The 60,948-nt window shown below is 32.1% G+C and overlaps 4 protein-coding genes across 4 annotated transcripts; all 4 read right to left on the bottom strand.

Annotated features, from left to right (window-relative positions):
• Window positions 1–8,209: 8,209 nt before the first annotated feature.
• Window positions 8,210–10,309, bottom strand: LOC104877293 (disease resistance-like protein DSC1). The gene is made up of 2 exons (XM_059734839.1): window positions 9,008–10,309; window positions 8,210–8,937 (listed from the first exon to the last, which is right to left on the bottom strand). The coding sequence occupies exon 1, from the start codon at window positions 10,298–10,300 to the stop codon at window positions 9,362–9,364; it is 939 nt and encodes a 312-aa protein (XP_059590822.1). The 5' UTR covers window positions 10,301–10,309; the 3' UTR covers window positions 8,210–8,937; window positions 9,008–9,361.
• Window positions 10,310–10,845: 536 nt separating this feature from the next.
• LOC132252573 (disease resistance protein RUN1-like) lies at window positions 10,846–15,143 on the bottom strand. The gene is made up of 2 exons (XM_059734566.1): window positions 14,650–15,143; window positions 10,846–11,933 (listed from the first exon to the last, which is right to left on the bottom strand). Exons 1-2 carry the CDS (start codon window positions 15,141–15,143, stop codon window positions 10,868–10,870), a joined length of 1,560 nt encoding a protein of 519 aa, XP_059590549.1. The 3' UTR covers window positions 10,846–10,867.
• A 4,811-nt stretch (window positions 15,144–19,954) lies between these two features.
• On the bottom strand, window positions 19,955–25,946 carry LOC104877406 (disease resistance protein RPV1-like). The gene is made up of 8 exons (XM_010648456.2): window positions 25,845–25,946; window positions 25,173–25,336; window positions 23,375–23,481; window positions 22,529–23,313; window positions 21,956–22,261; window positions 21,747–21,869; window positions 20,554–21,687; window positions 19,955–20,461 (listed from the first exon to the last, which is right to left on the bottom strand). The coding sequence occupies exons 1-8, from the start codon at window positions 25,944–25,946 to the stop codon at window positions 19,955–19,957; spliced, it is 3,228 nt and encodes a 1,075-aa protein (XP_010646758.2).
• A 16,040-nt stretch (window positions 25,947–41,986) lies between these two features.
• Window positions 41,987–42,652, bottom strand: LOC132253218 (disease resistance protein RUN1-like). Its single transcript, XM_059734838.1, has one exon. The coding sequence runs from the start codon at window positions 42,541–42,543 to the stop codon at window positions 42,061–42,063; it is 483 nt and encodes a 160-aa protein (XP_059590821.1). The 5' UTR covers window positions 42,544–42,652; the 3' UTR covers window positions 41,987–42,060.
• Window positions 42,653–60,948: the final 18,296 nt, after the last annotated feature.

Raw genomic sequence — 60,948 nt, 5'->3', positions numbered from 1 at the left:
CCTTGGTATGAGAATCATTAAAGACAAGGCTAATGGTACATTGAAGCTTTCATAGTCAGAGTATGTGAAGAAAGTTCTCAGCAGGTTCAACATGAATGAAGCTAAACCAGTGAGCACACCCTTGGGTAGTCATTTCAAACTAAGCAAAGAACAGTCACCAAAGACAGAAGAAGAAAGGGACCATATGAGCAAGGTGCCCTATGCCTCAGCTATTGGCAGCTTGATGTATGATATGGTGTGTACAAGGCCAGACATTGCACATGCAGTGGGAGTTGTGAGCAGATTCATGAGTAGGCCTGGAAAGCAGCATTGGGAGGCAGTCAAGTGGATTTTAAGATATCTGAAGGGTTCATTAGATACATGTCTTTGCTTCACAGGTGCAAGTTTGAAATTGCAGGGTTATGTAGATGCTGATTTTGCTGGTGATATTGATAGTAGAAAGAGTACTACTGGGTTTGTTTTTACTCTAGGTGGTACAGCTATATCATGGGCTTCAAATCTACAAAAGATTGTTACTTTGTCTACCATAGAAGCTGAGTATGTTGCAGCAACTGAAGCTGGAAAGGAGATGATTTGGCTACATCGTTTCTTAGATGAATTGGGTAAGAAGCAGGAGATGGGCATTCTACACAGTGACAGTCAGAGTGCAATTTTTCTTGCCAAAAATTCGGCTTTTCATTCAAAGTCGAAGCATATACAAACAAAATACCACTTTATCCGTTATCTTGTTGAAGATAAACTGGTAATACTTGAGAAGATTTGTGGATCTAAGAACCCAGCAGACATGTTGACTAAGGGTGTCACTATTGAGAAGTTGAAGTTGTGCGCAGCTTCAATTGGTCTTCTAGCTTGAGGACAGGAGGATGAGTTGTAGGGATGAGGGATTGTTTCTTGGAGGATAGCGGTTTGATGTTGGTGATTGGACTAGTCTCCAAGTGGGAGATTTGTTGGGCTTTGTGGAGCCTAGTTTTGTTTGATCCGGTTTGACGACCCGACCCGAATAATATTGCATGGCTTTTTTAATGGGAGATTTATTGAGGCCTGTTGGGTTCGTTTAGCCCATTGTGGAACCACCTTTTGTAATTAGGGTTTTTTAGTATGGTAGGGTTGCCATGCTATATATATATAGAGAATATTGTAGCCGCCATGTAGTACTCTGTATTCTTCCCTGATAATAGTGATATCCCTGCAACTCCGTGGACGTAGGCAAATTGTCGAACAACGTAAATACTGCGTGTGATTATCTTTTCTTTGGGCGTGTGTTTTCTCTATTTTTTGTTTCTCACGGGTTGGGAATTTGGTTTAATTCCCTACAGGTGCAATGTGAGAAAACTGGCAATAATATGCATGAGGAAATAATTAAAATCTCAGAGGAGTTTTGCAAGATGCCACACCACCAAGCTCAAGTGCTGTCCTCCATTCCCACCATATTCAGTTTCACTCATCACCAAGCCCGCCTCTCCCACTTCCTCCACCACTCACTTCCTACCAGCTTCTTTTCCATCCTACCTGTCTGCATGACATGCGTGCACAACCACCCAAAACCTTTCCAAAACCCTCCCTTAGAGTCCTTCCCCCTCGAACCCAAATCTCAAGCCAAACACTCCTTATTCCTATCCAACCCAGCTCCATTTTTTCCACCCAACATGTACCCTCGAATGCCACCCAGCTTCGGTCCCCCAACACCACCAATTTTCGCCACCCACTTCCCATTTGCTCCACCACTCATATCCTCATCCTTCATACCCACCACTAACAGCTTGTCCCATACAAACCCACCATTCCCCCAACCTACATACCCACTAAGCTCATCACCATACCTTCAGTTTATCCCACATCACCATGCTCACCAATCACTCTTCACGTCCCCATCTTACATGCCTACTGGGATTAATGACAAGTCCATCTGCAACTATGTGCATAAGGAAGCTGAAAGCGTTTCAATTGGTGTGGTTAAAGTGCAATTTTCAGTGAAGATGAGTTGTCAGACAAGTCATACTGGCTTGTTTTGGGCTGGATATTTCTGGCCAGTTGACCAAGCAGAAAGCAGCTGCTCAACAGTTAGCGATGTTTGTTTCCATGTCCTTACCGAGGCTTGCTTCGTTGAAGTCTCCTTGTTCAGGTCCTTGTTGGATTACTTTGAAAATACATGCAAATCTGTGGGAACCACCCAACCATGGATTTGCATAGAAAATTGAGTTGATTGGAGAATCATCTCATCCGAATTCATCCACTGATCAGATTGGGAACAATGGAGTATTCCCTATGGTTAGCAGAGGCTTCAGTTGATGAAAATAGGAAAGCCTGCTTTGGGTAGGAACCATTAATCTTGCTTTGATGAAAGGCGCTACAGCAACAGCTGATTTTGAGAGATACTTTCCTGGTACATTAGTGCAGTTGTCTTTGGAAGGCCATTCCAGATGTGTGAATCCAGAGAGGGAGTTGAAATGCCTATATGGAGAATTGGAACAACACTGACACCACCATCACTAGCAGAATCTCTTCAGCTCAAAAACATGCAAATGGCATTTTTGAATATTTCAGGGATCTAGGCTATTATAATGGGAACCAGCTCTCTTCTGTTGCGGCTCTAACAAAGGAACTAAATAATTGAGGTGAAGTTGTTGACGGGCATCAGATGCTCTGGCAAAAGGGTGCTCATGCTCTGGAAGATGTTGAGCCCTTCCAATGAAGTTCCTGGTGGGGTTTATGAGGATTTGGCATAATTTAAGGGCACATGTAGGAGAAGTTTTGATGGTACAGAATCTAAAATTTCCAGTTTCAAACAATGGGATGTTAAGAGGTTTTGGTTTTGTGAACTTTGAGAGTCCAGAAAATGCCAAACTAGCGCTGGGAGCTGTAAATGGATCACCACTTGGTGAGAAGGTTCTGTATATAGCAAGGGCATAGAAGAGGGCAAAATCCAGATGAGGGTTTAGCATAAGATACAGCAATGCAGTCTCTTTGCACCCCAGACCCTATTCTTACATGGCATGCATGGACACCTTTTGGTGGGTCAGTTTTCTAAAATCCATGCCATCTTCTTAATTCTTTATTCTTGCTTTCAAAGACTGATTTTCAAAAGTCCAGTTTTCAAATAATTTTAATTCTACAACTTTTCATTCTTTCTTAGGGTTTTGGGTCACCAAAAATCCCGATTTTAATAAACTTGCTGCCATTTTCCTTCTGGCATGCACTTTGACAAATTTTCTTTAATTTTCAAATAATCTTCATCACTGCTCTCATTCTCTTTTTCTTTCCCTTTATTCTTTTTATTTTCTTTCTTTAACTTTCCACAATGTTTCTTGATATGCCCCTTCTTACCACAATGGCAATACTCAACATTAGCAAATCTATCCTTAGACTTACTTCTACTGTTTTCCCTATTCTTCAAACCCCTCCTCTTGTTTCTCCCCCGTGCCTCAATAACTAGCACATTTGACTATGAGGAGGAACGTTGTGACTTTCTTCTCATCTCTTCATTTAGAACACTGCTCTTAGCAATTTCCATTGTTATCTCACTATGTGGAGTTGAATTAGACAATGACATTCTAAATGTCTCCCAAAAATCTGGCGAAGTGCCTAAAAGCCATAAACCTTGTACTTGTTCATCAAATTTTACCCCCACTACAGCCAACTAATTTATCAAACCTTGGAATGTATTCACGTGATCGATCATAGGAGTATTCTCACGATATCTCAAAAGAATCAACTGTTTCATCAAATACATTTTGTTGTTTTCGGTCTTCTGCGCATACAACTTTTCAAGTTTGATCCACAATGTATGTGCATTCTTCTCACCACTAACATGGTTTAGCACATTGTCATCTACCCATTGTCGAATATACTCACACACCTACCTATGAAGCAATCCCCATTCCTCATCAGTTTTGTCAACGGTTTTTCCTTTCGGCAAACACAGGGTGATGGTAACCCTTCACATATAATAAATCCTCCATTTTATCCTTCAACAAGCATAATTTGAGCCATTTAAGCTCATCGTTCTATTTGCATTAACATCCATTCTTCAACACAACACAAGCAACCAAAGCTTTGATACTACTTTGTTGGGAGAAAGTTCAACACAATATCACAATTAAAATCAACCATAGATGCACCAAAAAAATTTAATGTGGAAAACCTCCTTAATGTGAGGAGTAAAAACCATGGGACCGAGTCCACTCAAAAAGGCTTCACTATCAACCAATGTGAGAGTACAGAATCTATCCCAACATTAATAGGGACCATCAACAACAACAATCATTAAGAAAAAAAATTCTTAGCTTCACAAACACAAACACCAAATAATAATAAAGTATAAAATATCACAAATTCGGTGTTCTATTCAGGTATGCTAACCTATTCAGAAAACTCCAATCAACGATCTAATCATTCAGATTGAAGAACCATGAGTGTTGAATCTCCTGTTAAAATTTCACCTCAATTAGACCAGGGATCAAAGAGATATCACACTTTGATGAAGATTGCACAGAATCGAGATATTCTCCTCTCCTTTTCCATCCTTCGTTGTTCGAATGATTATAAATTATAGCCGACTACTCTAATCAATGATCCAATCGACTAAAATCAAGAGAGATAAGAGACAAAGCTACTATTCAAATTTTAGAACCATCCAATGGTGCAAAAAATATATCAAGAAGATTGATCAAAATTGCCCTAAAGCGATTCTATTTTCGACCAATTTTGTTTAGGTGACTATAAAATAAAATAGACAACTCCGATCAACGATCCCACCATCCAGAATGAAGAGCTACAAGTGATGAACCAAATAACCAATTTTGGCTTAAACAGACCATAGATCATGAAGATTTATCACTTGGATGAAAACGACTCTTTCACACTTTTCACTTTCTTCTTCTTTCTCTCAAAATCATCTACTGCACTCTTCTCATTTTGTATTCTGAGAACTAAATCCTTTTTGGGGTTCTCGAAAAAATCCTACGCCAAAAGACAAAAATATCCATATCATATATGTTTTATTGGGTTTGACATATGTGGATCATCCTCCACATGACCCAACACTAGAATGGTGCATTTTCCTCATGTACATTTTTTTTCTTTTCTCTTCAATACTACTACACAGAGAAGAAATAGGAGCTCTTGCAACTTTCCCCAAAGCCATGATTAATATATCTTCCATTGCAATTCCCCCCAAATTTATGGGAAGGGCTGGCAACACTAGAGTCAACATTGCCTGTTGTTGCTTTCTTCCACTCTTTTAAAAAAGACATTAACAAATGATGATCCTATACTATTATCTTAAGATATTCCTTACCCTTGCATTTGCATAGTATCTTTCCAAAACTGCTCTTTTATCAAGTGTCATTAAAAAATTACAATTTTCATCCGCAACTCATTGCTCACATACCTTTTTCTAAAGACACACCTACTCTTTTTCTTTTCTTTTAAAAAAAAAAATCATTAATAATTTCTTTAATGGTCAATTGTTAATGAATAGTCATATTTATCATTTTTCTTTAATATGAATACCAGCTTTATAATAAAAACATGAGTAGCATATTTTTCTTTATCAAAAAAGAGTGACAATATTTTAGTACATAGTATAAGACATGGATATGAATATTTCATAAATTCATAAATTATAACTTTCACTAAAAATAAGTAGAAAATTAAAAAAAAATGATAATGCATAAAAATATTTTATTAAAACAAGCACAATCCATTTTTTTTTATTTTAAATATGTAAATTACCTTAGTTTTTACATTAGAAGTAAACATTTATTAATTGCTTATGCGATATTTTGGAAAATGAAAGAAATTCTGCCATCAACTGAATATATTATTTAGCTCTAAATAATTTTTAAAAGTTACTAAACTGTTTAATAAGCGTAATGCATTGAGTCTTAATTGATTTGGAATCTGCTTACATAGACACTTATAGTTAGTACTGTAAAGGGAAAATAAATATCAATATTTTAAGTCAAGAGACTCATAAAAAATTCAAAGCATTATACCTTAACTTATAGTTTATTTGCTTAATGAAAAAATTAGAGAAGTATAATATATAAAAAAGAAACTTATATAATCATTCTAAACTAAGTTTAGTTTAGGAAATTTAAGTATTAATGGGATTAATTTTTCAGTTTTTAATCATTTTTAAAAATTATTCAACTTATTAAATATTTAATAAATTAAGTCTTGCTTGATTTAAAATCTACCACCCCGTTAAAAAATTGTGAAAGACTTATTAACCCCTTCAAAAAGTTATAATGAGTGTTTCATGATCAAAGTAATATTTATTTGAGGATGATATAGTGCATGCATGAACAATGGGTAGTGTACACTTATTTCTTTAATTAAGTTTAAACTATTAGTGTATGTGTTTGATTGAACCCTATGTGTATTTATTTGTACCTATATTTCATTGAATTTGTCCATATTTTCTTAGTTAACAAATAGAGTACTCTAAATAAAATGAATTGATTTGTTGCATTGTTTAATGAGTCTAATAATTTTTAAAAATAATTTTGATTTAATTAAAATTAGAAATTTACAAATCAAAGTTTATCCACAATATCTATGCGTATTTCTCCTTATGTATAACTATATATACTTTCTTTAAAAATTTTAATCATTAAAATGAACTCAAAATCAATTGAAACTTAATGTTTTAGATTTGTGAATGAGTCCACTAATTTAAAAAATAATTTAGATTTACAAAATTAATTCCATTGATGAAAAAATTCCTTAACTAAATGCATCCAAAATGCCCTAACAGTAATAAGTTGGTATATATATGTGCATATAGGAAAAAAAAAACCATAGTTTATTTTCATATTTACAAAAAACAAATTGCATTTCTTTTCGGCTTCTCTAAATAAAATATTATTAACTGTTATATTATTACTCATAGCATATCCATATTTTATAATATTTAGTAAAGTAATATAATTATTTTTTTTAACAAAGAAATATATTTTATGTTTTTATTATTTAGTAGCATCTTTTACACAAGTTATCATTATTTTATTCTTTGAAAATAATATTACTCTTTTAAAAACATTATTATTCATTCATTTTTTGTTATAAGGGACTTCTCAAAGATGGTTAGGAGGGCATAAGTGGGATGTTAAAGGATATAAATCAAATTCAAGAAAAGATAGGAAGGGTAAGCAAAAAGCATGACAAACTTTTTAGAGTGGGTCTCAACTTCAACAACATAGCTAATAATATGACACCCGAACCCGAAGGCTATGGAGGCCTCTGTCATTTCACATATAAACCCATAGAACCCAACATATGAGTGTGATTAATTAACAAATCCAAAACTTAAATATATATATATATATATATATATATATATATATATATCTCTATCTCTTAAACCCTTGGATAAAAATTCTAGAAATCATAATCGAATTCAATCTTAGGTTAAGAATCTTAAATAAAATCAAATTTAAAGCAGTTTTTAATATAAACACCCTAAAATAATAGAGAATAATAAACTCAACTACTTAATAAAGAAAAATAGTTCATGAGATTTGAATTCTTTTACATAAATTAATTTATAGGTAAACTCATTTAATTCAATAATAAAATTCAATTTCTTTAGAAAATTCAATAATTTCAATTTGAAGATAGAACCAATTAAATATACTTTGCATAATTAATTCATATTCAAAAATTTTTTATAAACAAACATTTTATTCTGGTCCCTCATAATATCACAATGCCCAAATAGTGGGACTTGATCTAAGTGACTAACCTCAAATTATTCCTCTTCTTGATGAATGGAATGGTTTCCAATTAATGGTATAACAAAGACTAATAACACCCTTATTAGCTAGGGTTACACTACATCACTATCCTAATCAAGGGTAATAAAGGTCAATAACTTAACCCTTATTGACCCAGGTCATTGATATCCAAAGTTTTCATAATTATTTTAATTAATTGAAAAAGATAAAATTCGTTTGCATAACAATCAAACAAAGATGATATTCCCCATTTATTTTATGAACCAATGAACAAATCAGCATGTATAAGAAAATATCACTTAAAACTATTTTAGGGAATTCAAATATTTTGATACCTTAAAAAAAACATATGATAACAAATAGGGAATTATAAAATAACTCATTGCATTATTAACTCCTATCTTGAAAGAATCACTCAAATTCTTAAAAGAATTAATTCACACCTTTAAATTATAGAACACAGTAAATACTAAAATTTTCTTCTAATTCTTTGAATCAAAGTTCTCTTAAAAGAATTAATCCACAACTTTCAATTGTAGAATACAATAAATACTAAAATTTCTTCCTTCTAACTCTTTGTTATAATTCACATTGTTATAATTCAGAGAGACCATAAGAAGTTAAAGATAATGGGCAATTAAAGGGACCAAAACTATTGATCTTCTTTCACTCCTCTTTTTTTTTTTTTTTTTAATACATGAATATTCCTAAAATCAATGTCGGTATTTGGGGCTGCGAGGAATTTTCTTTTGTTACCACTTGTATTTGGGGCATATATAAGACGGATCGCACATTTTTTCACCTCATGGGATGCCCCTGATAGACTAAAATAAGCCTTGATGTGCTTGAACCTGGCACAGATAGACTTTGATTTCACAAATTGAGTGCGAGGTTGATACACCATCCACACGTGGTCCGTCTCAACAACTCTGTCTCCACTGTGTGTCCAAGAGATGGAATGACTAAAATAAGGTCCTTCCCTGCATTCAAAATTACAGCAAATCCCACCAGGCCGCTGAATAGTTTCGCCCGCCTCAAGTGCAAACACGCCACATAGAGCAATCCCCAATAAGTTATCGTCAAGCCAATCTGGAGGCAGGGTTGCTGAAACTGAAGCTCCCATATTCTCATGCCAGGCCCACTTTGGAATCCTACTTCCAGGAATCAAAATACTGTATCCTATTTCTGGAAAAAGTTTCTGCACCATGCATTTTATAATGTTAATATAATAATACCATTCAGAGAGAGAGAGAGAGAGAGAGAGAGACCTGATGAAGTTTCTCTAATGCCATTGCCACATGATCCTGATATAGTCCGGAGCAATTCCATAGCATGAATTCCACAGGACGAAGCCAAGTGGAAACCAACCAGTGTTGTGGGCTTATTATCCGAGATGGAGTCGGTAAAGACATCAGGGATGTGCAATCACAGGCATCTAATAATTTTATGCTTGGTGGAAGCTTCGGAATTTTTTGAAGTTGCTCACACTGCCTCACCAAAAGAACTTTCAGATTAGAAAGTTTACTGATGTCTGCAGGTATGCTAACCATATAGTTTCTGCTGAGATTTAATACTTCCAGACGCTCCAAGTGGCAAAGCTTGTTATCGATTGTTCCTTCCATTCAATTGCAGTCACTTAGATCTAAATTTTCTATGAAGTGTAGACCTGACAAAGAAGGCAACTGCAAACCAATCCCATCTGAATTTTTTCTATGCAGTAACCTGTATATAAGGGATGAGATCCAGAAGTTAGATGTTGATCCTTTGCATCCACTAAATGATAACTCTGTAAGGTTTGTCAAATGAACAAGTGAGATAGGTGGTTTTGTTATGGCAGTTCCATCAGCTTGAAGCCTTCTTAAGCATTGCAACATTCCCAGGTCCTCTGGCAATCTGTTGAGTTTTGAACAACTAGAAACAATGAGGGTTTCAAGAGATTTCAAATCACAAATGCTATTTGGAAGACTCCTGAGGTCTTTGCATTTCCTCAGATTCAGTAACACAAGACCTTTGAGATGAAGAATTGAACGGGGCAGCTCTCTTATAGACGTTCCATCTAAAAGAAGCTTTTCTAAATGTTCCATAACTTCCGTGATTTCTGGAAATCTCTCTAGTTTTGAACAGCCAGAAAGGATAAGAGTTTTAAGGGATTTCAAAGCACAAATTCTGCCAGGAAGGATCTTAAGGTTTTTGCAGCTTTTCATATTTAATAAAACAAGCCCTCGGAGATACCCAACCGATGAGGGAAGTTCAATGATAGCAGTGGCTTCCAAATTAAGCTCCAATAAAGACTCCATATTGGCTTCGATGTCTGGAAACTTCTCAAGTCTTGAGCAGCCAGAAAGGTTAAGAACTTTAAGAGATTCCAATCCAGTGATTCTGGGAAAACAGTGAAGCATTTTGCAGTTTCCCAAATTCAACGTCTTAAGATTTTTCAGCCTAGCAATTGATGGGTGCACCTTATGCAAACTTGTACAACCATCAAGATTTAGTGTCTCCAGAGATGGTGCACCAGACACGTCCGGACATTCAACCAGGCATGGAGAGTGACTGAGATCCATGACCTTCAAATTTTCAAGACACTGTAACATAAAAATAAAATAAAAATTGTTGAATAAATTTTCTTGGAAGAACTTCAAAATTTATTGAGAATAAGTAGTGATCATACCTTGTTCCCTTTCCAAAGGTGTTTTAAGCTGCTATGCTTCAAAGTGATTTGAACCAGTTTCTTACCATCAAAATTTGAGGGCAACGATTCCAAACTCCATCCATCCCAATGAAGATATCTTAATTCATAGGAAGGAAATTTGAATTCTTGAGGGAGGTGCACTGTGTTAGAACCATATGATGAAAGTCCATCCCAATAGACCCTGAGGAGTCTTAAGTTTTGTCATATTTTTAAAAGCTCTAGTCGTAAACTGTATTTCTATTGATGCCGACATATCAAAGGATATTCCTTGGATTGCCTTTGTCCACTAAAACCAACAACAGGGGATAAGTGAAGCACAAAATGCTTAAAATCATATACATAAGCAACTTCTTTAAGTGAAATTAAATGCCTTAAAAGTTTAAATAAGTTCAGGCACTTGGCTCTTACCGTATTTTGTGTCAACACAGCATGGACATCTTCATGGATTCCACAATCTACTCCATTTGCCAGGTCTTCCAGGAAATTCTTCCTTAATGATTTCCCAACCCATTTTTTGCATCAAATCATGCATTTCTATCTTGTTGTCTAAAATACTAATGAGAGAACGATCTTTGAGAACTTTCATTCCATTTGCAGAGAAGTTGCAACTATCAAGTATTCTTCCAACAGAATCTGAGTCCTTCCCTCTGAAGAAGCATGCAATATCAAGGAATAGATCCTTTTCTGTGCTATCCAGTCCATCGAAACTTACTCTAAGCATTTGTTGGATTCTCCTGTCCCCTACTGTTTGTTGCTTAAGCAGTGCATTTTCCCATGCAAGCTCCGTCTTGCCACGCAGGAAAAGTCCCAGAACTTTAAGAGCTGCCGGAAGTCCATCACAGTAATTTAATGCATGTCCGGAGAGCTCCCAAAAACCTTCGTCAGGAAAGTCTGCCTTGAACACATTCAAACTAAACAGTTGAAGAGCTTCCTCAACTTTTAATTTCTGAACCTCATATAATCCATCAACTCCATACCCATCTAGTAAATGTTTGTCTCTCGTTGTTATGATAATCCTACTACCTGAACCAAACCATTGATGGCTCCCTGCCAACAATTCTAATTGAGTCAAAGCACTAACATCATCGAGAATGATAAGAACCTTTCTAGAGAAAAGTGTCTTCTTTATCAAGCTAATGCCTTCATGAATGTTGCTTATGTGTACAAAATTTTCCCGTAGGATATCTGCTAGAAGTTGTCTTTGTAGTTCAAGCAATCCATGCCTTTCCACTGCCTCTGCAACATGTGGCAAAAAGCTAGCATCTTCAAATTGATGAGCAATTTGGTTGTATATTCCTTTGGCGAGGGTAGTCTTGCCTATTCCAGCAATTCCATATATTCCTATAATGCGAACATCATTTGACTCCATACATAATAGTGACGACATTTCTTCCAAACGGGAATTGATTCCTACCAGATGGTCATCAATAGTTAAGAGTTCAGGATGACTGATCAGCTTTTTGGAAATGTGTCGAACAATTCCTTTAATAATCTGAGATTCGTACCTGCCAAATAAAAAGCACAATATACGAACCACAAATTAATTGTAAGAAAGGCAGGGAAAAAATTAAAATGATGATGTTTAATTTCAATATTTGTCATGCTATCAATTGATTTATCCTAATGCCTAATTCTGATCAATATTACTATCATGGAGACAAACTCAAAACGCATATGACTAACTGGAATGGGCAGAGCACATATATATCCAAAAGAATTGATGTTATATATATGTATATATATATTTCCCTTTGAGGCTCTCTTTATGAAATAAATAAATAACAATATATTGGACTCTATATTTTTTCCTTGATCATATTTTCAACTTTTTTTTTTTTTAATAAATGATGAGGAGCTTTTGATAATGCAAGAAATTTTAAAATAATTTCTATTATATTTGATTTTCGTTTCTATTCTTCATTGCCTTTAATTTTCTTGACAATTTCCATTTGAATAGTGGATCCTGTCCTTGAAGGTAAGGATCATTTCAACCCACGAGAGTTTGTTTAATGATGTGATTTAAAAACACTTTTCTTTTTTTGATGATAAAAAACTATTTTAAAAAATTTATGGTTGGCTTAGAAGTCATTCTCTAGATATTGTTTTCAAAAATAAGTTGAAATAAATAATAATTTTCAAGGAACCCGTAGAAGTTATTTTCACATGTTTATAAAAACAAAAAAAAAAAACATGGAGAAATAATTTTATTAAACCAATAAAAGGCACATAAGTATGATGTGATCTCTTTCTTCTTTGATTCTTTCTTCACCAATAAATATCAAAATTCTTTAAATATGATTTATTTCTTAATTATATGTGCTTTTTTGAATTTTCTTTAACTTCTTAAATTTTTAATTAGATAAAAAAATTTCAAATCAAATAATACTTAATACATATGATTTACTAATTTTTAAAAATAATTTAAAACTCAAAAACCAATCCAATTAGTGTTAGAAAGTTAGTGAACTCAATCTAATTGACATCAGAAATTCACATACTAATCTTCATTATGAATTACTTTGTTAGTTTCTCTTTTACATATGAATATATGTTTGTTAATTTTTCTTTTTTACTAAGTAAATAAATTTCAAATCAAATGAAACTTTATGTTTTTTATTTAAAATTCACATACTAAACTCTATGTTTTGCTAATAATTTAAAACTTAAAGTAATTACTTAATTAATATAATAAATTTGTGGACAAAAATTAGTTTACAATCATTTTATTCTTTCCCTTCTACACAGAACCATAATTTTTTTTTTAAAATTTCTAACTAAACAAACATATTTCAAATCAAACAAGATTTGATGCATTGGATTCATTACCAAGTTTATTAATTTTTTTTAGAATAATTTAAAATTCAAAACACAGCACAATTGCTAGTGGAAATTCACAAACTTAAATTGGTCCAAAATGAATATTTTATTTTTCTCATACAAAACTATATTTTTATGAGTTTTATCACTAGAAAAATGGATTTTGAATAAAATAAAACTTAATTTCTTGAACTTATTAATGAGTTTAATAATTTTTAAAAATAATTTAAAATTCAAGAAATTTTCAAATCACTATAAAAAATAACCAAAACTAATACATAATAAGTTTTGACTTTATTATTTCTTCTAAGCACCTAATTATATTTTTTGAATTTTATCACTAGGTAAATAGATTCTAAATCAACCGAGACTTAATGTTTTAAATCTTTAATAAATCTTCTTACTTTTAAGATAATTTGAAATTAAAAAAAATGATCTAATTAATTGTAGATTAAACCAAAACTAATCCAAAATACTATGTACATAAGTGAATACTAAAGGTGTAGATGTAATGAAAAACTTTGCATATTTAAATATTAAAAAAATATTTAAATTTATTTATTTTTATTTATTTTAAATAAACTACTATGAATTTAAAATTATTATATTTTTTTTGAATAATAAATCCATTATGCTTTAGAAAGATGTTGAGATCCAGATTTTTATAATATATATTAAAATACTATCATTTTATATATATATATATATATATATATATATATGAAAAAGATTTTAATACTAAAGTACTAAAAATGATTTGTTTTTAAATTTATTTGTAATTATAAAACTATTAGTACTGAATAAAATATGAATTCAATTTCATTAATATTATATATAAATTGAATTAACAAATTTTTTGACAAAATTTAAATAGTAAATTTATTTTTAAAAATAATTTATCCAAATGAGTATTTTTTTTTTTTTATTTGTTGAAAAGTGATTTTAAAAGCAAGTTATCAAGTACCATTGTTTTTGAAAAATACTAAAAAATATGGTATTTGTTCTTTAATTTAAAAATATATTTTAAAAATAAGTATAAAAGTACAGTGCTAAACCGATCTTAAAATTTGAATATGTACAAAGCATATAGGAGGTGAGCAATCAGGAATACAAAGAATTGACTAAGATTCCATTAAACAGTTTTTTTTCAAGAAGCACTCAAAGTAAATTTTTAATTTTTTTAAAATGGTTAAATTTTTGTTCAAAAACATTTTTTTTTTTTCAAGTCTGCTTTCTAAACTCACTGCCAAAATTAGTCATGCTTTTAGGATTTAAAAATTAAACTCAGTTCCAACATTGAAAATCAAACATGAATATCGTTGATTAATGAAAGATTAATTGAGAATTCAGATATTATAAATGAATGAGAGCAACTGAAACGGAAGAGATGGAGTAGTTACATACCCATGCTCCACATGCCATCCAGCCAGAGAGCCAGCTTTCGTCAGTGCCGCCTTCCATCTCTGCACCCTCTCCTCAGCGACTTCTCCGTATCCTGCAAATGCTTCTCCAAAACTGCCCCTTTGTTTCCGCACATCAGACGGATCCACATGGTAGAAAACTGGTAAAACTAATTGTCCCTTTTCCATGGACTGCATGATCTTATCAAGCTCATCCAAGCACCATTTTGAATGAGCATAGTTTTTCGAAAAAACGACAACAGAAATACTTGAATCTTCAATAGCTTTCAAGAGTGAAGGTTGAATCTCTCCTCCTCTTTCAAGTCCTTCATCATCTCTGAAGGTGCGAATACCCGTCCGTCTCAACTTTTTATAAAGATGATCCGTAAAATTGAAACGGGTGTCTTCGCCTCTAAAGTTCAAAAAGACATCCCAACGCCATGGAAAAGGAGGAGAGAGAGTTGATCTAGTTAAGCTTCTCTTTCTCTTTGGAGCCATAGTCGGGGACGTTGTTTGTCCAAAATTACAGAGACACTCAGGAAATTTTTGGGTTGTTAAGTGTCAAAAACTCAAAATTTCAAGAGAGTCAGAAGATTTATCCCTCTACCTTCTAAAATTGGAACTTCCTCCCATCCTCCGACCAACTTTAATCTTCATTTTTTCTTTTTAAAAAACGCGTGTCTTGGTCAAAAAGAAAAAACGTGTGGGGACGCTGAATGGGGCAAAATCCTCTCTTAAACGACTACATCGTTTTAAAAAACGAAAAAACAAAGAATTAAAACAGATGAAATAATCCCGCTAACCTCCTACAATTCCATAATTACCCCTTAGGTGACCCCCCTTTTCCCTGTTAGGGACAATTTTACTCAAGGTCTTACTTAAATACCATTATTGGTTTGAAAATTTATCAAATATCATAATTATTTTGAATTAGAAGGGAGTTCAGTGAAAAATCAAATAAGAAGGATTTGAGAGATGTGTGATGAAAATTTCAAATCAATAAAAATTAAATGTATTTAGTTAAAACCTTATAAAGAGTCTATAAAATTAACTTTTTTTAACTATTTTAGAATGGCGATATAAGCCAACCCTCTTTTTTGTCAAATCCATGTAAAAAAAATATTGAGTTTGCCCTCTTCCATTAAAATAATATTCTAAATTTATTATTATTATTATTATTATATAAAGTATAACCTCTTTTTAATTTATTTGAATATATTTATAAATAAAAAATCTGTTTGGCTCTTTATGAAAAATATAAATAATTTTGAAATATTTATAATTTTATTAAATGTCTGGAAATGAATTTTAGCTAAATAAAGGATAAAATGCTGTTTTATTATTTTCTCATCATGTGATTAATTGGCAGTTGAAAAAATAGTGAAAAAAAAATAATAACAAAATACTAGAAAGGACAGTCTTCTATTTTGTAATAAAATAATGAGATTGAATTCTCAATATCAAAAAACCCCTCTGATGTTACTAAAATTATATTGTTAGATAATTATATACTTTTGTAAATATAAATATTATCCATTTATTTATCAAATTATAAAAATATTATTATTATAGTGAATAAGTTTCCTTATTTATTTCAAACTTCATAAAATAAATCATAAATTAAAAAAGAAAAAACAGTTCATCTTTTCCTATCCATTTATTTATCTATATATGTGTGTGACTATGAATATATTTATTTGGATTTCTATAATGTGGAAGAGCATGTTTGAAGACTCTTTCTTATATTTTCGTCAGGGTGGCTGAAATGATCCGAGAATTGCGTTTATCAATGTTTAGATGATGATATTTGGTGAGGTTTGGATGGTGATGGTGATGGTGATGTTACTCGACAATAGAGAATCCACATCTCAACATCAGGAGCAAAGGTAAGTTCTCATCGCATGCTTTGCTTGATCTCCACCAAGTGCCCATCTCATTAAACAAATGGGTTAGATGATAAACTATATTTAATTCCCGTATTTGTGAGCCCAAAGGCAATCCTTGAGTCCAGAATAGAAAAATAAGGTTGCTTCAAACGTAAAGTTATTGCTAACGACCGTTTCTTTAGGAATATTTTTTTTCTGACAAGTGGGTCTCTATATATTAAGAGATTAGAAAACAAAATAGAATGGGTTGGAGACCATTGGATATGCTTTTGTCCTCTCCAATCAAGAGAGGGTTAGTCATGGGGCTCAAACTTAATGGCTATATCATAAGATTGGCTGTATGGAAGCTAGCTGTATCAAAGCGACAACCACTTCATGGGTTCCACTGGAGTAATTTGATTTTAAGTTATTTAATATCTACTTAACCCAATCTGAAGCTTTAATATACTACCATCTAAGTGATGAAATTTTCATCTGTTTCTTTCATCAGTGCCAGTGCCAGGTTAATTTTCGGATTCTATGTTCCGCTTCATCCTTGAAGCATACGCAATTAAATATAGTTGGATTGGTAGTGGGGGTTCCTCTTAAGGTATTAGTTTAAAATAAAATTTTATTATTCTACAAAGAGCATGTCATAGAGCTTTGATCGGGTCTTGCCCGGATTCCAGTACAACGCTTGGACTGGAAAAAGCTAAAATATAATATAACACAAAACGTAATATTTTTTATAAATTATTCATTTATTGAAAAATCAATAACTTCATTAAGATAATAATTTCTCTGGATCTCAAAAGTATTATTTAGAATTATAATAGACAAAATGTAATAGGAAAAGTTTATAATAAGAAATAAAATAATATTTTATATTTTATATTTAGTTCTTTATAACATATTTAATCATAGGATAAGTCCCAACATAACTTATCTAACATCACCTCTATATTCCTCCTCATAAAATATAATAATCAAAGTTGAATGCATATCTTATATCTTATGAATCCTCAAAATTTTTAATTTTGATGTCAATTATTTTTTGTATAGTTAAGATAAAGAAATTTGAATATTAATATTTTAAAAAATAATAATTTAACATATTTCCAAATATCTAAAAATACAAATTTTTTTTCCTATTTATATAATGAAGATAATAATTCAAAAGCTAATAATTTAAAAGAACAAAGTAATTTAATATGTTTTGAAATATGAAATATCCCAAAATTGGTTACAATAATTAAAATTTTATAATATTTAGTGATTTAATTGATTAGTAAATTGGTCATTGGTTAATAATCTATATTTTCCTATTTTATATAATAAAGATATGATATTTGAAAATTAATAATTTGAAAAAAAAATAATTTAACATATTTCAAGATATAACAAAATAGCAAAATTGATTACAATAACAAAATGTTGGTTAATGATTAGTAATGTAATTAATAAAAAAAATTGATAATTGGGTAATAATTATTGTTCCTAATAAGGTGTCATCCTAAAAAAATATTAAATCCTTGTAAGTTAAATTTCATTAATTACTTATTGATTTTTGTTAATAAAATATGTGTTCATGAAATTAATTTATTAATTTCTTGTTCTTAATTTAAGGAAGGGTATCAAATCTTACGATTTTTTTTAATTAATTGGAATAGTTTATTCTAGTAGATATTTATAACATTATGAGTTGTGTTTTGAACTTCTAACTGAAGAAAATTCATTGATTATGAGACAAAAATATTAGTTTATGTGGTTGAATCTTAGTTTGAATCTTGGAATTTTATGGACATATTTTAGATTTGTTTCTTAATTTAGGACAAAGATAAAACATTTTATATTTTCCAAAGTGGAAAAACAAACATTTATGTTTAAGTTTTAAAGAAGAAATATAAACAAGCGTAAGCAATTATATAGTCAAGAAAATAAACAAGCCGAGAGCAACCTGAGAGCTCATGGAAAACAATTGTCTCAATTTCTTATTATTTTTTATTATTAGGTGCAAAATTCTTCGGCAAAAATCTTGTAGTTGTCTTACATGCCACCTTGCTAAAAAGTATATAATTAAGTTGAAAAATAAAGTCTTGGTCAAAATAAAAAAGCATGTGGGGGACCTTGTCTCAAATCAAAAACAAAGGAAATGATGTGCGGGGACCTTCAATGGGGGCAAACTAGTCTATAATTATTCTTTCGCTCATGCATTTATTATCTTTCTCAATGTTTTTAGAATTGGATTAGAGTTCAATAATCTGAATTAAATTTTTAGTAGTGATGTGCCTTGTGGTTAATTTAACCTCACAATGAGGTGTTTCACATATTTGTGGGAATAACCATCCATATATAGTCTAAGGAGACTTGGGATATATTGCAAGTAACACATGAGGGCTCAATACCGTGAAAATATCAAAACTTCAAATGCTCATGGCTGCTTTTGAGTTGATTCACATGGCAATCGGGTAAGATATGCTTGATTAGGATGGCAATCGGGTATGTTTGGATGTGCCACCCTCATCCTAATTCCATCCTAATTATATATATTATAACAAAAAACAAGAAGGCTTTCTGCTTTCCCAATAAATCGAAAAGGATAACTACAATTTTATTTAGATGCACAAATTAGCAGCAAAACCTTGAAACTATGAATCAATTTTGTCTATATTTTTCTCCAAAAAATCCTACTTAACGTAATCATAGCACATATTGTGGGAATTCCTGACTGAATAACCATTCCAAGTTGAGATGCCCCATAAATTGTAAGATAGTAAATCTGAAAAATACCATTCAGAAATTACTGATAATGGGGCATAAATTCTGCAGCTTCAGATATATTATGTCTAAATAAGAAGACAAAAAGGAATCCAATTATTAAAATAGATAAACGTTTCAAACTGAAAAATGAAAATTTAGTAAGCATGAACCACTCTCTGAAGTCGGTGTGTGATAATGGGGAAGGTGATAAAAATAGTGTGTGAATGCAACTTATAGCTGGTCTTGTTCTTGCTTTTAGCTGATCTTATAGTTAAAATAGTGTGTGATCGCCCCTAGATGCCTAGAGTATTGGCTGAAGGAGGAGAGAAAAGGAAGGACATCAACTTTCATAAACGTTAATCTTCTCCCAGATGTGTCATTCTTGATTACTCTATTAGAGGTATTTTAGCAGTCCATAGTGTGTAAAATGGTCAATTCCTTTGTTCAGACATTTAATCCAAATAGTGAATTTCAAGTGTAGGGGTTTCAAATTCTCAAATCCTAAAAATCCAGAACAATGTTGCTGAGCACATTTAATATTTTTGTTAAATAGCACAAAGAAAAAAAGAAAAGAAAATTGAAAAAAAAAAAAGAAAAAAAAGAAATCCTCCCAAAGAATTAATTTCAGTTGCTTCAATAACTTTGGCGTACGGAAGTGAGGAGAGAAACAGAGGTGACTTATCATTAATTATTTTGGCGTACGGAGCCATTCCTGGTGGCACTTCGGAAATTTTCCATATTGTTACCACTTGTATTTGGGGCATATATAAGACGGATCGCACACTTTTTCACCTCATGCGATGCCCCTGATAGACTAAAAGAAGCCTCGATGTGCTTGAACACACTGGCATAGGTAGACTTTGATTTCACAAATTGACTGCGAGGTTGATACATCATACACACGTGATCCGTCTCAACAACTCGGTCTCCACTGTGTGTCCAAGTGATGGAATGACTGAAATAAGGCCCTTCCCCGCATTCAAAAATACAGCGAATCTCACCAGGCCGCTGAATAGTTTCGCCCTCCTCAAGTGCAAACACAGCACATAGAGCAACCCCCAAGAAGTTATTGTCAAGCCAATGTGGACGCAGGGTTGCTGAAACTGAAGCTCCCATATTCTCATGCCAGCGCCCCTTTGGAATCCTACTTCCAGGAATCAAAATACTGTACCCTATTTCTGGAAAAAGTTTCTGCACCATGCAGTTTATAATGTTAATATAATAATACCATTGAGAGAGAGAGAGAGAAAGAAAGAAAGAGAGAGAGAGAGAGAGAGAGAGACCTGATGAAGTGTCTCTAATGCCATTGCCACATGATCCTGATATAGTCCGGAGCAATTCCATAGCATGAATTCCACAGGACGAAGCCAAGTGGAAACCAACCGGTGTTGTAGGCTTATCATCCAAGATGGAGTCGATAAAGACCTCAGGGATGTGCAATCACAGGCATCTAATAATTTTATGTTTGGTGGAAGCTTCGGAATTTTTTGAAGTTTCTCACACTGCCTCACCAAAAGAACTTTCAGATTAGAAAGTCTACTGATGTCTGCAGGTATGCTAACCATATAGTTTCTGCTGAGGTTTAATACTTCCAGAAGCTCCAAGTGGCAAAGCTTGTTATCGATTGTTCCTTCCATTAAATTGCAGTCACTTAGATCTAAATTTTTCATGAAGCGTAGACCTGACAAAGAAGGCAACTGCAAACCAATATCATCTGAATTTTCTCTATGCAGTAACCTGAATGTAAGGGATGAGATCCAGAAGTTAGATGTTGATCCTTTGCATCCCCTAAATGATAACTCTCTAAGGTTTGTCAAATGAACAAGTGTGATGGGTGGTTTTGTTATGGCAGTTCCATCAGCTTGAAGACTCCTTAAGCATTGCAACATTCCCAGGTCCTCTGGCAATCTGTTGAGTTTTGAGCAACCAGAAACAATGAGGGTTTCAAGAGATTTCAAACCACAAATTCTATTTGGAAGACTCCTGAGGTCTTTGCATTTTCTCAGATTCAGTAACACAAGACCTTTGAGATGAAGAATTGAACAGGGCAGCTCTCTTATAGATGTTCCATCTAAAAGAAGCTCTTCTAAATGTTCCATAACTTCCGTGATCTCTGGAATTCTCTCTAGTTTTGAACAGCCAGAAAGGATGAGAGTTTTGAGGGATTTCAAATCACAAATTCTGCCAGGAAGGATCTTAAGGTTTTTGCAGCTTTTCATATTTAATAAAACAAGCCCTCGGAGATACCCAACCGATGAGGGAAGTTCAATGATAGCAGTGCCTTCCAAATAAAGCTCCAATAAAGACTCCATATTGGCTTCGATGTCTGGAAACTTCTCAAGTCTTGAGCACCCTGAGAGGTTAAGAACTTCAAGTTTTTTTCCAATCCAATGATTCTGGGAAAATAGTAAAGCATCCTGCAGTTTCCCAAATTCAAGATCTTAAGATTTTTCAGCCTAGGAATTGATGGGTGCACCTCATGCAAGCTTGTACAACCATCCAGATTTAGTGTCTCCAGAGATGGTGCACCAGACACGTCCGGACATTCAACCAGGTATGGAGAGTGACTGAGATCCATGACCTTTAAATTTTCAAGACACTGTAACATAAAAATAAAATAAAAATTGTTGAATAAATTTTCTTGGAAGAACTTCAAAATTTATTGAGAATAAGTAGTGATCATACCTTGTTCCCTTTCCAAAGGTGGTTTAAGCTGCTATGCTTCAAACTGAGTTCAACCAGTTTCTTACCATTAAAATTTGACGGCAACGATTCCAGACTCCATCCATCCCAATGAAGATATCTTAATTCATAGGAAGGAAATTCGAATTCTTCGGGAAGGTGCACTGTGTTAGAATCATATGATGAAAGTCCATCCCAATAGACCCTGAGGAATCGAAGTTTTGTCATATTTTTAAAAGCTTCAGTCGTAATCTGTATTTCTTTTGATGCCGACACATCAAAGGATATTCCTTCGATTGCCTCTGTCCCCTAAAACCAACAACAGAGGATAAGTGAAGCACAAAATGCTTAAAATCATATACATAAGCAACTTCTTAAGTGAAATTAAATGCCTTAAAAGTTTAAATAAGTTCAGGCACTTGTCTCTTAAAGTTTTTTGTGTCAACACAGCATGAACATCTTCTGGATTCCACAATCTACTCCATTTGCCAGGTTGTCCAGGAAATTCTCCCCGAATGATTTCCCAACCCATTTTTTGCATCAAATCATGCATTTCTATCTTGTTGTCTAAAATACTGATGAGAGAACAATCTTTGAGAACTTCCATTCCAATTGTAGAGAAGTTGCAACTATCAAGTATTCTTCCAACAGAATCTGAGTCCTTCCCTCTGAAGAACATGCAATATCAAGGAATAGATCCTTTTCTGTGTGATCCAGTCTATCGTAACTTAATCTAAGCACTTTTTGGACATTCCTTTCCCCTACTGTTTGTAGCTTAAGCAGTGTATTTTCCCATTCAAGCTTCCTCCTACCATACAGGAGAGATCCCACAACTTTAACAGCAAGCGGAAGTCCATCACAGTAATTTAATGCACGTCCGGAGAGGTCCCAAAACCCATCGCGAGGAAGGTCTGCCTTGAACGCCCACAAACTAAACAGTTGAAGAGCTTCCTCAGAGTTTAATTTCTCAACCTCATATAATTCATCAACTTCATGCACATCGAGTAAATGTTTATTTCTCGTTGTTATGATAATTCTACTACCTGAACCAAACCAGTGATGGCTCCCTGCCAAGAATTCTAATTGAGTCAAAGCACTAACATCATCTAGAATGATAAGAACCTTTCTAGAGCAAAGCGTCTTCTTTATCAAGCTAATGCCTTCATCAATGTTGCTTATGCGTGCAATTTTTGGCCATAGGATATCTTCTAGAAGTTGTCTTTGTAATTCAAGCGATCCACGGTGTTCCTCTACCTCTGCAACATTTGAAAGAAATCTAGCATCTTCGAATTGATGAGCAATTTGGTTGTATATTCCTTGGGCGAGGGTAGTCTTGCCTATTCCAGCAATTCCATGTATTCCTATCATTCATTCGAACATCATTTGACTCCATACATAATCGTGACGACATTTCTTCCAAACGGGAATTGATTCCTACCAGGTTGTCAGGAAGATATAAGAGTTCAGGACGACAGTTCAGCATTTTCGAAATGCGTCGAACAATTCCTTGAATAATCTGAGATTCATACCTGCCAAATAAAAAGCACAATATACGAACGGCAAATTAATTATAAGAAAGGCAGGGAAAAAAATAAATTGATGATGTTTAATTTCAATATTTGTCATGCTATCAATTGATTTATCCTAATGCCTAATTCTGATCAATAGTACTATCATGGAGACAAAATACTATCATTTTGTGTATATATATATATGAAAAGGATTTTAATACTAAAGTACTAAAAATGATTTGTTTTTAAATTTATTTGTAATTATAAAACTATTAATAATGAATATAATATGAATTCAATTTCATTAATATTATATATAAATTGAATTCACAAATTTTTTGACAAAATTTAAATAGTAAATTTATTTTTCAAAATAATTTATCCAAATGAGTATTTTATTTTTTATTTGTTGAAAAGTGATTTTAAAAGCAAGTTATCAAGTACCATTGTTTTTTAAAAATACTAAAAAATATGGTATTTGTTCTTTAATTTAAAAATATATTTTAAAAATAAATATAAAAATACAGTGCTAAACCAATCTTAAAATTTGAATATGTACAAGCATATAGGAGGTGAGCAATCAGGAATACAAAGAATTGACTAAGATTCCATTAAACAGTGTTTTTTCAAGAATCACTCAAAGTAAATTTTTAATTTTTTAAAACTAGTTAAATTTTTGTTCAAAAACATTTTTTTTAGAATGTTTTTCTATTTTTGAAATTAAAACCCTGTTTTAAAAAATTTATGGTCAGTTTGGTGGTCATTCTCTACAAATAATCTTTAAAAATAAGATGAAATAAAAAACAATTTTGGAGAACAAGTAATAGAAGTTATTTTTACATATTTATAAAAACAAAGAAAAGCATTGGGAAGTAATTTAAAAAAGAAAACAATAAAAAATTAAACAAAGTCCAGTAGATGTCTTTCTTCTTTTATTCTCTCTCCACCGATCAGTATCAAAATTTTTAAATATGATTCCTTTTTAATTACACTTTATTTATTTATTTATTTATTTGAATTTACTTTAACTTTTAAATTTCTTTAGATAAATAAATTCCAAATCAAATGGTACTTGATATATATGATTTATTAATTTAAAAAAAAATTAAAACTCAAAAACCAATCCAATTAATATTGGAAAGTTACAAAACTCAAAACCAATATAGAAAACAAATTTTGTTAATTTTTTTACCAAGCAAATGAACTTCAAATCAAGCAAAACTTCCTATATTTTTTTTATTCATAAATAAGTTTAGTAATTTTTTAAAATAATTTTAAACTCAAATAATAACTAAATTAATATAAAAAAATTATAAACAAAAATTAGTTTAATATGACTTTATTATTTAATTAATGTGTAGAATCATTTTTTCTTTAATTTGTTAGCAAGTTTATCAATTTGAAAAAAAAATAGAATTCAAAACACAACACAATTAGTAGTGGAAATTCACGATCTAAATTCTATCCAAAATGACTCTTATATTTCTCATACATAACTTTATTTTTATGGGTTTTGTCGTTGGAAAATGGATTTTTAATAGAATTAAAAAATAGACGCAAGTACTATAAAAAATAATAAACCAAAATTACTATAAAAAATAATAAACCAAAATTAATACATAATAAGTTATAACTTACTGTTTCTCCTAAGCGCATAACCATATTGTAGACCCCTTTTTTATGAGGGGCCCCTGGGGGGGGGGGGGCGCCTTTTCTCCAAGAGGGAACCAGATGGGACGGGCAGCCAGAGAGGAATGGCAGCCATGAAGGTGGTTAGGAGGCAATGCTGCTGAGGTGATGAACAGCAAATGGGGGTAATGGCTTGCCTAGGAAGATAGCACCTGCTGCCGGGGGACAAAAGAGGTGGGGGGATCTGAAAAAGGAAAAAAAAAAAAAAAAAAAGGAGAGAACGGAACTGGAGGGGGAAGCTCGGAAGGCAAAACGGGAGAGAGCTAGCCAGAGATAGGAGGAAACACGCCGGTGAGACATCTTGAAGGAGGTTGTCCCAGGTATCATTTCCATATGTTGTTGATGCTTTCTTGTTCACGCCATTCTGTCATTTTTTTTTGGGTATTGTGAGATCCTATTCTGGTGTCTGAATGTGAGCATAGGAGATCCTTACGTATTGCTTTTAACATCTGAGTTTGATCACACCTATTTTATGCTTGATTTCTATGTCTTCTTGGCTCTGTTTTGAAGATTTCATATGAGGTATTTGCAGTCCCTCCACCATACCCATCAATTAATACTTTGCCATCTTCATTTCCTCCGCTTGCCACCCTCCATCATCCACTCCCCACCGCCTAGTTTTCCTTTCTCACTCAGCGCATAAGAAGCATGCATGCATGGCTGCCTTCACTTCCCCACACCCATCTTCATACCCATGCTCCAATATTCGTCAAGCTCATCCCCCCATGCTTGCATGGCCACACGAAGCTGCCATCGCTCCATCCCAACCCTGCAACATCCATGCAAACACCCATCTTTCCATACCCATCTCCACGCCAATCCCACCCCTCGCCACCTTTTTTTCTCTATGCCCGCGTATCCACCATCACTCACACCTCCATGCGCGCGAGTCCTCTTCAGTGGCTGGGGAACGGGCAACAGCCAAGCAAGCCTTCCATTCCCCACAGACCTCGCCGGAGCCGCCTTTGGGGTTCAGCGCCGCTGCTTCGGTTCGGGGCGCCTCTCTCTAGGCTATCGACGGCGGCCTGCTCGCCGTCCTCTTCGACTGCTCCCGCGGCGTGGTCGACGACGCCATCGGCGGAGACGTCCACCTATTGGTGTCGTGGCTTCGAAAGCCATGTGTCTCCACCGTCTCGGCGCCGCCATCCCTGCCCCTCTCCTCTACGTCGTTGCTGGTGGAGCCTTCGCCTAAAGGAGTTGCCCAGATGGAGAGGGATGCCTTGGGCTGTGAAGGAGCTTGTGTGGGTGACGGGCTTGGTTTTGCCCATGATGGCTTTGGGCTTGGGTTTGAATTTGAAGCCCAGGCCCAAGCCTATGCTGAAGATGGAGCCTTGAGTCTTGCCCATTGATGTCATTGGACTTGGGCTTAAGTTGGAGCCCAGGCCCATTTACGTTGATGAAGGCCTTATGCCTGCCACCCTCATTAAGGTGGCCCAGGTCCATGTCAATTAGCCCATTAGGTTGCCCCCAAATTCTAAACAATTTTCTAAAAAAAAAACCTCTAATATCCATAATTAATTAGTTTGTTCATCCCCATTTATTTGCTATCTAAGTTTATGTCTACCAACTTAGTTAACTCATACTTAAAGACGAATTATTATTGTTAATTATATTTTTATCTCAAAATTTATACTATTCAATTTCACTAGCTTAAACATTATGATTATTAATTATTATTTCGCGTGTATCTATTTGTCATCTTAAACAAAAAATCTCAGTCATCAAAGTTAAATTCTAATCCTTGAAAAATCTCATATCCTAATCTAATCTTTCAATAATCTATTTAAATCCCATTTTCATCAAATAAGAATTATTACCATATATTATCCAGCTATTTAAAGTCTAAGGCTTTCAAAGAAATCATGTGTCTTAATTAAATTCTTCAATAATTATTTCAAATTTCATTATCATCCATTAGAGTTAGTATCTCATATTTATTTACTAATTTAAAATCCAACCCTTCAGAAATCCGATGTCCTAACTTAATTTTCAAACCCTTAAAAATTTCACTATTCTTTTTATTCCGTTCTAAATGATTATTTTCGTTAATTAGTATTATTATCCTATATTAGTTTATTTATCCAAAATCCAATCCTTTAAAAAGATCCAATGTCACAATTTAATTATCAATCCTAAAATTCTACTATTTGGCTAAATGTTATTTCCTTTCATTTGAATTAGTATCCTATATTCATTTACTTATTTAAAGTCTAATCCCTCGAAAATCTAACTCCCTAACTTAATTTTTCAATTCTAAAAATTCCGCAATTCGCTCAAATCTTATTTTCATTAGAATTATCCTCCCCTATTTACCTATCTATTTAAAGTCTAATCCTTCGAAAATCCCGTGCCTTAACCTAATTTTTGAATAATTCGTTTAAACCTTATTTTCATCAATTAAAATCATTATCTCATATTTATTTTAGTAATTTAATCTTTCAATAATCTGTTTAAATCTTGTGTTCATCAATTGGAATTATTATCCTATATTCATCCATCTATCTAGTCTAATCCTCCAAAAATCCCATGTTTTAATTTAATTCTTCAAAATACTTGTTTAAATCATATTTTCGTAAATCGAATCTATATCCCGTATTTATTATCTATTTAAAGTCTAATCCATCAAGAAAATCCCATGCTTTAATTTAATCTTTCAATAATCCGTTTAAATCTTATGTCCATCAATTGGAATTATTATCCTATATTCATCCATCTATCTAGTCTAATCCTTCAAAAATCCCATGCTTTAATTTAATTCTTCAAATATTCGTTTAAATCTTATTTTCATCGATCAGGATTATTATCCCATATTCATCTATTTATTTAAAAATTAGTTCTTCAAAAATCTCATGTCTTAATTTAATTTTTCAATCCTAAAAATTCTACAATTCGTCTAAATTTTATCCTCACCCATTAGAATCATTATTCCATATCTATTCAAAGTCCAATCTTTCGAAAACCCCCTGTCTTAACTCAACTTTCGATCCCAGAAATTCCATTATTCGTCTAAATTTTATTTTTGTTAATTAGGATTCTTGTTCCACATCTATTTATTTATATAGGATCCAATTCTTCAAAAATCCAATTTATGAATTAAAACTTCAATCCCGAAAATTCTACTACCCATCTTTATTCGCCTAAATATTATTCTCGTTAATTAGTATTATAATCTCATACCTACCTATTTACTCAAAGCCTAATCCTTTAAAAATCCAACGCCCTAATTCAAATTTTCAATTAGAAAAATTCCACTATTTTATTTATTTATTTTATTCGTTTAAACATTATTTTTGTTAATAAGTATCATTATTCCATATTTGTTCATTTATTTATTTCAATCATTAAAATTCAACTCTTCAAAACCGGATTTCCAAATTTAACCTTTAGACTAAAAAAATTCCACCATTCACTTTTATTCACTTAAATATCATCTTTGTTATCATTATTATAAATTCCACGTTTACTTGTTTCTTTCTTCTAAAAATTCTAATAATTAGAGTTCAATTATTCAAAGGCCCGACTTTTAAAAATTAATTTTCAAAATCCCACTATTCACTTTCATCCGTTCAAATATCACTTTCGTCAAAATCCGATTTTCCAATTTAATTTTTAATCTCACAAATCTCACTATTCAGTATTCATCCATCCAAATATCGTTTTGATTAATTAGTAACATTATTCCATACTTACCCATTTATTTCTCTTAAAAATTTCAATCATTAAAGTCTAATTCTTCAAAATTCCGATTCCTAAATTTAGCTATTTGAAATTCCAATTGTCCTATCTCCGAACTTAATTTTCAGTTTCTCATGCTCCAATTCCCGTATTTATCCCGTTACTTATTATTATCATTATCATTATCATCTTATTCATTATTTCTATAAATTCTGCCTTCGAATGATTTCTAAGATTTCCAATTTTTATACATCAACTTTCATAATTTCTACGTCTCAAATAACTTACGATTCTGATCCCTTTCGAAATTTAACTCCCATAATCCCAATTTTCGTAACTTAATTTTTCTTTAAAATCCCGAACTTTCAAATAATCCTTCAAAATCCCAATTTTCTTTCAAATTTAATTTCTAAAAGTTCTCATTCTTACATTTAATTCCTAAGAATCCAATTTTCAAATAAACTCTAAGATTCCGATTCTCAAATGAATTTCAAAAACCCAGTTTTCCTTCGAACAATTTTAATCTCTGCTTAGTGATGCATGTGATATGTTTTGTGCTCTATATGGTGTACTAACCCTCTCTATTGATAGCTCATGGTGGCTCGTTGCCTAGGTATGTACCCATTTTCCCTCTAATCGTTGTTTGTCCATGTCTCGATTCTTATGTGTGCATGATCATTCAGGATATTCATTGATTTACTCATCAATTGCCACATTAGCTTCATTTTATTAGTAGAGACTCGACTTTAGGGACTTAGAGGGGTGCTATGGTTTTCACCGTACCTTCCCGATAAGTAACTTGACCCCCAAGCCTGATCCGGTTTTTCGTAGATCACCTTTTTCAAAACTAGGAGTCGCACTTAGGGTTTTTCTTTCTTATTTTGTTTACCCTTTTAAAAATAAAACAAAAATAAGTGGCGACTCCAAGTCAATTTTTCTTAATCAATTAAGATCATTTTTCGAAATCAAAATCGAGCTCGCCTTCGAGTAGGAAACGCATGAGTTGAAATGTGGGGTCCACACATATTTTCCAATTTTTCTTGCTAGGTAAATAAAATCCAAATTGAGACTTAATATCTTAAATTCTTTAATGAATCTTCTCATTTTTAAGATAATTTGAAATTAAAAAAAAAAAAACTAAAGATAAAAACTAATCCAAAATACTATGCCCTCAATTGAATGGTAAATGTATAGATGTAATAAATTTTTTACATATTTAAATATTAAAAATATTAAACTTTATTTATATTTAATAAGTTGAGACTTAACATCTTAAATTCTTTAATGAATCTTCTCATTTTTAAGATAATTTGAAAAAAAAAAAAAAAAACTAAAGATAAAAACTAATCCAAAATACTACGTCCTTAATTGAATGGTAAATGTATAGATGTAATAACATTTTTACATATTTACATATTAAAAATATTAAACTTTATTTATTTAAAAAAAAAAATTGAATAAATTGAGACTTAATATCATAAATTCTTTAATGAATCTTCTCTTTTTTAAGATAATTTGAAATTTAAAAAAAAAAAAAAAACTAATCCAAAATACTATGTCCTTAATTGAATGGTAAATATATAGATGTGATAAAAAAATTTACATATTTAAATATTATATTTTATTTATTTTTAAATTTTTTTGAATAAAATATTATTAATTTTAAATTATTATTTCTTTTAATAAAAAATCAATTAAGCTTTAGAAAGATGATCATATTTTTATAGTATGTACTAAAATACTATCATTTTTGTATAAATATATATATATATATATAATTCATTATTTTAGTACTAAAACTACTTATTTTTTAATTTATTTATAATTAGAAAACTATTTTTAGTTTAATAAGACTTTAACTAAATTTCATTGATATCATAAAAATTGAATTCACAATTTTTTTGATAAAATTTAAATAGTAAAATTACTTTTAAAAACAATTAATCGAAATGGGTTTTTTATTTTTATTTTTTTGTTTTTTGAAAAGTAATTTTAAAGACGAGTTACCAAATCCTATTTCTTTTTAGAAAATATTAAAAAATCATTTTTTATTCTTTAATTTAAAAATAATTTTTAAAAGCAAGTAGAAAAAAGCATTGCTAATTCGACGCCCTAAATTTCTAATATGTAAACAAGCATATAGGAAGTGAGCAATGGGGATGCCAAGAACGAACTCTCAGTTAATTTTGGTCATGCTTATCCGATTTCATCAAACTTAGTTTCCAACACTTAAAAATCAAACATAATTGTGACTTAAGTTGTCAATGAATAAAAAGCAACTCAAAACGGAAGAGATGGAGTAGTTATATAACATACCCATGCTGCACATGCCATCCAGACAGACCGCCGACTTCGGTCAGTGCCGCCCTCCATCTAAGCACCCTCTCCTCAGTGACGTTTCCATATCTTGCAAATGCTTCTCCAAAACTTCTCGTTTGTTTCCGCACATCAGACAGATCCACATGGTAGAAAATTGGTAGAACTTTTTGGCCATTTTCTCTGCTGCACTGCATGATCTTATCAAGCTCATCCAAGCACCATTTTGAATGAGCATAGTTTTTGGAAAAAACTGTAGGGAATTAAACCAAATTCCCAACCTATGAGAAACAAAAATAGAAAAACACATGCCAAAGAAAAGACAATCACACGCACAAAACAGTATTTACGTGGTTCGGCAATTTGCCTACGTCCAGGGAGTTGTAGGGATATCACTATTATCAGGGAAGAATACAGAGTACGACTTAGCGGCTATAATATTCTCTCTATATATATAGCACGGCAACCCCACCATACTAAAAAACCCTAATTACAAAATGTGGTTCCACAATGGGTTAAACGGGCCCAACAGGCCTCAATAAATCTCCCATTAAAAAGTCATGCAATATTATTCGAGTCGGGTCGTTAAACCGGATCAAACAAAACTAGGCTCCACACAGCCCAACAAATCTCCCACTTGGAGACTAGTCCAATCACCAACATCAAACCGCTATCCTCCAAGAAACAATCCCTCATCCCTACAACTCATCCTCCTGTCCTCAAGCTAAAAGACCAATTGAAGCTGCGCATAACTTCAACTTCTCAATAGTGATCAGTTTCACATCTCTTGAACCTAATTCTATGCATAAAATTGTCAAACTTCTTATACCACTGTCTAGGAGCTTGTTTAAGGCCATACAAGCTCTTTCTCAGTTTGCAGACTAGATTCTCTTGTCCCTGAACAATGAACCCTTCTGGCTGAATTATGTAAAGGTCTTCCTCCAAGTCACCATGAAGGAATGTTGTCTTCACATCTAACTACTCAAGATGTAAGTTTTCTGCAGCCACCATTCCAAGTACAAGTCTAATTGTTGACATCTTCACAACTGGAGAAAATATCTCTGTGTAGTCAATGCCCTCCTTCTGCTAGAACCCTTTAACAACTAATCTAGCCTTGTAACGTTTGCTACTATCATGCTCATTCTTTATTCTGTATACCCACTTGTTGTGCAAAGCCTTCTTTCCTACTGGCAATTCAGTTAGTTCCCATGTTTGATTCCCCAACAGGGAATCCATCTCATCCTTCATGGCTAACTCCCACTTGCTTGAATTCTCATCTTGCAAGGCTTCATCATAACACTCTGGCTCACCACCATCAGTCAACAGGAGATAATTTAAAACAGGTGAATAACGCTACGGAGGTCTAATGTTCCTGGAAGATCTGCGAACTTTAGCTACAAGTGTACTCAAATCTACCTGTGAATTTACATTCTCCTTATCTTCTTCACCCCCTTTTTGGATAGTACTTTCAGTCAATTCATCTAAGTTGACAAACTCAGATTTCTTTTGATCTATCTCTGTAACATCTGACACTATAGTTGACCTGTCCTTATACATAACCTGTTTATTAAATATCACATTTCTACTTCTGATGATTTTCTTGTTTTGTTCATCCCAAAACCTATAGCCAAATTTCTCATCACCATAGCCAATGAAAAAACATATTTTTGACTTTGCATCAAGTTTACTACGAGCATCAGAATCAATATGAACATAAGAAACACAACCAAAAACTTTTAAATGTGAAAACTTCACCTCTTTACCGCTCTAAACCTCCTTAGAAAGTCTGAACTCCATGGGAACTAATGGTCCTCGGTTTATCAGGTAAGCTGCAGTGCTAACAACATCAGCCCAAAAAGTTTTTGGTAGTTCAGCATGCAACCTCATACTTCTAGCACGCTCATTGAGAGTTCTGTTCATGCGCTCAGCCACACCATTCTGCTATGGTGTCCCAAGAATGGTTTTCTCCATCCTAATTCTCTGTGCAACACAATACTCACTAAACCCTCCATCTATGTACTCTCCTCCATTATCTGACCTCAAATATTTTACTTTCAAACCTGTTTCTGTCTCAACCATGGCCTTCCATTTCTTAAAAGTTTCAAATACATCAGACTTATTTTTCAGAAAATAAACTCATACCTTTCTACTTGGAGTCATCAATAAAAGTGATGTAGTACCTTGAATCTCCTAGGGATGCAACCGGAGAAGGCCCCCACAAATCAGTGTGTACTAGTTCCAATTTTTCAGCCTTCTGTGTCCTGCCAGTTTTCAAGAAGCTCACCTTTTTTTGCTTTCCTAAGATGCAACTTTCACACATGTCAAAATCAATGGACTTCAATTCTGGTAGTTTTCCTTTTGACAACAACATCTTCATCTCTTTCTCACTCATGTGACCAAGTCTGCGGTGCCATAGGCTTGTATCAGTACTTGCATCAACAATTGCAATTGTGTCTCTTGGACATGAGATCATATACAGAGTACCGGTCTTCTTTCCACGAGCCAATACCCTAGCTCCCTTTGTAACCTTCCAAGTACCACCAACAAATAGTATTGCATGTCCTTCATCATCAAGTTGTCCAACAGAAATCAGATTCCTCCTCAGGTCAGGAATATGTCGAACCTTCTCCAATAACCAAACAGACCCATTGGGCAACGATATCCAGACGTCTCCCAGACCCACAACATCCAAGGCTGAACCATCAGCCAAATACACCTTACCAAAATCACCTGTAACATAATTCTGTATGATTTCTCGGTGTGGAGTGGTATGAAACGAAGCTCCTGAATCCAAAACTCAATCATCAAGTGGACTGTCTACTGCAAGAAGTAATGCATCATGTACCTCTTCTGTTACAACATTAGCAGAATCATCTTCATTCTTCTTCTTAGGGCTTTTGCATTGCCTTTTAAAGTGACATGTTTTCCCACAATTCCAGCATTGTACTTGTTGGCCTGATCTAGATTTGCTTCTGTTTCGATTAGAATTTCTGGAATTTGATCTACCCCGATTTGAATTTCTGTCATTACCTTTGCCTCTTGTCTCAAGGTTTCACCTGCATCTCTTCGGTGAATCTCCTCAACCATAATTAAATCTTGTATATCATTGTACTTGAGCTTTTCCTTTCCCGTCGAATTGCTTACTACCATCCTCATTGCCTCCCAACTGTTTGGCAAAGAAGCCTAGACGATTAGAGTACGAATCTCATCATCAAAATCAATTTCTACAGATGACAATTGATTTGTGATTGTATTAAATTCATTCAGATGTTGTGCTACTGATGCATTCTCTGCCATCTTCAAATTGAACAATTTCTTCATCAGATGCACCTTATTGTTTGCGGGCGGCTTTTCATACATACCGGACAAAGCCTTCATCAAATCTGTTGTGGTCTTCTCCTTTACAACATTATGTGCAACAGACCTAGACAGAGTTAACCTAATAACTCCTAGAACCTGTCTGTCAAGAAGCGCTCATTCCTCAGCCTTCATACTCTCAGGTTTTGTCCCCAAAAGAGGCAGATGCAATTTCCTCCCATAGAGATAATCTTCAATCTACATCCTCCAATACGCAAAGTCTGTGCCATCAAACTTTTCTATTCCAGACGTTTTTCCTACTTCCTCTGCCATTGCTCCCACTCAAACCTAACCCTAGGCTCTAATACCAATTGTAGGGAATTAAACCAAATTCCCAACCTGTGAGAAACAAAAATAGAGAAAACACACGCCAAAGAAAAGATAATCACACGCACAAAACAATATTTACGTGGTTCGGCAATTTGCCTACGTCCACGGAGTTGCAGGGATATCACTATTATCAGGGAAGAATACAGAGTACGACTTAGCGGCTACAATATTCTCTTTATATATATAGCACGGCAACCCCACCATATTAAAAAACCCTAATTACAAAAGGTGGTTCCACAATGGGCTAAACGGACCCAACAGGCCTCAATAAATCTCCTATTAAAAAGCCATGCAATATTATTCAGGTCGGGTCATCAAACCGGATCAAATAAAACTAGGCTCCACAAAGCCCAACAAAAACTACAATAGACATCTTTGATTCTTCAATAGCTTTCAAGAGTCAAGTTTGAATCTCTCCTCTTCTTTGAAGTCCTTCTTCATCTCTAAAGGTGTGGATGTACCTACTCGTCAAAGCCGAATAAAGATGATCCGTAAAATTTGAAGCTGGTATCTTCCCCTCTAAAGCTCAAAAAAACATCCCATCTCCGATATTGAAAAGAAGAGGTGCCTGAAGAAGCCATTCTTGGGAGCTATCTGGTTGTGAGTCCCAAATTCCAAGACACTGAGAAAATTTTGGGTCGTCATGGAAAGATTCTCTCTCTCGACCTTTTTAACATAGGAACTTCCTCTAATCTTGCAAGGAACTTTCATATTTTTTATTTTATCTTATTCTTTTTAGTTTTTAATTTTGTTAATGCCTATATGCATTGTGTTTGGAACAAAGGGCGAGGCTTCATGGAAAGGCCGGTGCATTTTCTTTCTGTGAGAGGTGAATAGGCCAGGAAAGAAGGTGGACATCAAAGTCAACACTGACTGCTATTGCCTGCCTCTTTTCTCATTTTTGGACTATGTTGTAGCTTTTTCATTCCTTAATCCCATACCATCAGTAATCAACATTTTATCAATTTTTCTTATTTTTTATTGTTTACATTTAGAAATATTAATTTTAAAATTTTAACTTATAAGTTAATTTATAACCACAGCAACAACAACAACAATAATTAGGAGTAAAGCATATTAAAGGTTTGTTGAGAATGATTTTGATAAAAATAATTTAAACTTGTAATAGTATTATTAATAACAATTTATTATATATAAATTTTTATAGTCATTTAATGTTCACATATAAGTGAAAAAATGTTCTTGATAATTTGTGTATTAAAGGTTTGGGATACAATTTTAAAATTCACCTTCCCTATTTTGTCATCAATGATTCGCTGAGTCCTTTTTAAAAATGATAAAATTTAAAATAAAATTCACTTTGTGTCTTGACGCTTTTTCTTTTTGACCAAGACTCTCTGTGTCAGCCTGACGCTTTTTCTTTTTTACCAAGACTCTGTGTTTATATGAGGGAGAGAAAGAGAGAGAGAGAGAGAGAGAGAGAGAGAGAGATATGCTCTTTTTAGCAAGGTGGCATCTCAGCAACTACAAGGTTTTTGAGACAATTATTTTCTTGGCTATAGAATTGCTAAGCCCTATTTCATATTTGATTTTCACTTGGGAAAATAAGAAATGTTTTAACTTTCTCTAATTTTATTTTTTTCCCTTTCGTTTTTTCAACCTCTAAATTTTACAACATGCAAATGCAATTAATAATTATTGACTTACAAAAATAAATTAAATTATCTCAATTTCATTTTCATGTAATTGAATTGAAAAATGAATTTACCGTAAATGAGAAAAAATGTTAATTAAAAAACCAAGCTAATTTGAAATAGGTGGTATTTTTTATCAAGAAAATTTAAATCTAAAACTTTTAAATTTTCACTCAAAAGAAAAATTGGTAAATACAAATAACTTAATTTGATTAAGAAATGAACCTAACAGCCTTCTTGTCCATCTTGTTGCGTAGATGATTAGGTACAAAGACATAGCAAACACATCCGAAAACTCGAAAATAACTAACTGTAGGCTTTATGTTCCACAATTTTTCAAAGGGTGATGAAAAATTTAACCTTTGTTGAGGAAGCCTATTGATCACAAAAGCTGCAGTCTTCATTACTTCTGCCCAAAACCGTCCTGGAACATTCTTTGCATGAAGCATACTTCTACAGATTTCTGCTAGGTGCCTGTTCTTTCTTTTTGCTACGCCGTTTTGATGCGGAGTGTTGGCACATGTGAATTGATGGCGTACTCGGCATTCTCGGAGGAAGTAAAAAAACTCATCTGAGGTATACTCTCCCCCATTGTCAGTACACAGACAACAAATTCTCTTATCAACCTCTGCTTCCGTCATTTCCTTGAATTCTTTAAACTTTGAGAAAGTTTCAGATTTTTATTTCATAAAGTACACCCACACGTACTTGGAAAAATCATCAATAAAGGTCACCATGTATTTCATCCCACTAAGAGAGGCTTGCTTAACAGGTCCAAACACATCAGAGTGAATTAGCTCTAATGGCCCCTTTGCTTTCCATTTTGACTCTTCATACGGCAACTGATGCGCTTTGCCGTACTGACGTCCTGCGCAGATTGTATCTTTTCTCACTTCAAGTTGTGGAAGTCCCTTCAGCATTGACTTTTTCATCATCACAGTTAGTTTGGAATAACTAACGTGACTTAATTGCATATACCATAAATCGGCTGTCTCGTTCTTTCTGGTCTTGTCTACATATGCGGTTTCTGCAAACATCACATAGACTGACTCTAGTCTCCGTCCCTTTATCACCGGCTCTTCCATAATCTCAAGGTCACGATAAACTTTCACATCTTGAGGGCCAAATAGAACAAAATGGCCTGAAGACGTTAATTGTGCAACCGAGAGAAGATTTTTCTTCATACCTGGGACGTGATAGACATTTTGAAGCATCACATCATTAGTATTATATTGGGAAAAGACTACTGTATTACCAATGTGAGCTATTGGTAGTTTTGAGTTGTTCGCTGTGACTACCATATGTCTTCCCTTGTACTCCGAAAAATCCTGCAGCTTTTCTTTATCACCTGTCATATGATTTGGGTAGCCTGAGTCAATGATCCAATCCTTCTCATAATGAATTTGTTTAGACGTTGTTGCTATAAAAGCTAATTCTCCTATTACAACAAAAAATGCCTGAGTGTCCCACTCATCTTCACTTTTGGAAGTAGCAGCATTACTTTCCACAAGCCCTTTTTTCGACCAACAATCTTTTGCCATGTGACCCTTTTTTCCGCAATTGTAGCACTTCCCTTCAAATTTTTTTCCTGGTGCCAGGATTCTTCGAATCTCCCTCAACACGAGCACTCCTTTCACCTTGACTACTTTTTGCCTTGTCCTCATTCTTTTTAGTTCTATCGACGGTGTGCTGCTTGGAATTCCACCTGCCTTTGTGGGCATAAAGCGCTTCCTCTTCACCCTTGAGTGAAACCCCTCCCATTTGTTTAGCTAAGGCTTCTTGACCAGTAAGCAAATTCTCAAACTCAACAAGTGATGGTTGATTTTGCCATCCCTGTACAACAGCAACAAAACCTCTGAATTCTGGTCTCAAACCATGGATGATTATTCTCTTCATCCTGGTTTCACCGATTGGGGCTTCTAGATCCAACTCGAAAATTTCCCGGCATAACGTCTTCACCTTGTGAAAGTACTGAGTGATCGTCAAGTCACGTTGTGCTACCGACAACAACTCGCTCTCTAGAAGTTGGAGCCTTGTGTCATTCTTCTTTGAGAACAGCTTGGTGAACGTATTCCAAGCTTCGTAAGGGGTTTTGGCATCTCAAATGTGCTCTAGCACATCTTCTTCGATCGTTGTCTTCAAAGCAAACATCGTTTTGCCTGCTTTTATCTTCCATATCCGCAGTATACCATTCACATCCTCAGCCTCCAATTGAGTAATTTCGCTTCTGTTCACAACCTCCCACAAGTCTTGGCCTTGCATGTACGACATCATGCATGTTAACCAAGTATTGTAATTTTGGTTGTTGAGCTTTTTTATTCCGCCAATGACTTGAAGATCACCCATTTCACTCTCTCTTTTCCTCACGTGTTTGACTCTCAAACACTCTCTAAAATCCCTCTTCAACCTGACTCTGATACCAAATGTTGAAACCACTTTATAAAAGAGACACATAGAGGAGGAAAGAAAATAATTTTATTGATAGGGTGATATTTTTAAACTTCACCTGATACAAGCCTTTTATAGGCAAAACCATCAACAGAAATAGAAATACTAAAAAATAGGAATAGAAAGATAACCAGTCACTCTAAACGTGCTGCAACGACCTCTCTAAGACTTGGACAATTCTTAATTTATTGAAAAACTACACAGAGGCATATTTTTGACACAAAAACAAACTTGACTTGTTCAATACATCCTCTCGGTCACATGCTGATGTTGATAACTTAAACAACTTATTTGTACAAATTTTTCCCCTAGGATATCTGCTAGAAGTTGTTTTTGTAATTCAAGCAATGGATAGTGTTGCCATGCCTCACGAACATTTGAAAGAAAGATAGCATCTTCAAATTGATGAGCAATTTCGTTGTATATTACTTTGGCGAGGATGGTCTTTCCTATTCCACCAAGTCCATATATTCCTATCACGCGAACATCATTTGACCAGTGCATTCATTTCTTCCAAACGGAAATCCATTCCGACGAGGTTCTCATCAACATGAAAGCGTTTAGGTTATGTTTGGTTCCCGAAAAATATTAAAGAAAGAAAAAAAATGCAAAGAAAAATGATTTTTTCATGTTTGGTTGTCCTATGAAAAATATAAAAGAAAATCAAATATAATTAAAACTAATTAAAAACTTATGTATTTTAAAATTATTTAATCTTTATATTAATGAGTTAAAATAAATAAAATGAGTTTGAAGTAAAAAATAAAAATAACTAATCAACTTTTAATCCATTTTTTATTTTCCTTCACTTTTTCTTTCCTTCTATTTTTCCTTTGTATTTTCTTTCTCTTGCATTTTCCTTCAAATTTTCTGAGAACCAAACATAGCCTTAGGCTTCAGCATATTGGAAACGTTTTGAGTAATGCGATGAATGATCTCAGATTCCCAAATGGAAAGCACAATATAACAACCTCCAATGAACTACAAATTAATTGTAAGAAAAAAAAAATTGATGATGATTTAGTTTTAGTTTTTTTTGAAGCAGGTGAAACTATTGGTGGCAGACTGGCAGTTGCCATTAGAAAAATGAAAAATACCAATCGAGTTTATTTGTGCCGCAGGTGAAACTACTTAGTTTTTTTAAAATTACTTTTCTATTTTTTAAATATGATTTAAAAATACCTTTCTATTTTTTAAATATGATTTAAACGTTTTTCTATTTTTGAAATTAAAACCCTATTTTAAAAAAATTATGGTCAGTTTGGTGGTCATTCTCTACAAATAATCTTTAAAAATAAGATGAAATAAAAAAGAATTTTGGAGAACAAGTAATATAAGTTATTTTTACATATTTATAAAAACAAAGAAAAGCATTGGGAAGTAATTTAAAAAAGAAAATAATAAAAAAATAAACAAAGTCTGATAGATCTCTTTCTTCTTTTATTCTCTCTCCACCAATCAATATCAAAATTTTTAAATATGATTCCTTTTTAATTACACTTTATTTATTTATTTATTTGAATTTACTTTAACTTTTAAAATTCTTTAGGTAAATAAATTCCAAATCAAATGGTACATGATATATATGATTTATTAATTTAAAAAAAAAAATTAAAACTCAAAAACCAATCCAATTAGTGTTGGAAAGTTACAAAACTCAAAACCAATATAGAAAACAAATTTTGTTAATTTTTTTACCATGAACTTCAAATCAAGTAAAATTTAATATTTTTTTATTCATAAATAAGTTTAGTAATTTTTAAAAATAATTTCAAACTCAAATAATAACTCAATTAATATAAAAAATTTATAAACAAAAATTAGTTTAAAATTACTTTATTGTTTGACTAATCTATAGAATCATTTTTTTCTTTAATTTGTTAGCAAGTTTATTAATTAAAAAAAATATAGAATTCAAAACATAACACAATTAGTAGTGGAAATTCACAATCTAAAATCTATCCAAAATGACTCTTATATTTCTCATACAAAACTTTATTTTTATGAGTTTTGTCGCTGAAAAAATGGATTTTTAATAGAATTCAAAAATAGACCAAAGTACTATAAAAAATAATAAACCAAAATTAATACATAATAAGTTATAACTTACTGTTTCTCCTAAGCGCATAACCATATTTTCCAAATTTTCTTGCTAGGTAAATAGAATCTAAATCGGGACTTAATATCTTAAATTCTTTAATGAATCTTCTCATTTTTAAGATAATTTGAAATTAAAAAAAAAAAACTAAAGATAAAAACTAATCCAAAATACTATGCCCTTAATTGAATGGTAAATGTATAGATGTACTAAAAATTTTACATATTTAAATATTAAAAATATTAAACTTTATTTATTTTTAATAAATCGAGACTTAATATCTTAAATTCTTTAATGAATCTTCTCATTTTTAAGATAATTTGAAAAAAAAAAACTGAAGATAAAAACTAATCCAAAATACTACGTCCTTAATTAAATGGTAAATGTATAGATGTAATAAAAATTTTACATTTTTAAATATTAAAAATATTAAACTTTATTTATTTAAAATTTTTTTTTTGAATAAATCAAGACTTAATATCTTAAATTCTTCAATGAATCTTCTCATTTTTACGATAATTTGAAATTTAAAAAAAAAATTGAAGATAAAAACTAATCCAAAATAGTATATCCTTATTTGAACGGTAAATATATAGATGTGATAAACTTTTTTACATATTTAAATATTAAAAATATTAAACTTTATTTATTTTTAAATTTTATTGAATAAAATATTATTAATTTTAAATTATTATTTATTTTAATAAAAAATCAATTAAGCTTGAGAAAGATGATCACATTTTTATAACATGTACTAAAATAGTATCATTTTTGTATATATATATATATATATATATATATATATATATATATATATATATATATATATATATATAATTCATTATTTTAGTACATGTAAACAAGCATATAGGAAGTGAGCAATGGATGCCAAGAACGGACTCTCAGTTAATTTTGGTCATGCTTATCCGATTTCATCAAACTCAGTTTCCAACACTTAAAAATCAAACATAATTGTGACTTAAGTTGTCGATGAATAAAAAGCAACTCAAAACGGAAGAGAAAGAGTAGTTATATAACATGCCCATGCTGCACATGCCATCCAGACAGACCGCCGGCTTCGGTCAGTGCCGCCCTCCATCTCAGCACCCTCTCCTCAGTGACGTTTCCGTATCTTGCAAATGCTTCTCCAAAACTTCCCGTTTGTTTCCGCACATCAGATGGATCCACATGGTAGAAAATTGGTAGAACTTTTTGGCCCTTTTCTCTGCTGCACTGCATGATCTTATCAAGCTCATCCAAGCACCATTTTGAATGAGCATAGTTTTCTGAAAAAACGACAACAGAAATCATTGAATCTTCAATAGCTTTCAAGAGTGAAGGTTGAATCTCTCGTCCTCTTTCAAGTCCTTCATCATCTCTAAAGGTGTCGATGCCCATCCTCGTCAAAGCCGAATAAAGATGATCCGTAAAATTTAAGCGGGTATCTTCCCCTCTAAAGCACAAAAAAACATCCCATCTCCATTGAAAAGAAGAGGTGCCTGAAGAAGCCATTCTTGGGAGCTATCTGGTTGTTAGTCTCAAATTACAAGACAATCAGAAAATTATGGGTTGTTGTGGGAAGGTTTTATCTCTCCACCCTTTTAACAGAGGAGCTTCCTCAAATCTTGCAAGGAACTTTCATATTTTTTATTTTATCTTATTCTTTTTAGTTTTTAATTTTGGTAATGCCATATGCATTGTGTTTGGAACAAAGGGCGAGACTTTATGGAAAGGTCGGTGTTGAGAATCAGAAGAACCTGAAACTGATGAAAAACACCAAGAAACAGAGGATGTAAAAGAAAATGGATTGTAGAAAAGAAAACTAAAAAATTACATCAGACTTGAGTCCTATTTATAACACATCAATGACACAATAACAGAGTAACAAAAATAAACTGAAATAACAACTTTTCTAACTAACTCTTCTCATCTAACTTGCTACATCAGACTTGAGTCCTATTTATAACACATCAATGACACAATAACAGAGTAACAAAAATAAACTGAAATAACAACTTTTCTAACTAACTCTTCTCATCTAACTTGCTTTCTATTTTAAGTCTTTCTTCTTTCCTTTTTAGTTCCATGCTTTCAATATGAGATGCAACACTCCAACACCCCCCCTCAAGATGAACATGGATGTTAATGATGTTCATCTTGCGAAGATTATGATGAAAAGGTAGAGAACCGAGAGGCTTTGTAAAGATATCTGCGAGCTGTAATCGTGATGGAATATGGAAGAGCTTAATAACATGCTGCTGCAATTTTTCACGAATAAGATGGCAGTCAATCTGGATATGCTTTGTTCTCTCGTGCTGAACTAGATTTGTGGCGATGGACATTGCTGATTGACTGTCAGTATATAGCAAAGCTGACTGTGAATGTTTGATATCCAGGTCTTGTAAGGCATACAAAAGCCATTGAATTTCACAGGTGGTAGTTGAAAGGGCTCGGCACTCTGCCTCTGCAGAGGATCGACTAACTGTAACTTGTTTCTTTGATTTCCATGAAATCAAGGAGTTGCCAAGAAAAATTGCAAAACCAGTGACACTCCTTCTAGTATCGACACAGCCTGCCCAATCACTATCGGAAAAACCCTTTAATTGAAAATCTGAGGAAGAAGGAAAAAAGAGACCTTGCCCTGGTGTGGCCTTTAGATACCTCAGTACTCGAATGGCTGCTTGATGGTGACTAACAGCAGGTTTTGCTAAAAATTGGCTGAGTACTTGTACAGAATAGGCTAAGTCAGGCCTAGTGAGAGTTAAATAAAGTAATCTGCCAATGAGTCTTCGGTAACCTGATGGATCTTCATAGAAATTGGTATCATTTGCTGATAACTTGAGGGTAGATTCCATAGGAAAGGCAGCAGGTTTGGATCCAGTTAAACCAGTGTCTTCAAGTATGTCAAGTATATACTTTCGTTGGCATAAGGAGATACCAGTCTTGGACCTTGCAACTTCCAAGCCAAGAAAGTATTTTAGTGGGCCTAAGTCTTTAATAGTGAACTTGGCATCTAAAAAGGTCTTCAACCTTTCAATTTCCAGAATGTTATCACTTGCCAATAGCACATCATCCACATAGACTAATAAGGCCATAAAAGAACTTTCAGATTTCTTAATGAACAGAGAACAGTCAGAATTACCTTGAATAAATCCATAGGAAAGAAGGGCCTGGGATAGTTTGGCATACCATTGTCTGGAAGCTTGCTTCAAGCCATAGAGGCTCTTTAGAAGACGACAAACTTTCTGTTCACCTTGGACAGCCAACCCAGGAGGCAATTCCATGTATACCTCTTCATGTAAATCACCATGCAAAAATGCATTATTAACATCTAGTTGATGAAGATGCCACTGTTTGATGGCAGCCACAGCAAGTAGTAAGCGAATGGATGTAATCTTGGCCACAGGAGAGAAAGTATCAAAGAAATCAAGGCCTTCTTGCTGAGTATACCCTTTTGCCACCAATCTAGCTTTATGTCTTTCTATAGTTCCATCAGCTTTATATTTCACTTTGAATACCCATTTACAACCAATAGTCCTTTTATTTTTAGGAAGAGTAACAAGCTCCCAAGTTTTGTTTAACTCCAAAGCAGTAAGTTCATGTTGCATGGCAGCTTGCCATTCAGGGAGGCGAGAAGCTTGGGTGTATGATTTGGGTTCTAGAGAGTTTGTGATAGAGGTGAGAAAAGCTTTATGGGATGTAGACAGTCTACTAGTAGAAAGAAAATGGTGAAGAGAATAGAAATTACCTTTAGTGGGAGAACAATCAAGTGAAGTAGATGCCTGAGTTGCATTTTGAGAAGAAGAGACATTACCACAATAATAGTCCTGCAGATATGAAGGTTTTTGTTTAATTCTGGTTGATTTTCTGAGCTGTAGGACTTTAGGGTCAGTTGAATCCACATGGGATGGAGAGGGAAATGTAGGTGAGTTGGATTCAAGAAGGGCAGGAGGTTCAGAGAGAGAAGGAGAATTATTAGGTGGTGATGCAGATCCCACATTATGATAGGAATTGAAGAAGGAGGTGGTAGAAGGTGAATCTGAAAAGGATTGTGAAAGAGGAAACATAAAAGAATGAGTTTCAGGATGTTGGGGCAACACTTGGAAAGGAAAAATTGTTTCATGGAATATGACATTTCGAGAAACAAGGATCTTATTGGTGTTTAGATCCATGAGTTTATAACCCTTAATATCAGAAGGATATCCTAGGAAGATGCACTTTGTGGCTCGTGAATCAAATTTTTGTCTGTGACTAGTTAAAGTGGATGCAAAACAAAGGCAGCCAAAAACTCTTAAATGAGAAAGGTTAGGTGTTTTGTTAAAAAGCATTTCAAAAGGGGTTTTATTTTGAAGTAGAGGAGTGGGAATTCTATTGATTATGTGGGCAGCAGTAAGCACACAGTCACTCCAAAAAATTAATGGTAGATTTGCTTGAAACATTAAGGCTCTAGCAGTGCTTAGTAGATGTTGATGTTTTCTCTCCACAACACCATTTTGTTGAGGAGTTTCGACACAACTTCTCTGATGCAAAATACCATATTTATGATAGAATTTTGTAAGTAAGAATTCTGGTCCATTATCAGACCTTATAGCTTTGACAGAAGAAGAAAATTGGTTTGCTACCATTTTACAGAAATTTTTTATTAAAGATGGCACTTCTGATTTAGCTTTAATCATGTATACCCAAGTACACCTTGTGAAGTCATCGACTATAGTTAAAAAATATCGAAAACCAGAATAAGAAGTAGTGCCAAAGGGACCCCATATATCACAATGGATCAAATCAAAACTTTTATTAGAATTACTCTGTGATATAGAAAAAGGAAGCCTTCTTTGCTTTGCTAAAGGACATATGTCACAAACATTTGTATGATCAAGAGTGATAGCAGAGTCAATCTGTTTGAGGGAATGGAATCTTGAACTAGATACATGTCCTAATCTACAATGCCATATATCTAAGTGTTTGTGAATAGAGGACAAAGCAAGAGGAACAGAATTAAACTGAAATGAATTGCAGGTTTTAGCTTGTGATGAAGCTGGAATTAGATGGTAAAGTCCTTCTTTTTCAAGAGCAATCCCAATCATCTTCTCCATTGACTGGTCCTGTAAAAGGCAATGAGAAGTAGTAAAGGTAAGAGAAAGATTAGACTGTTTAGTGAGTTTGGAAACGGATAATAGATTGAATGAAAAATGAGGAACACACAAGACATTATGTAAAAATAAGGAATCTGAGAGACATACAGTACCAATGTGTGTGGCTGGAACTATAGTACCATTAGGAAGATTGATGGATGCATTAATTGGTTTAGGTGTAAAATGGTATAAAAGTGGTGAACAAATCATATGGTCTGTTGCACCCGTATCAAGAAGCCAATATGAAGTGGAATTTGGCTTAGAAGTAACAGAATTACAAGAAAAAATTGGTTTAAGTGTAGGTTGAACTTTACCAGAAAAGTGAGAGGTGGTGACAAGGTTAACAGCTGGTTGGACATTATTCTGATTGGAAGAATTGGGTTGAACTGAATTTGCAAGCGCCACTAGTTTATGAAATTCCTCTGGAGTGAAACAAAACTTTTGTTGCTCATTGCTATTTTGATTGGGAACCTTTGGAGTAGTAATGGCAGCATGAGCAGAAGCCATATTTCTTTTTCCTTTTGGTCTATTCCAGCCAAGGGGATAACCATGAAGTTGAAAACATTTGTCCACTGTGTGACCATTATAGCCACAATGAGTACAGTGTGGGGCAGATTTCTTTGGTTTGTCCTTGAAAGATTGTGGCTGGTAACTCTGCTGATTGGATTGCTTTGCCATCAAAGCATGAGTCTCATTACATGTAGCAGAATTTGTGAGTTGCCTCTGACTTTCTTCTTGAAGCAGTAGAGAGAAAACCTTGGACATGTTTGGTAATGGAACCATTAGCAGCAATTGGCTTCTGATAGAGGCATAAGAATCATTTAACCCCACCAAGAATTTGAGTACATAATCAGATTGCTGTCTGATTTGTAGAAAGTTGAAAAGTTCACAAGTGCATGTTGCCATCTTGCCACAAGTGCATGTTGGAAATGGCCTATAGCTAATGTACTCATCCCAAAAGGTCTTAAAGGTACTGAAATATTCAGTAACAGACAAAGCACCTTGACTGATGCAACTCAAAGATTTCTCAAGTTGGAAAACCCTTGGTCCATCACTCCTGAGATATCTTACTTTAAGCTCAGTCCAAAGATCAACAGCAGATACCACAAACAGCAAGCTATTTCGTATTTATTTTGAAATGGAATTCATCAACCAAGAAAGAACCAGATTATTTGCCCTTAACCATGCTGTGTGTTTAACAAGCTGATCAATAGAGGGAGAAACAATTGAACCATCTATAAATTGTACCTTGTTTTTTACTGTCAATGCAATGACTATCGAACGACTCCATGCAACATAGTTTTCTCCATTGAAGATTTCTGATACTAACAAAGCACCAGGATTGTCGCTTGGATGTAGGTAATACGGGCTCGATGAGTCATCTGAAGGATTGATAGGAGGCTGATTAAAAGAATTAGATGAAGAAGGAAGCACAGGAGAGGGATTGACAAGAGGAGAATCACCAAAACTCATTTTCAAGAATTTATTCAAGAAAATGCAAGAAGCTGGAAGACGATCAATGCAAGAATTCTAGAGCAGAATTTCGCAAGGCAGAAGTTGAGAAGAAATTGATCGATTTAGGTTGCGGAAGCTTTAGGGTTTGGCTCTGATACCATGTTGAGAATCAGAAGAACCTGAAACTGATGAAAAACACCAAGAACCAGAGGATGCAAAAGAAAATGGATTGCAGAAAAGAAAACTAAAAAATTACATCAAACTTGAGTCCTATTTATAACACATCAATGACACAATAACAGAGTAACAAAAATAAACTGAAATAACAACTTTTCTAACTAACTCTTCTCATCTAACTTGCTTTCTATTTTAAGTCTTTCTTCTTTCCTTTTTAGTTCCATGCTTTCAATATGAGATGCAACACTCCAACAGCCGGTGCATTTTCTTTCTGTACATGAGAGGTGAATAGGCCAGGAAAGAAGGTGGACACCAAAGTCAACACTGGCTGGTACTATGCTGCAGCTTTTTCATTCCTTTATCCCATACCATTAGTAATCAACTTTTATCAATTTTTCTTATTTTTTATTGTTTACATTTAGAAATATTAATTTTAAAATTTTAACTTATAAATTAATTTATAACAGCAGCTACAATAATAATAATAATAATAATAATTAACTTAAAAAAAATGATTCGGAGTAAAGCATATTAAAAGTTTGTTGTGAATGATTTTAAAATTCTGCTTCCCTAAATTGTCATCAATGATTTGCCAAGTCCTTTTTTTAAAATGATAAAATTTAAAATAAAATTGGCAAATAGCAAAATCCATATAGTGATTTTTATCAAATATATTTAAAACGTGAGACCATAATTTAGAAAGCTAAAATGATGTGTTTTACCATAATTCTAAAATCTTGGAATAAGTGAGGTTTAAGTTACTTGAACAAGTTTGAAACTTGCATTGAATCTCTAGAATATGATCATTGTAATTTAAAAAAAAAAAAAAAACGATTATTCTAAAAGAAAAGACATGATGTAGGATCACAGAGCTAATGATTGGGAAAAAAATTAAGTAAAAAAAAAAAATGTGTGTAATGCATTGTGTAGATAAGTCAACATATGCATGGCTAATTATAGACGAATTTGCCCCATTGAATGTTGGGAGAGAGAGAGAGAGAGAATAATTTGCCTAATCAGAGACAAGGTCCCCACACGCTTTTTCTTTTTGACCAAGACTTGTGTTTATATCGAGAGAGAGAGAGAGAGAGAGAGAGAGAGAGATGTTCTTTTTGGCAAGGTGGCATCTCAGCAACTACAAGGCTTTGAGACGATTATTTTCATAGCTGTAGAATTGCTAAGCCCTATTTGATATTTGATTTTCACTTGGAAAAATAAGAAATGTTTTAACTTTGACTAATTTTTTTTTTTTTTCCCTTTCGTTTTATCAACCTCTAAATTTTTCAACATGCAAATGCAATTTTCCATTAAAAATTAAATTAAATTCATTTTTAAAATTTTCAAATAATTATTGACTTACAAAAGTAAATTAAATTATCTCAATTTCATTTTCATATAATTGAATTGAAAAATGAATTTATTGCAAATGAGGAAAAATGTTAATTGAAAAAACCAAACTAATTTGAAATAGGTGTTATTTTTTATCAAGAAAATTTAAATTTAAAACTTTTAAATTTTTACTCAAAAGCAAAATCAGTAAATAAAAATAACTTAATTTGGTTAAGAAATAAATCTAAAATATGACCATAAAATTCAAAAATTGAAACTAAAATTCAACCATATGCAACGAATATTTTTGTCTAATAAGGATTCAACTTCTTGTGAAATTACGTTTCATAAATTTTTATAAATTTTGTCCTTAAAAAAAATATAGTAACATTAAAAATCATATAATTTGGATTAAAAATGAATTTACCATCTTTTTTCAAAGTTTACTTATTTACAATTAACAAAACTAAAATCAACCAATAATCATCAAAATAAATTTTTCTTCAATTAGAAGTTTAGAAGGAATCAACTTTTCCAATTATTTTTTGAAAAATAAAATAACAAGATTTGATATCCTTCCTCAAATTAAGAATAGGAAATTAATAAATTGATTTCAACAATGAACACATATTTAATTAACAAATCCATAAACATAAGGATGCACTACATAAAAATCAATCATAATAAATGAAATTTAACTTAAATAATGTTAAAAATAATTAGAAACAATAATTATTACCCAATTACCAATTTATTTATTAATTACATTAATAATCATTAACCAATATTTTGTTATTGTAATCAATTTTTCTATTTAGGTATATCTTGAAATATGCTAAATTATTTTTTCTTTTCAGATATCATATCTTTAATATATAAAATAAGAAGAGATAAATTATTAACCAATGACCAATTTACCAACCAATTACATCATTAAATATTATAAAATTTTAATTATTGTAACCAATTGTGTGATTTTGGGATATTTCAAAACATATTAAATTACTTTGTTCTTTGAAATCATTAGCTTTCAAATTATTATCTTACTATATAAATAAGAAAAAATAAATAAATTTTGTTATTTTTAGAAATTTGGAAATACAATAAGTTATTTAAAAAAATATTAATATTCAAATATCTTTATCTTAATTATAATAAAAAAAATTATCTCATTATGTAGACCCCAAAATTTGCCCTTTTCTTTTACATTAACTTTGACCCCCAATTTTGTCTTTAGATTTAAAATTTCAATTACATTATTTTTTAACTCGCTCATCATTTAATAGTTTTTATTATTTTGTATATCATTTCATTTTATTTTATTATCAATATTTTTATTTTATTATTATTATTATATATATATATATATATATATATATATATATCTCTCTTCTCTCTCCTCTCTCTGCTCCCCAACCACCCCACCTCTCTCTCTTCCCATTCTTCCCACCCCCATTCCCAAGATTTTCCCCCCATTTTCCGCCCCTTCCCCCCACTCCACCTTCCTTTCCCCCCATTTTTGTTTTTCTCCCTATTTTGCCCCCCCCCCCCCACTCTGATTTTTATTTATTTATTTTTCCCTTTTTGCCCGCAGCCGGCCATTGAAGAGTTTTGACACTTTCCTTTCCCCCCCCCCCCCCCCCCCCCCCACTCTGATTTTTATTTATTTATTTTTCCCTTTTTGCTCGCAGCCGGCCATTGAAGAGTTTTGACACTTTCCTTTCCCCCCATTTTTGTTTTTCTCCCCATTTTGCCCCCCCCAATTCCCAAGATTTCCCCCTCCCCCCACTCTGACTTTTATTTATTTATTTTTCCCTTTTTGCCCGCAGCCGGCCATTGAAGAGTTTTGACACTTTCCTTTCCCCCCATTTTTGTTTTTCTCCCTATTCCCCCCCCCCCCCCCCCCGCCCACTCTGATTTTTATTTATTTATTTTTCCCTTTTTGCCCGCAGCCGGCCATTGAAGAGTTTTGACACTTTCCTTTCCCCCCATTTTTGTTTTTCTCCCTATTCCCCCCCCCCCCCCCCCCCCCCCACTCTGATTTTTATTTATTTATTTTTCCCTTTTTGCCCGCAGCCGGCCATTGAAGAGTTTTGACACTTTCCTTTCCCCCCATTTTTGTTTTTCTCCCCATTTTGCCCCCCCCAATTCCCAAGATTTCCCCCTCCCCCCACTCTGACTTTTATTTATTTATTTTTCCCTTTTTGCCCACAGTCGGCCATTGAAGAGTTTTGGCACTTTCCTTTCCCCCCATTTTTGTTTTTCTCCCCATTTTGCCCTCCCCCCCCCCCAAGATTTTCCCCCCATTTTTTCCTCCCCCTCCCCCCACTCTGATTTTTATTTTTTGGCCACAGTCGGCCATTGAAGGGTTTTGGGGGGGGGGGAGGGGGGGGGGCCATTTTTTCTTCCCTTCCTCCTCCAGTCGACCTCCATTTTTTTTTTTTTCCTTTTTCTTCTTCCCCAAAAACACCCAACATCCAGCTCCCCCATTCCTCTTTCATTTTAATTTTTTATTTTATTATTTTTATTTCAGTTTATTTTATTTTATTTTATTTGTAATTCCCAAAAAAACCATCCACTACTATCGGCAAGATCACTGGCCAGACGCCGTCGGCCGGCGACCTCCTTCCGTTTCTCTCATTACCTCACTTCCCGTATCACTTTATTATTATTATTATTATTATTATTATTATTATTATTATTATTATTATTATTGTTATTGTTATTATTATTATTGTTATTGTTGTTATTTTATTTTATTTTAATAGTAATTGTTGTTTGTGAAATTTGGATTGTTGAATTAATATGAAATTTATGATTAATTTATTGTGAGTAGATTAATACATAATTTGATTTAATTTATTGTTAGTGAATTAATTTGAAATTTGTTAATTTGGATTTATGGGCATATTGTATTTGGTGATTAATTTAGGGATATTTGGATTATATCAATTGTATATTGTTTATTTGGACTTGGATCTATTGTTAAGTTGTTATTTGTTTGACCTTATTGGATTGGGCTTGGAATATTATTTCTCTTGATCGTGTATTTTTTTTATGTGGGCTTGTTAATTAATGTGAATTTTGGGGCCCATAATGTGGGTGAGATTTGTTGGATTATTTCAATATTTGATATGGGCTTAGCCAATTTGAATTGTTTAATTTGGACATGGGACAATTGTGGTGTATATTAAACTAGGCTTAGATTATGAAATATTAAATTTAGGTCTAGTAGAATTTATTTTAATTTATCCAATTTTAGGTTTAGTTGATTGTGTTTGTATTTTTTGTTATTAATTTGGATGTTCTAGGTTAAGACCTATAGTAATTTGGACTCATTTTAATTGACGAAATTTATGGGACTGATTTGAAATTGGAATTTGGGTTTGAATATTTGTTTGAGGTTTTATATATCTCTGGATATTTACATCTGTGTTATTCTTGTTTTTGCATGGACCCACTCTGCAATCTTGTTAGCTGAGTACGACTTGATGACACGTAGAGCTTGTTGTAAGTTTATTTGGGTATATATTTTATTTCCCACTTTTATTTGGTTTTATTTTTATTAGGTCTTGTAAATATTTGTTTGTATATATTTATTGAGTGTGCGTAGAATTGAACATTGAACAAACTAAAATTTTTTTTTAAATGAGAGGACGAAGCCAGTAAATTTGTTTTAATAAAACAACAATTTTAAAATATTATTTTTAATAAAAGAAAGTTTTTTTATTATTTATAAAAATTCATAAAAATGCATTTAGAAAAATCCAAAAAAAATATTTTTAATAGAATTTGAAAAATTGTTTTTAATGACATTGTTCAAAAATTTCTTTGTTTAATAAAAATTGTTTTGTAAATAAAGTTGTTCCAAAAATTAATTTTTAGTAAAATTGTCTAAAAATATTTTTTTAAATGAATTCTTTTTCCTTAATTAAAGTGAGATTAAAAGTGTTTTTTCAGGAAATAGAGAATTTAAATCTTTGTTCTTCTTTTTAATTAAATTTTTTTTTTCAAATAAAGTTATGTCATTTTAAATAATTTATAAAAATCACTCTTTTAAATGAAAATGAATCTAAAAACTTTTGTAAATAAAATCGTAAAAATTCATTATTTTCTAGTAAAAGTAAGTAAAAATAATTTTTGTCCTCAAATTGAAATTTTGTAATAAATTCTTTTGATACAATAAATGTAAATAACTTTTTTTTTTACAATTGAATACAAATGAAATTGAGAAAATAAATTGATTCTTTTTTATAAGTAAATAAATGGAAATCATTAATTCAAAATCATTTGAAATTTCTTTAAAACTTTTTTTAATATCTCTTATTTATTTAATTCAATCAATCATTTTGCATAATTATCTCATTATTTATTTTGTGTATTTTTGTAATTAGATTTCATCATTGTTTTTGTGCATATTAATTTTCACTATGACTTGTATATTGATTATTTTTTCTTGGTATCCATAATTAATTAATTAATTGCCGCAATTTTCTCAATTCGTTTAGTAAAGGTCGTACGTATACGGGAGAGGGATGCTATAGCTCACCACCGTACCTTCCCAATGAGTAACCTAATTCCCGGACCCAGACTCGATTTTTACAGACCTGTTTTTTTCCTTCAGGAGTCACACTTAGGGTTTTTCTTTCTTATTTTGTTTTTTCTTTTAAAAATAAAACAAAAATAAGTGGTGACTCTGAGTCTTTTTCTAAAATCAAATTTTCACCAAATAAAATAAAAAACGAGTTTCGTCATCGAGTGGGAACACATCAAGCAAAATACGGGGTCCACACATTATTAAAAATAAATAGATTTAATAATTAATAAAACATTCATAAAATTAAACAAATTAATATTTTAATAATATTATTACTAAAAAGCGTTTCAAATTCTTAATTAATACAAATTCCTTTTTATAAAGTATATTATATGAAATATTTCCTTGATGGGATATTAAATTTCCTTATAGGACAAGGAAAGGTACTAAGAATATTTTTATAAATATTGTAGTTATGAGGGGAAAAAAATTATGGGATGGGGATGAGTTTGTAAAGATCACACTAGGTGGATAGAAATGTGAAAAAAGAATGAAAAACACTTAGTGAAAATAAATAAATAAATTATTATATCATCATTTTTATTTTTGTATTAATATCATATAAAGAAATATAATTCTAATACTTCTTATTTATCATATTAGATAATTAAAATAAAAAATTTTATTTTATAAGAAATTTAATTTTAATATCAATCAATTAAAAAAGAGTTTGGTTTACTATAACTCTCTTAAATTAACTAAAATACGCTTTTTTTTAGAATTTTAATTTTATTAGGTAAAGGAATTACTAATAAAAATTTGCATTTAAAAGAAGACATATTTTAATATAAAATTATTTAATAATAAAAATGATAAATATAAAGTAAAAAAGTGATACAATTTTAAAATTCACCTTCCCTATTTTGTCTTACCAAAATTTATGTTTTGAAAGTCATTACCAAAATTTATTTATTTTTCTTATTTATATAATGAAGATAATAATTTGAAAGGTATTAATTTAAAAGAACAAAGTAATTTAATATGTTTTGAAATATCCTAAAATCACACAATTGATTACAATAATTAAAATTTTATAATATTTAGTGATGTAATTGGTTAGTAAATTGGTCATTGGTTCATAATTTATCTTTTCCTATTTTATAAAATAAAGATATGATATTTGAAAATTAATAATTTGAAAAAACAAATAACTTAACATATTTCAAGACATACCAAAACAGTAAAATTGATTACAATAACAAAATGTTGGTTAATGATTAGTAATGTAATTAATAAAAACAATTGGTAATTAGGTAATAATTATTGTTCCTAATTAGATGTCATTGCTAAAAAAATGTTAAATCTTTTTAAGTTAAATTTCATTTATTACTTATTGATTTTTGTTAATAAAATATGTGTTCAATTGTTGAAATTAATTTATTAATTTCTTGTTCTTAATTTGAGGAAGATATCAAAATCTTATGATTTTTATTTATTTATAATTAATTGGAATAGTTGATTCTAGAACATATTTATTACATTATGAATTTGTGTTTTGAACTTGAATCAATGATTATTAGTTTATTTTATTTTTCTTAATTGTAAATGACTAAACTTTGAAAAATTATAGTAAATATATTTTTAATCCAAATTTTATGATTTCAATGTTAGTGATTTTTTTTTTTTTTAGAATGAATTTACAAAAATTTTATGAAGCTTAATTTCATGAGAAGTTGAATACTTACAAGACAAAAATATATGTTTATGTGGTTGAATTTTAGTTCTAATTTTGGAATTTTATGGACATATTTTTTTATTCATTTCTTAATTTAAGACAAAGTTAAAGCATCTCGTATTTTCGAGAGTGTGGAAAACCAAACATTAATGTTTAAGTCAAACAAGCCTCAGCAATTCTATAGCCAAGAAAATAATTTCATGGAGAGCAACCCAAGAGCTCATGGAAAATAATTGTCTCAATTCCTTATTATTTTTTATCATTAGGTGTGAAATTCTCTCGCAAAAACCTTGTAGTTGCCTAGATGCCACCTTGCTAAAAGCGTGTGGGGACCTTCTCTCAGCTCAAAAACAAGGAAATAACACATAGGGACGTGCAATGGGGGAAAACTCATCCATGGTTATTCCTTCACTCATGCATTTATTTTCTATGTTGGATGTTTTCAAAATTGGACCAGAGTTTAATAGTCAAACCGATGATTGAATTATAATGACGTTGGTGGCATCATAAAAATATAATTTATATATTATTAAAATTAAAAATAATTATAAAAATTAAAAAACGTATAAATAGTTAAAAAATTTAAACACATTTCATCATTTTATTGTCATTAATATTGATAGCTTAAATTATGATAAAAATAATATAAAGATTTATTAAATTATTATCAATTTTAATTTTATTAAATGTATCATTTTTATTATTTAAGTTTGTTTGAATTTCAATAGTTATATATTTTACTATCTTCAAATTATTATTATTTTTATTTAAATATTATTGATAAATCGTAAAACTTTATATTCATTTTAAATCTTGCAATAATGTGTACATAGTTTTTCTTTATTTATTTTTGTTTCTGAAAAAACCATAGGCTTAGCTTGGTGGCCTTTTTGATATTTCCATTCCAAATACCCTGGTTCAAATCTCATTGTTCAATGGCTTTTTCCCCTGAAAGCCGAACAAGCCCATAAGTTTGTCATTAACATAGAAATGGGCTTGGGTGATGGGTGTGGGCTTAAGCGCCCGAGTGGAGCACTTGGACTATGGGCCAATAGCTGAGTTTGGAAATGAGAGTAGCTTCTAGATCGGCCGTGCCGCGAGAAATAATTTTTTCTGGAAATAAATTAATAAATTAAGGAAAAAAAAATTCAAATCGGAATGCATTTGGGATAAGATTACTCAATGGGACGGATATTAGTCACCCCAGCAAGCCCAAAAAATTCATCAACTCTTTACCAAGTAAGTTGATACAATTTCCACATTTTTTTACTTAATTGATGGATATTCATATCAAAAATAAAATAACACAAATTAATTTATTAGATAAATTATAATTTTCTTCAATATCAATTTCACTAAAATTAATTTATAGGATAAAATCAATTTAAAGGACAAAATTTTATTTTTCTTCATTACGAATTCCACTAAAATTAATTTATGGAATAAAATCATTTTTTTTAATGTCCAATGAATTTATTAATTAAAATTGTGATTTGCTAATTTCAACTTTATAATAATCGACTTATGAAAATAAACCCGAATTTATCCAATATTGCCTTCATAATATGCAACTTACATATAAAATTATAATTTTATTCGCATCGTTAGTAATTAATTTGCACAACCAAATTCTAGTTTCATTAATGCATATCTTATAGTAATCAATTTATGAAATAAATTCTGATATTACCCACATCAATCTTATACAAATCCAAAAAATCATATTCTAATTCTGTCAATACCAGCTTTATAAGACTGAATATAGTAGCATCCCCATTTCTTCAATGTGAATTTCATAATGGTCCATTCATAGAATAAAATCTAGATTCTAACATCATGATTTTATGATCGAACACCAATTGTATAGTAAATGAGTTGGTGAAATATGATCTTAATTTGATTAATATTCAACTTTGTAAAATCAACTTATGACTTAATTATTGATTCCATTACGATCAATCTTATAAGAAATCAGTGTGTGGAATTTTGTGACCTAAATATTGGTTTAATTACATCAATTTGAATTAACATCTGATTAATTTTATTAATTCTAGAAATTATAGGTATTAAAGTAAATTACAAATTATATATGCAAGTACATCAAATTTCCATTAATTTCATATTTGCTTGCATTTCTTCTTCGGCCTTAATGTGTTAAGTTCTTGTTATTGCTTTCTTCCAAGTGGTTGTAAGCATGAGAGCTTGTACTACATTGATGCTAAAACATGCTTCTCATGCAATATAGTGGAAACAAGAACATGGTAGAAAGTACAAGAAACCTATTTAGATGTGTTTTCCATCATGCCAAAATATTAAAAGTATTATCATTGCCCAAAACAAGGGAAGGAGTTTTAGGATAATATTGTAATTTCAAAAACGAATTACAACTTGATTTCCTCTTTTTTGACGAAATCCCAAGAAGGAAGCTTACTTTTAAAGGAAGATGATTGAGATTAAGAAATTTGTGCAAAAGAAATGTTGGTCCAATATTTAGAACTATATTATAAAAATTGTTATAAACATTTATGGTAATTTGTAAAAAATAACAGTATTACCATGTTCGTACTATTATCATATGGGTATAACCGAAAACGAAGAACTAACTTATTCTCTCCTCTTTGTTCTCAATTAAATTTTACATTTAATTTATAACACATTACCAACACATCATTTTGACAATAAAAAGAGAAGATAATTCATTCACAAGAGTTCTTGCTTACCGAAAATACAAGAAAAAAATTCATCCATAAGAGTTTTTGCTTGCTTGAACACTAAACCATTTTTATAAAGATATATGGTCATATTTTCTTCAAACACTTTGATTTCAAAACATATATTAAAAGTGATATTTCTTCCTGTTAGGAATTTGAGGTTAATCCAAATTATGGTAATCACCCTAGAGGGGGGGGGGTAAATAGGGTGATGGTCTCTTTTTCACAAATTTAAACTATGCAAAAATAAGAGACAATTATATGCAAATATATAATAAACAAAATAAACACAATTGCATATAATTTAAAAGAGTTAGGGAAGAGAGAGTGCAAACACGAGAGTTTATAGTGGTTCGACACTTCCTTGCCTACGTCCACTCTCCTCAACCTCATAACCGAGTGAGGGTTCCACTATCTTGAAGCTTCAACCAAGCTTCCAATCTCTTTACAATTGAATTATGGTTCCAATTCACCCTCTTGAACTTTTGGCTCCAAGCACCCTTTACACTTCTTCAAGAAATATCCTTCTCTTGAACAACCTCTCAAGTGATACCCCTTACTTGAGAAAATTCCTCACAAAGATATACAAATAATGATCTCTCAAAATCCTAGTAATAGAACTTTAGGTTCAAAGATACAAGAAAAACTAGGATTGAATGGTGTACTAAAGATATGCAAGTTATGAAACAATGGTGCACTCAAAAAACACTCTTCCAAGGCTCAAATATAATCAAGAATGATTTGGGAAGGTTAAACTTATGAAACAATGAAGATTGGAGCCTTTTTATAGAAGAAAAAAGCCAAACTAGCCATTGGGGGTTCGACCGGTCGAGCTAGGAGTCAACCGGTTGACTAGCCGTTAGGGAAAGTGACTGTTGGGCCTCAACCGGACCTCAATAGGTTGAGGTTCAACCTTGATCGGGAAGAGAAGGCCACTGGGAAAGAGAGAAACTTTTTGGCCTCCCTCAACCGGTCCTCGATCGGACAAGCACAACCGGTTGAACTGGTTGAACCATTTTTTTGGCTCAACACTCAACCTTTTTCAACTTAAAACCTTTTAACACAAGTTTGAAAATCATTTAACACAAGGTTTTAGTTGAAAACATGAAATCATCCAATTCTTAAGATATTTAAAACAATATTACTCTTGGATGATTTTGGTGCATAAATAAAGAATGAAATGCATGAAAGTCCTAGTGCGCCAACAACCTTACAAAGAGATCCTAAGAAGCTTTGGTCTTGAAAAACTCTTCTCTTTGAGGTGGTCTTCTTCTTCATGATTTCTCCTTGGCTTGATTTGTCTTTGGATTGCCACTTTGGAAGTCGTCTTGCCTAATCACACTTCAAATATGATCATTAGTTCTAAACCTTGTTTTGTTATCATCAAAATCAAGATTAACCAAACCTTGATTTCACACTTCCTATTTTGGTTTTATTATTATAATTTTTATTTACTTAATCTCATAACTAAAAACTATGAAGATAATTTATATTCATAATTATCTTATAGTAAGACGTTATGTAGACAATTTCTAATTATCTTGTATAAACATAAATTATACAAAAAAAATTAGCAATTAGCAATTAGCAATTCTTTAACAAGAGTTATATAGACAATTTCTAATTATAGTGTACAAATAGAAGGTATATAACAATAAAAAAAAATTATTTTTCTATAATTATTATAATTTATTAATTGTTTTATATTACGACATCACTCAAATTCTAATTACTTATAACTTGAAGTTAAGCATAAAAAGCTAGTAAATTAATAGATGTGAAAACTCATATAGCCAAAAGCTATATAAATTTTTTTATATTATAAACTAATATTATCATATATCGTTACAAGTTATATTATTATTATTATTATAAGAAAATTAACATTCTTTGTACAATCAAGAGGCTATGTTTGTAGGAATGACCTTAAAAGATCATTCCAAGCCCAAGATCAATAGGGTGTTTACAAATCTATCCTAGGGATCTTTAGATCTATGCAACGAAAGTATATATTAAATAAAAATTATAGATCTAAGTGCTCAGAATACTATACCTACGATCCGGATGTTCTCAAATTGATTTGAATAAGTGAAAATATGATGTGGATCTTGGAAACTATGAGATCTTTTGCCCAATAACACTCTTTTTTAGATCCTAGCATGTGAGGATGGTGGAATCCTCTTTAATCGGGTGGAGACTAAAGTTCATCTCTCTGAAAGATTGAATAGCAAGACTGCAAACCCTAAATCCTTGAGGAGGTTTATATAGGTTTACCTATAAGTATAAGTAACTTAAACACATTGTTAGGCTTGGATCACTTAAACTAGCCTATTAGGTCCTAATTAATTAATTAGTCTTATTGTGTTCCAATTGATTAATTATCTTAATCTAGAGACATGCACCATTCATAATCTCTTGCATACTCTTGCATATTTACCAAAATTCCTTAATTTATGCACACAAATGAATAAAGAACCTAAATATATCTTAAGTAATATGTCATTGAGGAATATTACTTCAAGTAAGAATCATTGGGACCTATAGAAAAGTATTGGCTCCCTTATGATGTAATTTTGAAGTTGACTCAACATTCCACTAAAAAGAGTTAACTGCATTCTAGTATCTTATAATATTAGCTCGAGATAGAATACTTGGGTTCATAACCTTCTAACGATTGCATGCAAGCTTCCCATGAACCAATGTTTATAATTTAACAAGGTGAATGTTATCACTCTCTTAAAATTACTTTTACAGTATTTTAGTCTCAAATCCTCTTATTATATAATCAATTGACACATTCTAACTCTTTAAGCACATATATCAAATTCCATTTAACTAATT

This window comes from Vitis vinifera, chromosome 18, assembly GCF_030704535.1.
Source record: "Vitis vinifera cultivar Pinot Noir 40024 chromosome 18, ASM3070453v1".
Lineage (NCBI taxonomy): Eukaryota > Viridiplantae > Streptophyta > Magnoliopsida > Vitales > Vitaceae > Vitis > Vitis vinifera.
Note: the sequence above shows the minus strand (reverse complement) of the source record. Positions and strands in the feature narration are given on the sequence as shown.

Excerpts from the sequence above, each read along its gene's own strand:
- LOC104877293 (XM_059734839.1), bottom strand. The coding sequence starts at position 10,300 with ATGGATCTCAGTCACTCTCCATGCCTGGTTGAATGTCCGGACGTGTCT.
- LOC132253218 (XM_059734838.1), bottom strand. The coding sequence starts at position 42,543 with ATGGCTTCTTCAGGCACCTCTTCTTTTCAATGGAGATGGGATGTTTTT.
- LOC104877406 (XM_010648456.2), bottom strand. The coding sequence starts at position 25,946 with ATGGGTGTTTGCATGGATGTTGCAGGGTTGGGATGGAGCGATGGCAGC. Across the intron at positions 21,688-21,746 it reads GTTGTACAAGCTTGCATGAG|GATGCTTTACTATTTTCCCA; the intron begins GTGCACCCATCA and ends GGGAAACTGCAG. Across the intron at positions 20,462-20,553 it reads CATTAGAGACACTTCATCAG|AAACTTTTTCCAGAAATAGG; the intron begins GTCTCTCTCTCT and ends TGCATGGTGCAG.
- LOC132252573 (XM_059734566.1), bottom strand. The coding sequence starts at position 15,143 with ATGGCTCCAAAGAGAAAGAGAAGCTTAACTAGATCAACTCTCTCTCCT. Across the intron at positions 11,934-14,649 it reads GGATGGCATGTGGAGCATGG|GTACGAATCTCAGATTATTA; the intron begins GTATGTAACTAC and ends TTTATTTGGCAG.